A 62,910-nucleotide genomic window follows, 5' to 3' on the forward strand; every position below is an offset into this window, starting at 1 on the left:
TTTTTATTTTTTAAGTTAATCCTCCTCTCAAACTAGATGGTCGAACCATTAACCCAAAAACCAGTGGCCAAAATGGCTCCGGTTCTGGGTCGTTTTTTAAAACCTTGCCGTGCATGACCCACTTCTGACTTCTGAGCTCTAATTCATGTTCTTACAACTTTTGTAGAATTACTGTGTAACAGCAAAAACAGTTGATAAATATCATTTTTTGGGTCTATAAAAAAGCCACATTTTACCAAGGTTTTTAAAATCGAAACCGGATCGGATCAGACATGGAACTGTTCTGACCACCAGTTTCCAAATTGAATGGTCCAACCGCCCAGTTCAAGTGGACAGCCCATTCTGATTAAAAATAAATAAATAATTTAAAATACATCAACAGTTCAACCACTCAAGTCAGTAGATCGCTAACCAAATCAACAGTTTTTGACCCAAACGCGGTTTTAGGGTGAAACAGAACTGATTAACTGACCAGTTCCAGGTCAACCAGTCCAACCATCCAATCCGGTCTGGTTTTCAAAACCATGCCTTTCCGAATGAGGCTAGGGCTAAGCTAGTTTCATCATGCCTGGGCTATTTTTCAGGTATGCGCTTCACAAACTGCTGAAGTGGATGAAAACCTCGAGTGTCGGATATTTATTGCAGTTTTTTTTTTCCAATATAGTCAAAGTTGGGTATCTATGCATATCAATATGACCGATACTTCTTTTTTTTTTTTACTTTTTTATTATATAACATTAGAAAATCCTCACAAGTCATGAATTTTAAAACTTTTAAAAAATGTATCCAAACATAAACATCATATCAATACTTTAATCCTTGCTCGAAATAAATGCCATAAATTTACAATTTGCGAGGAAAGAATGCCAGAGGCAACTTGATAAACATAAATGCAACAATGGTGGTAGCATGAGAACAATGCTCAAAATGACCTGTTCACGAGGATTGAATTCAAACAGTTATAGAATAATCCACAGAAATGAGTGGTCTAACATGCATCATCCCTCGCTTGTGCCCCCTGCCCATCTGTAATACTTCATAGAAGAAAACAGTAATTGGTTAAAACCTATATTTAGAAGATGTTTAGACCAAAATATGTACATAATTTGCAGAAAACATTAATCTCCTCTGTCCATGCATTTCTTGAGATATAAAAACATGGGAGAATAAGCAGCAAATCCAGATATAGATGTGGATGTGGTGTCAATATTTTTGCCATATACTACCAGAACTTCCCATTAGCCCACCTAAAATAGAAAGAAACAGAAGTTCCAATCATCGAAGCACATTATGTCTCAACAGCTTGCTTGATATGTGGGAACCGTGGAGCCCAACGAGCATATCCTGCACATGGGTGAAATGCATAGACGGGTTATTTGAATCAAATCCATCCATAGCGGACTTCTCCAACACTTAGATTCAACAAGGACCAAAAATCAAATTGAATTACACACCTGCAGTAACAATCTCGTGAAGATCAATTTCTGCTTTAGCATCAGCAGACATCTCCTGCATTGAATTTGGAAGAGGTAGAACCTGTCAGGAAAATGGAAATTTTTCCACCAGAGAATGGACTACGGTACCTAATTTACAGACTATGGCACATAATGGGGGCTAAACTTAAAGGTCACTCAGAAGTGCTTTCTCCAGAAATTCCATATTTCCATCAAAGAATATAATGATGTTACACATCAGCCACCCAAATCAATTACTCAAAAAACACCAAGAATTGGACCACCTCCGCATGCATGCTAATACATGATGGATTCTTTTAACATACAAGTCAATTCTGAGTGCAAACTCAGATTTATCCATCCATTTTAACCAGCAAGAAGGGCTATGAGAGCATGGGCAAGTTTACCTGTCCACATGTAGCCAAACTTCTCGCTATGAGCCGTGACAAACCACTAAGAGTGTGGTTTTCAAAGCCAGGCTGCTTTAGAATCACCTCCTCTGATGTTGAATCAAAGATAAGAGAACAAATGCTTGAAGCCATCATTATAATAGATGGATCGTCAGTGTCATCTGGAAACCATGTTCAGGAGGTTAAATCAAAGGTAGAACTTATAAGTAACTCTTCTGCAAAAAGATAATAGTGATAGTAATGATAATAGTGAAGTAAAAAACTGTAGAATTACTAGCTAAAAAAGCACAGTATCATTTTATTCCTACATGAAAGCAAAGCCACCTGCTATTTACACGGAGAATTCACGAGAGAGGGAGGAGGGGGAGGGAGGGAAAGAGGGAAGTCTAATCCATTCCCTCTATATATTGTTGGTCTCTTGTCATTTCTGTTTCAATTCTGTTCATAAATCTCTCAATGCCCTTTTGCTAGAAGTTACTTGCCCTGATGCCTACATCTAGAAATATATACCAAGAGTTGTGATATACCACAAGTCCACACTCGAATGCCGTTAGAGCCTCTTGCCCAGATACAGATATTAACATGGATATAGATGGGATCAAGGATATGACTCTCATTTCCTAAAATCCTGGACAGGGATATAGATACAGGTACCCCATATAATATGCTTGTATCATTCTTTCACATCTAGCTTTTGATTTAAAGTACCATTTCATGTCTTGCCAAATTTAATTAAATTTCGAAGATACAGAGATTCTTTTATTGCATGATTTTGTTAAAACATTCCGTTTTATTTGACACATTTTAAAAGTATTTATAGTGTATCTGGAATCTTCCACACAGCATCCAATATCATATCAGGTTTGTTTCATAGCAGTTGGCTGCTATGAAGAGATGCACCGAGTTGGAGGTGGAAGGGGATTGTCAGACCATAATTTCTTGGATGAAGACTGGCATTGAGATGCCTTGGGAATTGAGGCCATTGGTGAGACAGGCTTTAGACTAGGCAGCAATTTGAACAGCGCATTCAAATGGGTGCCTAAATGTGCTAACAGCTTGGCTGATGCCTTGGCCAAATCTGTGCTGTCAAGGAAAGTCTGGAATGGGGTGAACCAGGGCCAGGAATTACTGTTGTAAATCAACTGTTATAAAGCCAAGTCAGATTGGCTTGTACTCTATTGGCCTGCTACGCTTTTTTGGATAGTATGGAGATCTTTAATGAAATATTCATGGTTATTTTTCCAAAAATGTGTTCCATGTTAGTGTCCTGTACAGGTATGCAGGTGTCATATTTATAGGTTAAAGCATCTCTCCATTCACTGGGCAACCAGCTAAGCAGGCAATATAGACATAAACATTTTATGGGGACAAAAAGTAATTATGCTCCTTATGTTATTGTTCCAAGTGTGCATACCCTGTTTTGGGTTGATATAAGCGTATGCAGACTAAAAATTAGGCTTTTTTTTCTGATAGGTAACTGAAATGCTTTGTTACATTTTGTAGTCATGTTGTTACAAAGTTAGGCATCTTATTCCCTCAGTGTTTGTGTGCACGTGTGCATGTTACTTTTTTTATTAGTAACAGATCAAGAAATTTTGTTAATTCTGTAAAATGATTAGTATTTACAAACGCCAAGCACTCTCAGCTTGGTCTGGCCATAACCACCCACACACCCACCATAAGGACTTCTCCTTTTTCTCTTCCTTTCTGTCTACCCCTTGTTATGTCATTGCATCTGCAAACTCATCGGAAGATCCATGAACCCAATTTACATTGATGACCATCTCTCTTTTCAACTCATTTCTGTAATCCCAAGGCAAGTATGGCATTACAATAGTAAAGATGTTTCAGTTTAGAACAAACAATTTTTCTAAGAGATGATATTCTCAACTTCATGCATGAACTAGATGAAAGTTCCCAAAAAAAAATCCTACAACCATTTAACTGCAACTAAGGATTAAATTTTTTGATATTACAATGAATCTTAGCAGCCTCAACAAGATAAGATGTGGAAACACATTGAAATGCAAACCCACCTGAAAATGACAAAAAAAGATACACAAGGAAAAGGTGAAGATGCACAAGAAGATGCAAAGGGAAAAAAGCTTTTCTTAATGCATAGATGAGCTAAATATATATGGTGGATGTAAAAGAACACAGTTATAATTTATCTCTGCTATACGCAACCATATGTCCTGCTGAAAGTTTATGTTAAGTTGAAACACATTAAAGGTTGTTGATTCAATTCTTAAAGTTTTAAAAATCCATGTAAAAATTAGCTGTTTTATAGACTTAAAGCAGATGCCATTGCTTGGGGTAATGGTAAAATCTCAGGCTGACATGCATGAGGACATGGGTTCAAGTTTGAAAGTGCAGTTACTGTGTAAAAAGATTAGGTCCATATCCATTGATCCAAAAAAGGGTCCAGTCCACCCCACCCAAGACCCCAGATAGCTGGGGCTAACATGGAGTTACATAAATCTGTAAATTCCATTCTAAAACATATAGTTTTATATAATTATTTATAAGATAATATTACATGTTGAAAGAACCAACGAAAATGTTTTGCAATGTTTGCAGGTCATCCCCATTATATGTAGCACCTTCTATAATTGTCCTTTGGGAATTTTTTTAATCTGTAATGGTGTATTTGAGCCTTCCCCAAAGAATGGATTTTGGGGGTTTTCCTCTTGTACTATAGTTTTATATAATTATTTATAAGATAATATTACATGTTGAAAGAACCAACAAAAATGTTTTGCAATGTTTGCAGGTCATCCCCATTATATCCAGCACCTTCTATAATTGTCCTTTGGGAATTTTTTGAATCTGTAATGGTGTATTTGAGCCTTCCCCAAAGAATGGATTTTGGGGGTTTTTCTCTTGTACTATTATCTCAAATTTAATAAAATTACCTTACCTTTTTCAAAAAATCATTATCATTTCTTATTTATTAGATTTTTATTTTAACTCTTATACTCCCCAAAATATAAAAGAATCTATGAAATTGTAATTATAAATAATACAATACCAAAAAGAACAATGTTACCCTCTAACAATAAATTGCAGTCCTTTCAGAAATTACTTTAAAATTTTTCAAATTCTTGTAGTTGATTATCCTAGTTCTTAAAAATACAAATTATTTACAAAATATAATTTAATTTTCAGAAGTACCAGTCTATGAAAGCTTTAGATTCCTCATTAATTCGACAGGTTTTTCGGTTTTCATGAACAACAAACCATTTTCTAGGCAGATCCCTTACATAACTAGTATACTTTAAGAAATTAAAGATACTCAACATAAGTATGTAGTGCCACTCACACTCATATATGCTTACAGTGTATCTCATAAATAAAATTGCCTTCCTTTTTTCTTAGAAAAACAAAAAAAATGCCACTCATAACCCTTTATTATTTATTCTGTCTTTAAATATTCCATGTGAGTAAAACCCATAAAGTTGTATTGCATTGGTTCTATCTTATCTAGCATAATGGTGAAAAACAACTCTTTGCCGCAATGTGCTGATACATTTATTGGAAAATCAAACTTGTCATTGCATCGTGCAGTTGGGCCAATAGGAAGCTGGACTAAAAGATACCTGCCCAAGATGCCAATGCTCTTAAAAGATGAGCAGAACTAGATGCATCCAATTGAACTCCAATTTCCTCTCTCTGAAAACAGAAAGAGGGGAAGAGGTCATTAGGAGACCATACAAAATATAAAGACATGCAACTTAGTGCAAGCCTAATGCTAAAGTGTACAAATCACGATAGAAGTACCTTCAATAAAAAATTCATGATGGTATCACAAGCCAAGAATATGGTAGCATCATCATCCATCATTGGACCATTAGCATCAATCAATTTCACAAGGCACTCAACAACCTGTTAAATAAAATAATTCAATATTTCCATATTTACCAAAATATTTATGCAAAGAATAAGTTCGGTTTACATGCAAGACAATTGCTTATTCAGTTTCATCAAATTGTAATTTGCCCTAAACATCATTAAAAATGAGGAAAGCGAATATGATGTAGCACTAAAAGAAAACCAAGAAACTCCAATGGAACCCCTTAATAAACCTCATCCTATTAAAATGAAATGATAACTAAAGGTAAGAAACAGTGACAATAAATCATTGTACAAGTGATTTTTTTGTTAACTTACGGCTTTATGTCCTCCAACTGAAGCCAAGACCTTACATCCTTGACTTTTCATCGTTATTTGGCACAGCATTGGAAGCAAAAAGTGTACAGAGTAAAATGGCCTATCATTAAAACAACAAAATCAAACCAAATGGTCCAAACACTGTGTATGTATATACATGTTAAACACACACTGTGAATCATTTAAACAGAACATAAAAAAGATGATCAAGAAACCTTTGTTCCTCTTCACCTTCAATCGAGAGAATATATGGTAGAAGTTCCCGAACTTTTTCCTTGCAGGCAGAGGGTGCTTCTGCCAGATAGCTGAAATGAAAATTCGTTATTAAAACTCATTCAAGAATCTATTCTAAAATAAGTTAAAATTAATGTTGAGTTGATGATTGTGGTGGAACAAAGTTTTATAAATGGGAATGAGAAAAAAATAAATAAAAGAGTAACTCTTTCACCTATGACAATAGGTGGATTGTTGTACAGATGAATGAAAAATTTTTGTTCTTCACAAAGAAATACAACTAAGGGCCAATGCACAGTAAAGCCATTAATGAGAAAGGTTCCTACTCTGGATCTAGATGTCATACACAGTAAAAGCTTGCACTATCTTGTAAAGAACTTCTACTTAAAATATGCATTATTCTTCCTCTGAGAATCCAGAAAGCTATGTAAATGCAATGCACTTCCCTCCAGTTCTCCAGGGCTCTTTTAACATAAGATGTTTTATTTTACCTATATGGGTGTCATCATTCAAAACACATTACTTTAACCAATGATGATACATAATTAGTTTTGTCTCCTACACTGGATATCAACTGCCAAGTGAAATCTATGAATCAGAACTGTAATTTATACTTAAGGTAAGGACTATTGCAGTATATTTATTCAAATATAGCAATTATATGGATGTCATTCTTTGCAAAAAGGAAATACTGCCATGAATTGTTGAAATATCTAAATGTATTTTATTGCCAAAAACAAGAGAAGATGTACCTATCTTTTCTTTTTTGTGCTCATGGGGAATAAGGATGTATTTTTCTATGTTCTTTACATATATCCCATTACTTATTGAAAGACACAAGAACATTCCCAGAGATGTGTTAAAAGGAAAAATGAAGAAAATCTTGGCGGTGGAATTATAAAGGTCAATACACCATCAATAGCAAAAGGTCCTATTCCAAGGTTTGGCAGGGGTCTAGAAAAATAAGCCAGTGACCTAGAGGGTGTATGTTCAAATTGGACTCAAAAAAGGCTTATGGTAAGGTGGATAGAAATTTATTGCTCCATATCCTGAGACATGGAGACCTTGGTGAGAAGCAGTGCAAATTTTCAACAGGAATTGAAATAACGATATCTCTTCTCCCTCTCCTATCACCTTTGTGGATGACATTTTTAGCTATCTTATATTTCAGGTTAAACCAGTTGGAATTTTGACAGGTTTTGAAACAGACAAGGGTTTCTCATTTCCAGTTTGCAGACAGCATGCTTTTTTGTTTAAAAAGTGTTGGAGAGGAAATTTGAGTTGGAAGAAATAAAAGAGGCAGTATTTTCAATGGATAGATCAAAGGCACCGGGCCCAGATGGTTTTACAATGGCTTTCTACCAGGATTGTTGGGAGATTCTAAAGGAGGATATATGGTTGGTATTTGATGAATTCCATACCAAATGAGTGATTAACCCTGGGTTAAATTCAACATTCATTGCTTTAGTTCCCAAGAAAAGTGATGCAAGCCATCCAAAGGACTACAGGCCGATCAGTCTAGTTAGCAGCCTCTATAAGATCATCACTAAGGTGCTGTCAATTAGAATCAGAAGGGTGCTACCAACTATCATCTCGAACAATCAAGAGGGAGACAAATAACAGATCGAATTCTTGTAGCAAGTGAGAGTTTAGAGGACTACAAGAGATCTAGGAGAAGAGGTGTGGTCTGCAAACTAGATCTGGAAAAGGCTTATGATATGGTTGATTGGTCCTTCTTAGTGGAGGTGATGATGAAATTTGGGTTTGGAGACATCTGGTGCAAATGGGTGATGGGATGCATTAGGGATTGTCATTATTCTATCTTGGTGAACGGGACAGTAGTGGACTATTTCCCAGCTTTGAGGGGGATTAGACAAGGAGACCCCCTATCCCCCTTCTTGTTTACATTGGTAGCTAAAGTGCTGGGGGGATTGGCATCCAAAGCAGATTCCAAGGAGCTCAGAAAAGGGTGAAGAGTTGGAAGGGATAAGGTACCACTTACACATCTACAATTTGCAGATGATACGATTCTGTTTTGTGAAGGAGGGGATATCAATCGGATTAAAAATCTGAAACTCTCTATACAGCTCTTTGAATAGATGTCAAATCTTAGGTTGAACTTTGAAAAAAGTTGTATAGTTGGAGTCGATATGGGGGAAAGGAAGATTGGGGAGTATGCAGATATGTTGGGATGTGTAGTGTCTAACTGGCCATTAACCTACCTGGGCTTACCTTTGGGGAATAATCCTCAGGGAGATGATTTCTAGGCCCCTGTTGTGGAGAGATTTGAAAAGAGACTTGCCGACTGGAAAAGAAATTATGTCTCTTGGAGGGAGAATCACCTTAATTAGATCTACATTGGCTAACCTTCCTGTATATTTTATGTTAGTTTTCAGGATACCGATGAAGGTGGCTAATAGATTGGAAAAGCTAATGAGGGATCTTCTATGGGAGCCGGGGGAGGAGAAAAGGGACCATAGGGTAAAGTGGGAGTAGTCTATAGAGGTAAAAAGGAAGGAGGGTTGGGTATTGGTAATATTAGGATTAGGAATCTTGCATTACTAGGGAAATGGTTGTGGAGATTCTCATTGGAGAAAGAAAGGTTGTGGGTTAAGGTGGTGGGAAGTATACATGGACTAGCAAATAATGGATGGGACTCGAGAATTCTAGCACGGGCTACAAGAGCTTCCCCTTGGAGAGATATTCAAGCCATCTTGCCTTTATTTTCTCCATGGATCACGTACAACTTGCATTCTGATAACCTTAAAAAATTTTGGGAACATGTTTGGGTTGGGGATTCCCCTTTGAAAGATCAATTTCCATGCCTTTTTTCTATGTCTTCCCTCAAGTATGAACCAATTTCATCCTTTCTTGTTCCTTCCAATTCACCTTCTAGGTTTGGTTGGAATTTAAGTTTGAGAAGAGGTGTTAGGGACACAGAGTTTGCCTGTACTATAGCCTTACTATCTATCCTTGAAGGAGTATTCATTGAGCCGTCTAAAGCAGATAGCAGAATCTGGAAACTCACTCCCTCGGGTTCTTACACTTGTGCCTCCTTTTTCAAAGCATTGTTACCCTCTCATCCTGTTGGTTCCTCTTTTCCTATTAAAGAAGTGTGGTGTTGACCTATACCTCCTAAGGTTGGGAGTTTTTGTTGGGAAGCCTTACAAAAACTCCCAACCTTAGGAGGTATAGGTGGACACCACACTTCTTTAATAGGAAAAGACCCAACAGCTGCTTGTCTCCTCATTGGTGTGTTCTCTGTAAGTCTGATGGTGAGTATGGATATCATTTACTAATATATTGTCAGTTTGTTAAAGCTATATGGGTATGGTTTACTTCTCTGTTTGGACGCAGGTGGACTCCCCCTTTGAATGCTCCAAGCTTGTTTTCTTCCATGCCTAATTGGCCAACTAAAAGGGCTAAAATCATGTGGAGGTGTGGTAGAGCTGTAGTCTATTGGACAGTGGGGGAGGAGAGGAACTCAAGGATCTTCTCAAATAAAGAGAGAAGTGCGGAAGAAATCATGGAAATCATCCACATTAGGATGGTACGATGGTTGAGAACATTGGAGCTGTTCAAAGTGTTCTCAGTTGATGAGCTGTTAAGGAATTGGAAGGAGATTGCAGATTCAGGTTTATGTAGAAAGATATTAAAAGTGTGCTGGACTCCTCCACCCCTTGGGTTCACTAAACTGAACTTTGATGGCAGCAGCATAGGCAACCCAGGGCCTTCCGGAATTGGAGGTGTGATAAGGGATGAAACAAGGAACTTGTTAGCCTTGTACTCTGGGCCGATTGGGGTGGGTGACTCTTTGAGGGCTGAGATTATAGGAGCTATTGAAGGAATGCAAAAGGTCAAGGAAATAAATATCAAAAAGGTGGTTATAGAATGTGATTCTGAAACAGTGGTGTAATGGCTAAAAGAGGACAGTGCTATGATGTGGAAATACAGCAATGAAAAGAGGAAGTATAAGTGGTAAACCAAGGACATGGAAATTCAATGTACATGGATAAAGAGAAGTGCAAATGCATTGGCTGATGGTCTAGCTAGGCAAGGGGTAAATAGAGATACATTATTTTGGGCTGTTTTGTAATCACTGCATGGTCAGAAAGTTTCTTGGGTAGCTGGAGTTTAAGACTTTTTAGCTCCATCCCTTTGTAAACCTGATTTTTATTATTAATAAAATTTCACTGTTACTGATCAATAAAAAAAAAAAACTTATTAGCTGAACTGATTAAAACATTGTATCATTTTTTTATGGATGATTATAACACTGTATCATTAACATCAAAGGTTGTAGACTTTTAGGGATGACAATTTTCCCCATCCCTGACGAGGACCCGACTTCCCCGACCCAATGGGGTCGGGGTCGGGGTCGGGGATGGGGATTGAGGTCCCCGACCCCGGTTATGCATGTATATATATATTAAATATATATTATTATATTATTTATAATATATATATATATACATATTAAATATTATATATATATCAAAATATATTTAAAACATTATTTATAATTTAACTTTTTTATTTATTTTAAGTAAATTTATTTTTCAAAAAAAATACTGTTATCTAAAAAAATTTGGGGATTCGGGTCCCAACGGGGAATCCATCCCCGTCAGGGATTGGGGATGGCGAACAAATTTTATCCCTAGTAGGGATCAGGGATGGGGTGGGGGTTAATTTCAGAATCGGAGTCGGGGATGGGGAATATGATCCCCGCCCATTGTCATTCCTATAGAATTCACATTCAAATCCTAGATAGGCTAAATTGTTTAAACTCTAAACATCACATGTACAAACATAAAGTACAGTCAATTACCTATTCAACATCCAGTTCAAGGTTTATTCATGAAAAAAATAGCAACAAGCCAGGTGAGGCACACCCCACAATGTTCAAAGCATATAGTCATTCCCTTTGTTGGTTATTCAATCTGAACTCAGTGTTTTAAATCATGATATGACCCAGAAATTTGACACGTAGTTCACAGACTTATAGCAGCGTTCACACACTCGAACATCAACAAAAGAATCTAGTATTCATTCAGCAGAAAACATTAACAGTTGGTCGGTTCTTCGAGAGACCGTCGGCTCTCCCAAACACTCACAATATTCTTTACTCAAAGAAAACATACCACCCCCATCCCCCAAAGCCCCTTCTTATACTCTATTGATAGCATAACTGACTCCCTCTATAAATGCCCAACTGGCCTAGTTATAAATGCCCAAAAACTCTTCTTATTCATAACTAACATAGCTATAAATGCCCCAAGACTCTCCTTATTCCCTCCAGCTATAATTGCCCTCATGTGATTAATTGTTCAATTATTCCCCCCCCCCCCTTAGTTGATTGTTGACCTTTCCTCTTCCTGGCATTAATTGGGGCCTACATTACCCGCCGCCCAAAGTCTAACCTTGTCCTCAAGGTTAAAATGAGGAAACTGGTCTCGAAGTAAGTCAAAAGGCTCCCAAGAATCTTCAAAATCAGGCAGGCCCAGCCAATGAATAAGAACTCCCAAACCAGTAGCTCCAGGCATAGTGGATGGACGCACACCACATACTGATATGTCCCTGCACAGGCCAAGCAGCAGCATCGCCCAGTGCACAGATGGTGTGTCTGCTTTGTCACCTCTTGAAGCATGTCTATTTCCTCCAGCTTCATGTTTCCAACCTTCAGCCTCTCCATGATCATCCACAGCCATCCCGCCCCCTCCCTGCATAGTGTGCACTGCCCACAACTTTCATGCTTATAGAAATAAGAGAGCCTAGCAATTGCATCCACAATATCAGTTGACTTGTCCATCACAATTACAGCAGTTGTCCTTAAACTCTTTTGGACAGCCTTGAGTGCATCATAATCCATCAAAACATCATCACATATGTGCTTTGGAATCAGTGGAACAGAAGAACCCCCTGGTATCACTGTAAGCAAATTATCCCATCCACCTCTAACTCCTCCAAAGTGCCTCTCTATCAGCTCCTTCAATGGATTAGATGCTTTGCGAAACCTTCTGTGCCTCTTGCTCTTCCTGTATGCAAGCAACCAAATTACAATGGCCAAAGTTGTGCAAAGGATCATCCCACTAACAATTACAAGGATGATAAGATACTCCTTGTGGCGGCGCAGGTGGTAGCATGTGTTCTCTATATCAAGCATACAGATGAACTCATGAGAGTTGTTGCATCTCTCACCCACAAGGGTTGGCTGGCCATTAGTCACCAAAGTACAGGTATTGATCAGATTAATGCCTTTGCATGATGAATTGGAGAAATTGGAGTGAAATGGGGCCCCAAGGAAGATGGACTCATTCCAATGTGTTGCATTGTCAGACCACTTCCAACTAAAACCACCTGTAAAATTGAAGCCTCTTCCTCCAACCCAGCAGCCTCTTGCTGTATTAGTGCAGAGTTTTCTAGCAAAACTTAGTTCCTTGGCTGATGTCAGTGCTGCCAAGTGCCCATTATAATCCCTACATCGGGACTCGGATTCATCCCAATAACTGGAGTTTTCTATCAGCCCAAAACACTTGCTCTTATTTGGACTGATTACCCAATCATTAGGGCAAAGTGACTTATTTGAGCTGATCTCCCAACTAGTATGGCAAAGTGCTGCTAATTGATAAGCCCAAAGGGCCTGATTCTTATCCTCAATCTTCTGGGCCGCAACCATTTTCCTGATCAACCCAACGGGTTCCATCTGTCGGAGTTCGGCCTGGATATCTGGGTGCAACCCATTCACAAAGGCTGCTTCAGGGACTGATTCTAGCAGGTCACGTAAGGGGGCAGAAAGCACCTCGAAATGGCGACGATATTCCTTGACAGTAGTGGATTGACGTAATGATAGAAGCTGCTCCTGCAAGTTTCCCTCCTGAGTTGATCGAAAACGTTCAAGGAGGAGATCCTTGAATTCTGCCCAACTTCGAAAAGGTCGCCGACCATCCTCCCAATAACACCATGCCAATGCATCACCCTCTAAGCAGACCACTGCTGCCCGCAGATGTTCCGCCGGAAGCAAGCCATTAATCTCAAAATAGCGCTCTGCGCGAAACAGCCAGCCGTCTGGATTTTCCCCATAAAAAATAGGCAACTCCAACTACCGAGGAAGTGAATCAAAAATACGTTCCGGGACTGTCATTGAAGGGGACGTCGGAACAGCTGCACTCTTCCCTTTGTCAGCCGCACGACTTGATGCGGATGCAGGAGGAGCATTGTCAGTTGTAGTCAAAGGAGCTGACAAGGTATGTTGCTGAAGCAACAGATCAAATCGTCTTACCAAGTCTTGAACGGCTCCTTCCAGAGACGAGATCTTCGAAAGTCCAGCTGCTATCTCATCACGTAAGCCATCCATCTCCCCACGAAATTCAGAATGCAGAGAAGTCAAGCGTTCTTCGAAACCCTCCACCTGCGATGCCACTTCCTTGCTGTCACTATGGCCGAGGAAAGACGCGCTCTGATACCACTGATATGACCCAGAAATTTGACACGTAGTTCACTGACTTACAGCAGCGTTCACACACTTGAACATCAACAAAAGAATCTAGTATTCATTCAGCAGAAAACATTAACAGTTGGACGGTTCTTCGAGAGACCGCTGGCTCTCCCAAACACTCAATATTCTTTACTCAAAGAAAACATACCACTCCCAAAGCCCCTTCTTATACTCTACTGATAGCATAACTGACTCGCTCTATAAATGCCCAGCTGGCCTTGTTATAAATGCCCAAAAACTCTTCTTATTCATAACTGACATAGCTATAAATGCCCCAAGACTCTCCTTATTCCCTCCAGCTATAATTGCCCTCATGTGATTAATTGTTCAATTATTCCCCCCCCCCCCTTAGCTGATTGTTGACATTTCCTCTTCCTGGCATTAATTGGGGCCTATCAGCCAGGTGAGGCACACCCCACAATGTTCAAAGCATAGTCATTCCCTTTGTTGGTTATTCAATTTGAACCCAGTGTTTTAAATCATGCGGCACAAGGCCTCCTCATGCCTGAATGAAGGGAGGTGCCAATTCTGGAAAAATAAAGAAAAGAAACTTATTATATAAAATATGCAAATCTAAATTCTAAAAAAGATATGAAATGTTTCCATATATCTATTAGCTCATTGGGTTGAATGTAGTTTTAGCAAGATCTCTAATCTAGTGTTTTAAAAGGCGTGACAGGTGTATGCCTCGAGGCACACCTCCATGCGAGGCGCCCCCAAAACGCCCTGAGGCGTATGCCAGAGGCGCTGACACCTCTGAGGCATTTGCCTCAGGTGCAAGAGGCGTGCACCTCATATGCTTTTTTCATGAGGCATGCTAGAGGCATACACATCATGCGCCTCATGCACACTTCATATAAAAAGATAGAAAAGAAAGAAAGGAAAGGAAAGGAAAAGAAAGGGAAGAGAAGGGGAAGAAAAAGAAAGAAAGAGAAGGAAAAAAAAACAAGAAAAGGAGGTGTATGCCTCCTCGCCCCCCTCCTCTTAAGGAGGCTTATGCCTCCTTGTGTTCAGGAGGCTTACGTTCTGAACTATGCCTCACGCCTCTACGTAGTGGAACACCACACATCACAACTCCCTGTTTCAGAACATTGCTCTAGTCTTGATGGTCAAATTCTAAACATCATAGATTCATAGATCCAACCTGTGTAATAAATTATAAACATCATAAACTATTCTAAACATCAACCATACTAGTGCTGTGCATCTTCATTCTTCTTAATATAAAAGATTCTTATTAAAAATAAAGAAAAATGAGCTCCTTCCTTTTCTTCCTCCTCATCCCCCTCCTGTTAAGGAGGCATAAGCCTCCTTGTATTCAGGAGGCTTACATTCTGAACTACGCCTCACACCTCTAAGTAGTGGAACCCCCTCATGTCACGCCTCCGCGTTTCTAAACATTGCTCTAGTCTTGAAGTTCAAGTTCTAAACATCATAGATTCATAGATCCAACCTGTGTAAATTATAAACATCATAAACTATTTAAATTCTAAACCTCAATGATCAACCATAATATAGTAGATTACCTAGTCAAACATCAAATTCAAGGTGAATCCATCAAAACAAAACAACAAGCAAGGTGAGACACACGTAAGGTGAGATGCAACCCACAAAATGATCCCTGCCTGTGAGGCACACCTTTAAAACATTCTCTGCACCACACCTATGGTCTTAGGTTGCATGTAATCATGCCCATATCATCATTCCCTGTCATACCAATGTTCCATTGTTGAACACAAGATTTTCCAACTTCCTTCCAACATTATTTAACTTTGCAAAGCTTCATTGTATCCATTAGAAATATAATATATTGCCATCTCCTTAAGAATTCAAGGTCCCGAGCATACACAAAAACATTTAAACCTTGGGGCATGACTATAAATGCTAAACTATACACCACGAAGTGAATAACCACAAAAGCAGTAATATACAGACATGACAAGGTTCAGGCAATTAGAAATTCATAAATGTTAAAGGACTTGATGAAGATCTAGCACATAAAGCATACCTTCCAATTATTCGTACTGAAGCTAGAAGATCATCTCCTTTCCTTTTCCCATGCTCCTGTAGCATATTGATTTTAAATCAAGAAGCCATAGAATTGCCTATTTCTAATACCAAGACCTTCAAAATCATTACCTTTGCATCTTGCAAAAATTCCAGAACTACACCAGTTGTCTCATTAAGCTGAGTAATCACCTTTGTTAAAGTACTTTCACTAATAGGGCCCCCTGCATGTATGTTCACAAAAAGAAGTAAAATTTGCTGGGAGAACGCACAACAAACATAGACCTTACATACTGGTTTGTCTTGTTCAACAGAGTTAAGTGTCAAAATGTCAATATTTTCACTATGAGAGAGAGTTTGTAGAAACTTCTATAAGAGACAAAAAATGTTGTTTAGAGAGAAAGTTGTTAGTGTAGGGGTATTTCTGTCTTTATACTTATGTTGAGGTTGCTGATCTGTAATATTATATTAGAACTAGTGTCCCTCACTTAAGTAAGGGAACATGTGTCTTTTCCATCATGCTAGTAATATAAAACATGTCTGGCCGAATGGGAGAGGCGATTTTTTCCCTGATTTGAACCAGACTTTTCTTCTCTCCTTTTCTCCTCCTTTCTCTCTCTCTCTTTCCTTCTTCTTTCTTCTTCTCTCTTCTTGGCTATTATCGGACTAACAGAACTCAAAGGCAGGCCAAATCATAATATGGTATCAGAGCTCAACTAGGCAACTAGGATCTGCCCAGATTTCTGTTTTCTGTGCACTCAATCTAGGGTTTTCTCTTGATTTCTCTGCCATCAATTGGAGATAAGGGAAAGGGCTGAAAAGGAGTGGTCGCCCTCTTCCCTTGGAGGTTTCTATGCCTCCAGTTGTGCTGTTCATGGTTGGTTGTTGTGGTTTCTAAGAAGCCCTCCCCTAATCGATGAAGAGAAGAGGGCTGATTCATGTGGTGCAATGGATGTCATGTGTGGTCTGATTTTCTTCTTGTGTGGTTTGTTTTTCAGGTGATGAGGTAAGAGATTTCTATGCATATTTTGTTATGAATCAAATAGGAAGTATGTTTCAGATCGTATGACGGGATTTCATACTGTTTTTTGTGTGATTCGAAGGGGGAGTGGTTCTCGTATAGTGGTGAGATTTCAGGTAGTCGTAGGGTAGGGTTTTTTGTGATCAATGTGATCAAGTAGTGTGCAGTGTGCTGAATTCAGGAATAACAGAATTCAGCAATGGGAGATAACAATAATAGCAAATCTAATGTGATGATACCTACTAACTACTTGAATGTTCAAATGACCTCCATTAAACTAAATGGAGAGAATTATGTACCTTGGGCTAAATCTGTAGAAGTTTTTTTTAAGGCAAAGAAGAAGGTGAAACACATAAGGGAGGAGAAACCATCCACTGATTCTCATGAGTATGAAGACTGGAACAAGAGGATGCACAGATTATCACGTGGTTATGGAACAGTATGGAACCCAAGATTAGTGTAAATTCCATGTTTCTTGACACTGCCAAAGATGTGTGGGACCATGCTAAGAAGTTGTATTCTGATCAAAACAATACAACCAGAGTATATCAGCTGTATCAAGAATACTTTAATCTGCAACAGGGCAATCAAAGTCTTGAGGAGTACTATGCTAGTATGAGAAGCATTCGTAATGAGTTGAATGTTTATCACCCCCTCACTTCTGATGTCAAAATTCAGCAACAACAGAGAGAACAGCTTGATGTGACTCGATTTTTGGTGGGGCTGAAATCTGAGTATGAACCAGTGCGGGCTCAGATACTAGGAGGGTCAGCTCTCCCTTCCTTAGAAGAGGTGTTTGTTTGCTCGACTTCGGAGGACTTCCATTGGATCTACTGAGAACTCTAATGTTTCTGATAGATCAGCCTTTGCAATGTTAAGGGGCCGTGGTGTTAGAGGTGGAGCTTGAGGAGCTCAGTCTGGCCGTGGTGGTAGTAGTGGTCGGGTATATGGCTGCAATGGTAGGGGTGGTGGACCTACATATAACTGTGGTGGTGGTCGTACTGGAGGTAGAGATTCAGGGGGAGCCCTTGGCAGAGGACGTTGCTCGGGTTCGAGGAGATATACTCATTGTGGAATGGATGGACATACCATTAATTATTACTATGACTTGCATGGTCCACCCTCAACTTGGGCCAATCATGCCCTGACTAGTGACACCAGTTTCAGACAGGAGAATCGTTCAGCTGATCAAATGCCCCCTACATCCACAGATGTTCCTGGAAAGGAGATGGTGAGTGTTCCCCGTGATGAGTATGAGAGGTTTGTCCAATCCACATCTCAGCAGAATACGGCTACTTTCGTACACTCAGGTATAGCTTGTTTGGCATTCACACCCAATCCCTGGATTATTGACTCTGGAGCCTCCAATCACATGATTGGAATTCCAGGTGAGTTTTCTTCCCTCTCTCATTGCTCAACATCACAATCTGTTACCCTTGCTAATGGTTCCACATCCTCGATTTGTGGTGTTGGCAATGTTAACTTGACCCCCTTATCTTTATCCTCAGTTTTGTATGTCCCTAAATTTCCGTTTAACCTTATGTCTATTAGTAAGTTAACCAAGTCACTCAATTGCTCTATTACTTTTTACCCTTCTATGTGTGTTTTTCAGGATCTCAAGACGAGGATGAAGATTGGTGGAGGGCATGAAGCTGGTGGATTGTATTATCTTGACAGTGGTGGAAGAACATCAACAGCTCTCCAGTCATCTCTCTCTCCTCTCCAGTGACACTGTCGATTTGGTCATCCTTCGCTGAAAGTTTTGAAATCTTTGGTTCCTTCGTTGAGTCAACTTTCTGTTTTAGATTGTGAGTCGTGTTAGCTGAGGAAACATCATCATGTTCCCTTTAGTCCTAGGGTTGATAACCGTGTGTCGAGTCCTTTTTCTTTGGTTTATTCAGATGTTTAGAGTCCTTATAAAGTGATGCCATACAATGGATATAGATATTTTGTCATTTTTGTTGATGATTTTTCAAGGATGACGTGGCTCTATTTAATGAAAGAAATGAGTGAATTGTTTACCATCTTCAAAAAATTTTATGCTGAGATTCGCAACCAATTTGGTGTTCATATTAAAATTTTTCGTTCTAATAATGACCGTGAATATTTATCTTCATCATTTCAAGAATACTTGTCATCTTTTGGAAACAGCTCGATCCCTCATGCATCACATGAATGTTCTCAAACCCTTTTGGAGTGATGCGATGCTTACTTCTTGCTTCTTGATTAATCGGATGCCCACGTCTATCCTTGATGGTCATTCCCCATTCACTACCTTGTTTCCCACCTTGTCTCCGTTTCCTCTTTCTCCTCGGGTTTTTGGGTGCGTCTACTTCGTCCATAATCTGGGCCCCGAGAAAGACAAGTTAGATGCACGATCCATTAAGTGCATCTTCCTTGGCTATTCCCGGACCCAGAAAGGGTATAAGTGTTATCATCCTAGTTCTCGACATTCCTTTGTGTGTGTTGATGTTACCTTCTTTGAGTCTACTCCGTTTTTCTTGGGGTCCGGTGATGCTTCTTCCTCCTCATCACCTCCTCCTCTTCCACTTCCAGTTGCCGATTTTGTTCCCCTTGTTCCAGCCATGACCAAGTCCTTGCCTCCAGGGCCACCAGCTATTGAACGACCACCTATCCATCAAGTGTACACACATCGCCCACATGTACTGGCTGCTACTCCTCCGGCTCCATCACCGTCGACAGATCCGGTAGTTGTCTCTGCACCATCCGCAAACCCAATATCTGATCTTGATCTTCACATTGCCTTGCGGAAAGGTAAACACACTTGTACCCTTCATCCTATTTCTAATTATGTTTCACTCACTCACCTTTCTGCTTCCCATCGCCAGTTTATCTCTTTGTTATCCTCAGTTGTTGTCCCTAAGGATGTCCAGGAAGCCCTTGCCTCTCCAGGGTGGTGTCGTGCAATGGAAGAACTCTCAGCTCTAATTCAAAATCATACTTGGGACCTCACCACTCTTCCTCCTAGAAAGTAGGTTGTCGGTTGTAAGTGGGTTTATACTGTTAAGTATTTACCTGATAATAGTGTTGAGCGCCTGAAAGCTCGATTGGTTGCAAAAGGGTACTCTCAAAGCTATGGTATTGATTACACAAAGACCTCCCCAGTTGGTAAGATAGGTTCGGTTCGTATTGTGATCTCTCTTGCTACTATGTATGATTGGCCCCTCTATCAGCTTGATATCAAGAATGCTTTTTTGCATTGTGATTTGCTCGATGAGATCTATATGGAGCAACCACCGGGGGGTTTGTTGCTCAAGGGGAGGATGGTAAGGTATGCAGATTAAAGAAGGATATATATGGGCTTAAACAGTCTCCTCGAGCATGGTTTGGTAGGTTCAATGAGGTGGTAAAGAAGTTTGGTATGAAATAGTGCCAAGTTGATCATTTCGTCTTCAGTCATGACTCTCAAGCAAGAAAAATCCTATTGGTGGTGTATGTAGATGATATTGTTATTACCGGGGATGATAAAATGGGCATTGACAGGTTGAAGACTTTTCTACAGGAACATTTTCAAACAAAGGACCTTGGTAAATTGAAATATTTCTTGGGGATAGAAGTAGCAAGATCTAAGCATGGTATTAATTTGTGTCAGAGGAAATATGTGATTGATTTGCTGGAGGAAACAAGTTTGCTAGGTGTTAAACCAACTGAAACACCTATGGAAACAAATACTAAGCTGAGCAGTGATATGGGTAAAGTGTTTGAAGACCCTAGCAATACAAGCTATTGCACTTTTCTTGGGGGTAATCTGGTGACATGGAAAAGTAAGAAGCAGACAGTCGTGGCGAGAAGCAATGCAGAAGCAGAATATAGAGCTATGGCGCATACTGCTTGTGAATTAGTGTGGCTAAGGAACCTTCTACAGGAGATAGGATAAAATATTAACACTCCAATGAAGCTCTATTGTGACAATCAGGTTGTATTTCATATTTCTTCTAATCCGGTGTTTCATGAAAAAACCAAGTTCGTGAGAGAAAAAGTACTGAATGGAGTGATAGACACTGCATATGTTAACATAGGGAACCAGTGGGCAGACTTATTTACAAAAGGGTTGAGTCGGGGAAGAGTGGACTACATATGTAACAAGCTGGGATTATATGATATATACTCACCAGCTTGAGAGGGAGTGTTAGTGTAGGGGTATTTCTGTCTTTATACTTATGTTGAGGTTGCTGATCTGTATTATTATATTAGAACTAGTGCCCCTCACTTAAGTAAGGGCACATGTGTCTTTTCCATTATGTTAGTAATATAGAACATGTCTAGCCGAATGGGAGAGGTGATTTTTTCCCTTATTCGAACCAGACTTTTCTTCTCTCCTTTTCTCCTCCTTTCTCTCTCTCTTTCCTTCTTCTTTCTTCTTCTCTCTTCTTGGCTGTTATTGGACTAATAGAACTCAAAGGCAGGCCGAATCATAATAAAAGTAGTGATGTAATGTATAAGACTGACATTTTAAACAGGAAGAAGTCATTTCTCTCAATAAATAACTGTATACAGGGTTACAGAGATCAGATTTTTCTCTTGTGAATCGTGGTTCAATCTTGTGAAATGCAATCCCAAAGTAATTTCAATCTGGCTTAGTTGAACTGTAGATCACACAACAAATCTGCCCTGCCTTCAAGGTTCTAGGAACTAAGCAATAGAGTATGCACAAATTTCACTGACGAGCTGTGTCTGAGATGCTATACCCTTGCCATAAGCTTTCACTTCATGGGAACGAAACAGATAACTATTGACATCAATGTCACAAATATATTAGAAGCTGCCAGCATCAACGATGATTCGATTTCAGAGGAAGAGCTTACAATTAGTTGTGTAGTAACTTTCCATTTTCCAATAAAAAGTTGTTATAAAGAGTTAGGGATTGGAAATGAATTGGCTACAGAAATAGGAGGTCTTTTGCAATCCAGACAATGGCGCAGGGAAAGAGAGTGATGGGGATCATGAAGTGGTTCAGTGGGCAGAAGGGTTTTGAATTCATTACTCCTGAAGAGGGAGAAGATCTCTTCGTTCACCAGTTGTCGAACAGATGTGATGGTTACCAGACCCTCTCCGAGAGTGAGCAGGTTGAGTTCATGATCAAGCAGGGTGAGGATGGATGGTCAAAAGCAGTTGACATGTCGGCACTGGGTGGAGGAAATGTCTTGGGAGGCGGTAGTAGAAGAGGGTTTTTTTTTTGGTGGAAGGGCACGGTGGTCATGGTAGCTTTGACGGTGGTGGGTATGAAAGAAGGGAAAGGAGTGGCATCAGAGGAGGTAGGAGTGGAGGGTTTGGAGGTGATGCTGGTGCTTTTTATAATTGTGGTCAACCTGGTCATCTTTCCAGGGATTGTAATCAGGGAAGCGGTGGTGGGGGCTATGGTAGGGGTGGTTCTGCTGTTAACTGTGGTCAAATTGGACATCTTGCCAGGGATTGTGATCAGGGAAATGGTGGTAGTGTCAGCAGTTGGAGGTCAGGCAAAGGCAGAGCCGCAGACGTTATCCAGGTGGTGGCAGGAGTTGGTTCAACTGTGGGGAGAAAGGGCATTTTGCAAGAGAGTGCCCCAACAATGATCAGAAAATGACCATCTGGTGATGGGCTTTGGGTTTGATAGTATTTTATAGTTTTACTTTGTTTTGCATTTTTTCTAAGCTTATGGGAACTGATGGATTTAGGGTAAATGCAAAGAGGAGGGATAATGTCATACCATGCAGTTCTGTCAAATTTTACTTCTTTTTGGATGACTATCTTTCCTGTTTTCTGGTAAAGTTTCAGAATTTGATATAGTGGGTAATTGTTTAAACGAAGATATATATATATATATATATGTATATATTCCTTCAAAAATAGCCACATATAGAACTTCAAATTAATTGGAACAAGGGCTTTTCAGAGAACTATAAAGAAGAGGCAGATCAAGTCACATGAGGATCAACAAACAAGCTCAAATAAAATAGAAAATTATACCTCCTTCTCCACAGCCATTAGAAATCACTTTAATTATTTTCTCTATTAAAGAAAATGCTATGGCCAGGTTCCGTTGCCTTAAGAGTATGGTTTCAGCAGTGGTTGATGAACTCTTAGAAGCTTCATATTTCAAGTAGGCAATGTCATTGAGAAGAACAGCAACTTCAACCCTTGAAGACTCCAAGACAAGCAATAGGCATCTACAAATGAATGAGTCAAAAATTTCAAGTTACTTAGTATGGCAAAAGAAAACAATTGCGAAAAACTCCCATCCCTCACCTGTCAACTGGAAGAGGATTTTGCACATCAGGTACATTCTTCTGATCAATCAGCCAACCTTCTCCCAGCAAAGACATCATAGATTCCGCCAAAATAAGAGCCTGAAGCTTGTCAGAAGGAGCTGCACATTAAATTACAGATTTCAATAATATACCACATGCAATGCATATACTCTCTTCTCCTTCAAAGAATCATATAAATAGGATTGGTATTGTATGAGACAAAAAAGCAAACGAGGCACATCACTTCAAAATTGTGATGTCAACTAATCAATAACTTTTTCAATGCATTCTAACATTAAAGTCAAATCATATATCAGCAGCTCCTCCATTACAATGGTTAATGGCCTTTTTTTATTTCCAATACATGTTAACAAGCAATTACTTTTTGGATCAGCAAAAGATTTGTTTTATTAAATTAGTTATATGTGAAAACAGAACAATTTGATGACAAGAATGTCGTCCCAAATATCATAAGCTAGATAACAAAGAAGCCCAATACAAATGCTGCCTTGCAGCCCCTTGTTTTTTTTTTTTTCCTTGTTTTTTTGATCAATAACAGAATTTCGTTTATTTAGAAGAAAATTACACAACAGAGTAGAGGTAACCTTCTTAACTCAACTCGCCCAATTATACAAATTACAATTGTGCCCAAAATGGTTGATTTCTTCCCATTCCTTGTTTTGCTAGGACATCAGCAAAAGCATTAGCAGTTCTTTAAACCCAACTGAACTTCACCTCCATATCTTGAACCAGACACTTGAATTTCTTCTTCTCATCACTGAAGATCCAGAAACCACTTCCCTCCTTTGCAGACAATCCACTACCAGCTTTGAATCACCTTCTAATAATCAGTTTTCTCACATTCATATCCTTTGCCTTTTGCACTCCTTCCATAACAGCCAGGATCTCAGATCTTAATGAGTCTCCCACACCAATGGACCTGAGAATAAACCAATAACTCTGCTTTCCTTATTCCTAAACATACCACCAGTACCAGAAGGACCTGGGTTACCTGAACTACTTCCATCAAAATTTAATTTGATATAATCATTAGCTAGTGGAGACCATAAAGGCCTCACATTGGCCTGATGGCAGTCTGAAGAAGCCACTTCCTTCCAGTTATTCATAATATCAACTGAAGAGAAGTCAGCAAATAGGCCCAAGTTTTCACCCAATAAACCACTCTAATCAGGATGGTCTCAATGGTTGCCTCTTTGCTTCTTTCCTTATCTGAAAAAATTCTGGAATTCCGTTCTTCCCAAATGGTCCAGCTCACCGAGGTCTTAAACATCTCAACAAGATTCTTCCTCTTTTCTTAGGCCACCTAAAGAAAGTATAGGTAAACATGGCTTTGCTAACGTGGCTCTAATTAAGGTGATTCTTCCTCCTAAAGAAATATAATTCCTTTTCCGGAGCACTAGTTTCTTTGCAAACCTTTCCACCACCAGTTTCCATAACCCATTAGACCTCGGGTCCCCCCCCAAGGTAAACCTAGGTAAGTGACAGACCATTTTTTTTTTTTATCAGTAAAGTGACAGACCAATTTCTTAACAAGAAAGTATTGCATAAAGACATTTGCATCTATTATCTAAGCCAAAACAAGAAAAGAACTCCGTTAGCATCCACTAGACTCCTCAAAAGTCAAAGATCATCCCCATTGATCCACATGGATCTCTAGTGCACAGCCACCCCAAACTTGCTTTATAGAGGAAACATGTCCCCATGAACCACATCATCTTCAACCTCCCCACAATCTAAGGATTGACTAGGATCCAAGGGAGCTAACCATCTCAAGTCTCCACACAAATATCGAGTGCAGCACCCTTCAATCACAACATTCTGTTGGAATGAGTCCCATTGTCTGGGACTTTGATCCAGTCATTCAAGAGATATACCTTTTCTTTGGTGGCTTCTGCAACTCCAGCCTAACCCCCACAGAGGTCCCTTATCATTCTAAAAATGTTAAGGACACTTAATCCACTTAGGAGAGTTCATGCATTACTGGGAAAGACAAAAATTACAGAATTTCCACTACCACATCATCATCATCATCTAAGCCTTGTCCTAACTATGTTAGGTCAGCTACACGAATCCAGTTTCGCCATTCTGTTCTGTTCAGTGCCATATCCATCGTCAAATTATGGGCACTTAAATCATTTCTTACTACTTCCACCGAAGTCTTTTTCAGACTGCCCCAGCTCTTCTAGCCCCTTCAAATTGCAACTATCATATGAAAACTAAATTCCTAAACCAAAATATCTGATCACTTGGCTTCTGCATTAAGAAGGCCTTCATGAAGTTGAAGGGGAACATACTCGGTGGGATTAGAAATAATAAATTCCATATGTATGGCCCCTTCGTACCAAACCCTGAATGAATGTTTCAAGGATATTAATTTCATATGTATGGCCCCTTCATGCCACAATATCATTCATCCATAAGCTCAAGGATATTAATTTCAATAAAGTACCAGCATAAGGTGTTCTCACCCTACAGGTATAAGACCAGCTAGAGGTACTGTCCTCTTTTTTTTTTTTTTTTTTTTTGAGAGAAAGTATAATTTCATTGAAAAACCAAAACAAGTATAACAAGCTGCTATACAAAAACGGGGGATACACAACCAACATCCAAACATTCCTAAATCCCCACCCCCTTCTTTACAAAAAGATTGTCATATACAAAATAGGAATTTAAATTTCTTTCCCTACAAAGCTTGTTCATAGCCAGCCAGAAAAACAATTTCCCCAAGATTTTCTGAAATACTGAATCTACCGAGCTGCTTTTGTTTTTAAACATCCTTGCATTTCTATCCTGCCATATGCACCAAAAGACTACTGCAGGAGTAATATTCCATGCTGCCTTCCCCCTCTTGGTTAGACCAACAACTCTCCAACTTAGCAAGAAGTCTGCCACTGATTCTGGGCAGCAGGTTTGTACCTCAAACAAATCCCAGATCTTTGACCAATCTCATGGGCAAAAACACAGTCACATCAGATGGTTAACTAATTCGACATGCCCATCGCAAGACTCCAGCGGCATACCCCCCTGGTCAAGTTATCCCTGGTTAGGATTCTGTTAAGGTAGGGGATCCACACAAGAAAGCTACCTTTGAAGGCACATTTTTACACCATACGATGCTTGTTGGAATGTCCTGCTCCTCTGAACTGGAAATGTGATTATAAAAAGATTTGACTGTAAAAGTTCCAGATTTATCCCACTTCCACATCCTTCTATCAGTGCTTCCTATCTCCATTTGAGTGGTACATAATTTGTGAAGCATTTCCACCTCCCAGTCATTTAGACTTCTTCTGAATTGTGGAATCCATACTACATTTCCATTCTGCACCTGTAGATGGTCTGTCACCCAAGCTTATTTGTATATTGCCAACTCAAACAGGGAAGGGAAAGACTCTTTCAGAGGAAGGAATAACAGAATATTTTTAGAAAAGACTAGAACCACGGAGGAGGTGATTGACACAATCAAAGTTAAAGTAGCTCATTGCGTAAGTTCTTTGCATATATTCCAAGAGTTCTCAGTCACAGATATTATAAGATCCTGGACAGAAGTAGCACAATCTTCAAGAGTGAGAGAAAGGATGGAATGGAAACCGCCAGATGGTAACAGAATTAAACTTAATGGAAGTTCATTTGGGAATCCGGGATTGTCAGGTATCAGGCGAGTAATCAGAAATTCTGAAGGGAGGATATTAGCATTATTCTCTGGGCCTATTGGCATGGGCAACTCTCTAAAAGCTGAGGTAATGGCATTGCTACAAGGATTGAAGATGGCAAGCAACTAGGAATGAGGCAATTTGAGGTTGAAGGGGATTCCGAGGTGATCATCTCTTGGGCTAAAATAGAACTACTCCGTGGACCTTCAAACAAGTGATAAGGGAAGTGGAAAAGGTTGCAAGGGAGATAGAAGCAGAATTCAAATGAGTTAGAAGGAGTGCAAATGGGCTAGCTGATTATCTTGCTAAACAAGGGGCTTTGAGGCAACAACTGTTTTGGGCTGCATTGTAAAAGGGACAGAAATATGTATTTGTGTGGGACTTCTTGTTCCATACACATCATTGTAAAACTTCTTAAATCTGATTTCAAATAAAAGGTTTGATGATCAATATATATATATATATATATATATATATATAATATTCCGATAATTTGTTAACTTTATCTGTTAAAGGTTTGCAAAATCTAAATCCAACTTGAATCTATTAGCAATCATAGCCCCTAGCAGAACCAGAGAGTAAAATGTCAATATATCCAGATATTCTTACACTTCAATCACCAAGCATTTACAAGTGAAAAACTCCAAAGTGTCAACACCTAAATGGAGGACAGTAAATGGCTTCTTGGAGAAACTGTTGTTCATAATGATATAAGAGAAAATACCACAACATACCAACACGATCCTGTAAAACTGCCACAATACCAATGCGCATGTAGGTTGCCCATGAATCATTTGACACTGACCGAAGAGCATCATGCAATGGTGCCTAGAAAACATCAAGAACACAATCAAAATAATTGACCAAATTATCACAAGCTTTTTAACTATGCTACTGGCCCAGGCACAGAGATTTACACAGCATTTGAGATTTTCAAAAAACACAAATCCAAGGAAAAACAAAAAAAGAAATCCTTGAAACAACATTCTCATTTGTTCCAAAATCTAAAATTTTTTTTTTCACTAAGAAATTATTACAAATTATTTGTTGCTGATCAAAAAAATAATCGATTATAAATTATTTACCAAAGAGAGAAGTACAGCAGATTTATTCCAAATACAATATATCTAGATGAATGGTAGTTGATACATTAAACTTATCAGAAAAAAAAAGGTAGTTGATACATTAACCAAAACTCCTTTTCATTCTAAAAAACAGCTTCATACCCCCTTTGTTTCCCCAGGAAATGTATGCATGGTTGGTTTCAGATTTAAACCTATCCTTGCTGCTCAGAAATACTGATTCCATTTCACGTAATCTTTTTAGTTTCCTGGAATTAGTGAAAATCTCCAAAAGTTTAAGCATGTTTCATTACCATCATGCCATCATTACAACATTTGTTCTTTTTTCTGAAATCTCAAGGTGGAGCTAAGATGTAAAATTATCTGACCTTAGTTGTTTCCCTTTTTTATAATTTTAGACCAGAACCTTTTGTTTTCCTGTTTGGATTAACATTGATATTACCAAAAATGAAACCTCAGGTTGTTTCTAATATTCTATTAAAAGTAAACGCTTGTCTGTCATCACCATCACCATCACTACTTACATCTCTGAAACTGTTAATATCATGGTAATAGTATGATGAAAACAAGAAGGAAATAAATAAATAAATAAAGCCCAGTTACAAAAGAATGGTTAATCGTGCTAAATTCATAATAGAAACTGAAAGCATGGACTAGAACCCATCTTAAACCAAATAATCTATTAAATCTCTATGTTCTTCACATAATTACCCCTACCCTCACTTTAGCATCACCAGCGAGTTCAAGATTATGAAAGGAGGAAATGTTTACATGATATCAAGCCATCAAACTCCTTATGTAGTTTATGTCAGAACAAAAAAATGGAAAAGAAAACAAAAAATAAAAAAGAACCTAGCTTGAATCAATTGCTACTGAATTTTATATGGTTTTTATATAACAGATTTTATTCAAACAAATTAACTAAAGATCTGATAGGTAACTCCAAGAAATATGACAACATGAAAGCTGAATGTACTTGTTAAATATTTTTTCCTGGGGAACAAGGTTATAAAAAAACTCCCATACCGCATATTTTGAGGACAGAATGGCAGATAGTAAGCGCAGGGCTTCAAATTTAAGGGCAGTGTGCAACACAGCAAACTGCCTAGCCATTGCAGCCACCTGAAATAGCATTAACATGTTTTATACTTTTTCAAAGTAGTGCCAAAATACAAAAAGGTGTAGAAGTTGCTAATGGTTTAATACATATAGAACCAACAAATAAAACAGTTAACCCAAAAATGAACAAAGGCAAGTGATATGGTAAAAATAACAAGTAGGGCCCACCATTTTTGACAACTCCAATGGATATTCTGTATTTATGATGTCCAGAGGTAGTTTGCTCAATATTAACTGCATAAGTCTCATGGAATGCTCCAAGGAGTGAGAACCTTCAAAGCAATTACATGTTGTAAGTTCTAAGAATAAAATAAATAAAAATAAAAATCCTAATGGTCTTATATATAGCTAACTAATAATAAAAAAGAAAAGTCGTTTGTATGGCTAACAAAGGAAATGCAAATAGAATGATGAAAATCAAATAAGCACCTGAAGACCTGAATTGCTACTAGACAGTCAAAATTAAAGCCCAGAGGTCCATTTTCCACGTGACCCTAACTTTCAATAAACAAACTGGCAAAAATGCTACGAAGACACCATTGTTTCAGAAACAAAACAATAATAGATGATGGACCCAATTCAACAACTTGATCTTTAGCGGTTAGTTTGGATATTGAACCAATTTCTGTAAAGAACATAATTGCTGAACTGGATGGTCCAGCTGAAATGGGGGAAAAAGCATAAACTGCCATATTAATGACAGTCCCAATTCTAAATAATTTTCTCTCCTTTTCTTGTACTTGGCTATTTTTCTTAGGCCAGATCAACAGCTTGGGCACAATCATGGTTCAAAGTATCAATACACCCAACATGCATGAACATGCATATTGGTTGTTTCAGGTGAGTCATAAACTAATATTTTTTTAGTTTCATTTAAGCAGCTTTATAATACCATTTTTTAACATTTGATGAATGACAACAGCTAAAAGAAATGCTAAAACAGATTATTAATGTGAGTTACTCTTTTATAAAGTTAAGAAATTACCATCAGGCAAATTAGAAACATGAGAAGTAAGCACATTCATGACCCCAGAGTCATATAATGTTGTAAGTCCATCTTCAGAAGCCACAGACACCAGAAATAAAAATTCATAGCATTCTTCATAAACAGACGAATCCACTCTGTATGCACAACATATATAATTAGGATAACCTTAAAGCTTTAAGTTGAAAAAGTTTTTTCCAAGTAATCCAAAAGTCTATCGTGCAAAAGAAAATTCACTAAACAGCAGTATAAAACAGGATTGCATTTCCAATCAAATAAACTCTAAGGGAAATCATCGCTACAATATACCTATAAAAAATCATGATTACAAGTAATAGTAATACCGATAACAAGCTATTTTGGTTCATTCTCACATATGAGTTAGAATGAGCAAACTTACAAGTGAAAAAGAAAAAAAAAAAAGCATAGCTAATTATTTGAACTAGAAAATGATGATAACATGTAGAAATTAGGGGAAAAAACAAGAAAAGCCAAGGTTCCTATTGGAATGTTTTTCTTTATATTTATGATTGTATTCTGCTTAGTTAGGGCCCTTTTGGTGTGGTTAAAATAGCCTTTTTTTCCTTGGTTTATGTACTTTGACTACAGCAGGGGCATAAGGGTCTTTTCCCTTTTATTTATGGTCGCCCTATATATAATAACATAAGCTGGCACCGCCAGACCGATTAGAACTCTCCAAACCTTTCTCTTCTCTTATCCTTACTCTCTTCTCTCTCTCTCTCTCTCTTCTCTTCTTCTTCCTTATTTTCTTCTCTTTTCTTCTGCTAATATGGTATCAGAGTGGTTCTACTGGATCTGAGAACAGATCAAACTAGTTCTTTCTTCTTTACCTTGCTGTCTTCTTCAACTGAGATCAGAGAAGTTGACCTATGACTGGTACAAGTTTGCTTTACCTTTTTTCCCTTTTTTCTTGGTTGTGTACCAAGAAAAACCCTATGAAACAAGACTGCTGAATACAGTCAGAGGAATTGTGAGGCTCAGACCTCTTTTCTGTGGATCGTGTGATCCTGTACCTGAGAATGGGTTATTTGTAGGTCATAAATGACCTGTTTTTACCAAGTTTTGGTGTGACTTCACTGCTTTGAGATCTCTCCTAGTAGTTGGGTGTGTTTAGGTGATTTGGAAAATTGGTGGATTGGGACTGTTAAACGTGTGCAGTGCTGAAACCAACCTGAAATTTTTTTAAGAGAATTGGAGCTTGTCTGTGTTCAGATTGTATCCAGACCAGAGTGTGTGCATGTGGACTGCATCTCTAGTGTGTTTTTTGGACCTTTTTTGGTATTAGGAGAGATCTTAATGTGTGTGTTGAAACTGAAAAGTGTTCTTGAATCATGTCCTATGAGAATTCTGCAACTTCTAGGATTTCAGGAGGTCAAAACAGAATGAGTGGGGGGGATGGATATGAGTTTCCCCATGGCTGTAATTCCCTTTGATGGACTAAACTACCTTGAATGGTCTAGGGGAATTAAATTTTACATTACTGCTAGGGGGAAAATAGGGTATATCAATGGTAAAGTGAAGGAACCAAAGTCTGGAAGTGCTGAACATGACAGGAGGGACCAAGAAAATAGTATGGTGATGTCATGGTTCTTAATTCCCATGCTGCCATAAGTAAGGAAGACATTTATGTGGGTTGAAACAGTTTGTGAAATATGGGAACAAGTGAAATCTGCCTATTTAGAGCAGAGGCACTATGCAAAGATATACCAATTACAAGCTAAATCCTCCACCTGCAAGCAAGAGGAAAGGAGTCTCTCGGTGTACTACTCAAATCTGACATCAATCTAGAAGGAACTGGATTATTAACAAAATGTGAATTGGAAGTGTAATGTAGATGCAAAGGCCTACAAGTCACTTGTCTCCCAACAACGAGTATTTGCTTTTCTCTTGGGGTTGAATCCCATATATGAGTCCATGAGGGTACAAATCTTAGGAAGTAAGAACTTACCTTCAATTCAGGAAGTTTATGCCTTCGTTCAGTCTGAAGAGAGTAGAAGAAGTGTGATGAATTGTACAGATGGGGAGTCAATTCCACTAGCAATCCGAGGAGATACAAATTCAAGTGTCAAAGGCCTTTTTAAGAAATCCTACATATGAGTCCATGAGGGTACAAATCTTAGGAAGTAAGAACTTACCTTCAGTTCAGGAAGTTTATGCCTTCATTCAGTCTGAAGAGAGTAGAAGAAGTGTGATGAATTGTAAAGAGGGGGAGCCAGTTGCACTAGCAATCCGAGGAGATACAAATTCAAATGTCAATGGCCCTTTTAAGAATGGTGATTCATAGAAGAGAATGGACAACAAAGACAAAGCTTTGGTGCACCCACTGTCAGAAGTCCAGGCACACTAGAGACACATGTTGGGAACTCCATGGCAAGCCTAAATGGGCTTAGGAATTGAATAAGAAATCAGCATCTAATCAGAGTAAGAAGCCAACCTAGCAAACTCAGAAAAAATATAACTCAGCAAATGTGGCATCTCAAGAGACTAGTCCCATGGTACCCCAGGAGCGACACTTGATTCTGACCCCAAGGAAGAAATTACCAACTCCTTTCATGACCACTTAGAATTATATGGTAGGGCGCTTCTCCAAATGGATTCTTGCCCTACTCCTACCTCCTACCTCCTTTGCATCTAAATTAAGTAACATTGCCACTGTTTTCCATGTGTCATCTTAGACATATGATTCCCCTTGGATAATCGACTCTGGAGCCTCAAATCACATGACTAGTAAGTCAACTTTATTTCAGGCATATAACCTCCTCTCTAGGAGAGATAAGGTGAGACTAGCTGATGGATCATTCTCCACCATAGCCGGTCAAGGAACCATCTCCCTTCCTTTCGGTCTTACCCTCTCTAATGTGTTGTATGTTCCTAAATTACCTTTCAATTTACTTTCCATTAGCAGTTTTACTCACTCCTTTAATTGTTCGGCGACCTTTCCTTCTTCTTGTGTGTTTCAGGATTTGGCCTCAGGGGAGACGATTGGTAGAGGAAGCATGACGGATGGTCTCTACGTTTTGGAAAATAAAATTGGTATTGTGGCTACAGAGTCCTTAAGTTCACCTAGTGAGAATAATGCCTAATTATAGCATAGTTGTCTTGGTCATCTTTCGTTTGAGTCTTTAAAACTTATGTAAGTCTTTGTCAGTTAGTGAAATAGTGAGTTACAATGTCAAACATATCAATTGAGCAAACATTGTAAAATTCGTTTCCTTTAAGAAATAAAACATCCAAATTTCCATTTTGTATTGTTTATTCTGATGTTTGGGGGCCCTGTTACTCTACCTTCTGAGACTGGATATAAGTATTTCATTACTTTGATTGATGACTACTCTAGATATACATGGGTTATCCTATGCGATCTAGAGATGAAGTGCCAAAGATTGTGAAAGATTTTCAAAGCATGATTTTTACTCAATTCCAAACTGAGATTCACATTTTCTAGTCAGACAACAAGGAGTACTTCCATAGTGATCTCACAGAGTTTTTTACTTCGTGTGGATCTCTTAATCGAAGCTCTTATGCTAGGACACCCCAGCAAAACGGTGTCACTGAAAGGAAAAATAATCATCTTCTCGAAATAGCATTCCTTGTGTTTTTCTTGGTTATCCTTTATCTCAAAAGGGTTACGGTTGCTATGACCATGCCTCACACAAGTACTATGTCTCCATGGATGTATCTTTCTTTGAGAGTCAACATTTTTTCTCAGTTTCTCCTTAGGAGAGAATAGGGTTGAGGAGGAGAAACACACCTAGACTCAGACTCAATTACCTCCTCTTCCCAATCCTCCTCCATTTCGTGTCTTCCCTTGCCGCCATAAGAGCCAGCAGAGTTCAAGAGCCATGGAACTTGAAACTGTGCAACCAACAACATCAGACTCTCCAGAGGCAGATCCTCCTCATTAGCCAGGTACACTTGTTCCCATTGATATGCTTGAACCTCTTGATATTGATTCCCCTATTATTAATGATCTTGATGTTTCTATTACTAAGAGAAAGGGTGACAGATCTTGTACTACTAATCATCCTATCTCTCACTTTATGTCCTATGACCATATTTCACCTTCATATCGTGTGGTCCTTTCCTCCAATGGCAGTGTTTATGTTCCTAAGAATGTGGCAAAAGCTTTATCCAAATCTAAATGGACAGATGCAATGAAGGAAGAAATTAATGCTCACACAAAAATAGCTCCTAGGAGTTGGTAGATCTTCCTGAAGGAAATGAACTAGTGGGATGCAAGTGGGTGTTCACAGTGAAGCATAGGGCTTATGGTACAGTAGAAAGGTACAAAGCCAGATTGGTGGTCAAAGGGTTTACATAAGTATATGGAGTAGACTATGCAACGACCTTTACTCCAGTGGCCAAGATGAATTCTATCAAAATTCCCCTTTCACTGGCAACCAATCTTGACTAATAACTTCACCTGTTGGATATTAAAAATGCATTCTTGAATGGTGACCCAACCTCCAGGTTTTTGTGCCAAAGGTAGTGAGTAGAAGGTGTGCGGGTTAAAAAGATCATTATATGGGTTGAAACAATCAACTTGGGCCTGGTTTAGTAAGTTTCACTTAGTTGTGACCAGATAGGGTTCAAACAATGCCAACAGATCATACTCTATTTGTGAAGAAAGGTGACGGGAAAATTACAGCTTTAATTGTGCATATTGATGACATAGTGGTTACAAGAGACTAGAAGATTGAAATACAGAAGCTGAAGAAATTCTTAACCATTCAATTAGAGGTGAAAGATCTAGGCCCTTTATGTTATTTCCTTAGGATTGAAGTCGCCAACTCTCAAAAGGGCATCTTTATTTCCCAAAGGAAATATGGACTAGATCTATTAGAGGATGCAAACAAGTTGGGGGTGAAGCCAATTGATTCACCCATTAAGCCTAACCATCAGCTGAGAGACAGTCAAGGGGAATTTTTGAAAGATGTGAAGAAGTTCCAGATACTTATAGGGAGACTCTTATACTTGTCTATGACCAGGCCTGATATGGCCTATGCAGTGGGTGTCATTAATCAGTTCATGCATAATCCTAGGATATCTCACTTTGAAACTGTAGAAAGGATCCTTAGATACCTCAAGAAGTTCCTAGGAGTGTGTTTGCAATTCTAAAAACATGAGCATTTGAAGGTTAAATTGTATACAGATGTGGATTGGCAGGGGTATACAATTGATCAATTCAATTCTGTTCAGTTCAAACTGAGAACCTAACCATCTATTCGGTTTTATCATTTTCTCTAACCGAACCGAACCGAATTATATTTTCAAATAGAACTAAACCAACCCTAATCGAATTCGGTTTAGTTTGGTTCAGTTTTCAATTCAGTCGGACCCTGGTCCTGGTTCCACATAAATGACAAGCATTTAACAAGTGTTATTAATGAAAACTTAAAATGGCCCCAAAACCCAATAGTTTTAATTAATTAACTATTAACTATTATTAATTAAAAGTTAAAATGACCTCAAAGCCCAATGGTTTTCATTAATTAGCTATTATTAATTAAAAGCTAAAATAGGCCCAAAGCCCTATGCCAATGGGGAATTGGTGAATTGGCCATTTTCAAAAATAATTAATGAACAATTAATGACTAATAAACAATTATTAATGAGTCTAGGTTTTAATTAACTATTATTAATTATTCATTGGGAAATATAATAATTAATTAGCATAAAGTATTAAATAAAACATAATTTTTTAATATACTTAACTAAATAACAGCATTAATTCGATTTACAATTTGGTTCGGTTGAAAATTTCAATCAAACCGAACCGAAAACCAAAAACCGATTTTTAAAAAATTAAAAACCGAACTGAAGCGAATTACTTATTCGATTCGGTTTTCAATTTATCAACCGAATTTGAACACCCCTACTGATTGGGCAAGAGCAACCGATGACAGAAAGTCTACCAGTGGGTATTGTACCTTTATGGGAGGAAACTTAGTCACCTGGAGAAGTAAGAAGCAAAGTGTGGTGAGTAGGTCCAATGTTGAAGTGGAATACAGAGCTATGTCTCATGGAGTTACTGAAATCATGTGGATAAAAAACTTGTTAGGTGAATTGAGTTTTGCAATTAGCAAACATATGTCACTCTATTGTGGCAACAAAGCTGCTATCAACATTGCTACTAACCAATTCCTCCATGATAGAACAAAACATATTGAAGTGGACAGGCATCTTATTAGAGAAAAAGTTGTGAGTGGAAAAGAGTGCCCTCCATATGTCAGTTCAAAAGAACAACTTGCAGACATCTTCACCAAGGGCCTTCATCATGTGCGGCATAGTAATTTGTGTGACAAGTTGGGCATGATTGACATCTATGTCCCAACTTGAGGGGAAGTGTTGGAATGTTTTTGTTTATATTCATGATTGTATTCTAATTAGTTAGGGCCTGTTTGGTCTATTTAAAATAGCCTTTTTTTCCTTTGTTTATCTACTTTGACTACAACAGGGGCATCAGGGTCTTTTCCCTTTTATTTATGGTCGCCCTATATATAATAACATAAGCTGGTGCCACCAGACTGATTAGAACTCTCCAAACCTTTCTCTTCTCTTCTCCTTTCTCTCTTCTCTTTCTCTTCTTTTCTTCTTCCTTATTTCTTCTCTTTTCTTCTGCTAATAGTTCCTACACACAAAATCCCTAAACCATGTAAAAGGGAGATACTCATACCATGGCATAGGAAACACTCTCCTTCTTTTCCACTTAAGTTACAAGGAAATAAACCAGGCATCCCAAATTCCCAATAAACAGCAGATGTGATAATGTTTTCTTGGAAAACCTCTTCAAAACTTTCCACAACAAGATCCCTTATAGAGTTAAAGGTGCCTGAGGCTCATGGTTGTGTGGCAGACAAGTATCCAAGATGCTACTCCATAAGACAACTCTAAAGGTGATTAGGGCTCAAGCCCAAGAAAGAATCCCAGCATATTCAAGATCAGAAAATAATAATAATAAACAAAGAGTTCATCCCAACCAAATGGTCTCATCTGTTTATGGTGATCGGTGCACAAAGATTTTATACACAAGCTGTATGCTCTTCTTTCTTCTACAGAAGTAGTAAAATTGTTTTTTCTACTGCTACTGTTGGAGTGATTCTAACAATTGAAGGTGCTGACTGCTTCACACTTTGGTGCTGATGCCAAAGCCTTACTGGTGATGCTTCCAGTAAGAACTATCCTCTCCTTTCTATTAACCCTAATTCTCATTTCTCACTCATATGCCTTCTTTCTTTGTTACTGCTTGCATCTATGATTATTAAAACACATTTTCCATATCTACTGCTTTCTATAGTAATAAAAACTTTTTCAGTAACAAATAAAAAAGAAAATTCATTAATTGATAAAAAAAGTACATCCAGAGAGTGACAAGAAATCACCAATGAACGAAACACAAGATTAAACAGTGGATCAAAGACAAAAATATAACAGATCAGCCCAATAACTCCAACTCTAATAATGACCAAAATCCCTTCCCAAACGATTCCTTTGACACCCTCAAATTCAGGGAAGATTAAGATCCACTCCAAGTTCTTTTCCAAATGGTTGAAATAATTTGATCCATGTGTTTTGAATGGCCTTCAAAGATTCTTCTGCTTCTCTCCTTCCAGATTTCCCAACAAATAGCAAAAGGAACAGCTCTATCCAATTTTTTACTTTTTTTTTCTCTTTCAAAATAGGTAGCAGGCAAAGTTTTCTTTTGGAGATTTAGCTCCCAAACATCAAGATTAAAAAGGCTGACAAAGTATCCCGAAATGTACTTTGAAAAACAGCATTCAAAACATAAATGCATCGCATTCTCCTCTTCATCCAAGCATAAGTAGCATCTTCCCCCCAACTGAATTCCTCTGTTTTTTATGTGATTTTGGGTAAGAATACTATCAAATGCAGCTAGCTACACAAAAGCCTCCGCCCTAGGGGAAATGGGATTCCCCAAACCCCTTTCACATCCAACTTCTCCACCTAATTCTTTGTCAAGACTCTACAAAAAGACTTCATTGAAAATACACCATTCCTACTTTCTTTCCACCATCTCACATCATTTCTCCCTACTTGCAATCCCACTGGCTGTAGTTTTGCTAATAGCCCCACACACTCCTCAACCTCCCAATCAAGTAACGACCTTCTAACTTTTGGGCACCAGACCACTTTTCCTTGGTTAAACTCATAATAATCAACAATAGATGTATTTTTCCTGCTCAATCTATAAAGGCAAAACCTGCCAATGCCCAACCAATCATCTTCCAAAAACTTAATGTCACCCAAAGCATGGTTTGACAGGTTTGGGGGAACACTGCTTTGCTTTCGATACCATAAACTCTTTGTGAAGAGGAGAGGATCACTTGTGTCAGTGGTGATTGTTTATGTTGACAATATTGTAGTTACAAGAAATGATATGGGTGAGATTGATGCCCTAAAGAAATCGTTACAACAAGAATTTTACACCAAGGATCTTTTGAATTTTATATCAAGGATCTGAGTGAGTTAAAGTATTTTCTAGGTATTGAGATTACAAGAACCAAACATGGGATTTTCACCTCTCAAGGGAAGTATGTTTTGGATTTGTTACAAGAGATTGGAGAAGCTTGGAGTCAAACCAATTGATACTTCTATTGGCCAAAACCACATGATTATGGTGAGATGTTGGGAGGTATCAAATGTTCGTAGGTTGTCTGCTATATTTGTATAAGACCCTTCCACATATCTCTTATACTGTCAATGTTTTTTTTATCAGCTCTTATACTGTCAATGTTGTAAGTCAGTACATGCATGCTCCTCAAACTCAACATTTGACAACCATTGGTAGGATTCTTGCATACCTAAAAAAGCATCTTGATAGAGGAATATTGTTTGTTGATCATCGGCAATTGAAATTAGAAGCCTATATAGATGCAGATTGGGTAGGCTAGTTGGATGATAGGAAGTCTATATTAGGGGTTTGCACTTTTTTAGGGGGCAACATGGTCTCATGGAAGAGCAAAAAATAGTCAGTTATGGCTAGATCAAGTGCACAAGTAGGATACAAGGCTATGGCTCACGGTGTCTCAAAAATTCTTTGGATCAAGTCCTTGTTGGGTGAACTTGGAATTGTTGTTGATGAACCTATGATGTTGTATTGTGACAATCAAGCCGCAATCAATATTGCTCATAATCCAGTTCAGCATAATAGGACGAAGCATATTGAGGTTGAAAGGCACTTCATATGAGAGAGGGTAGCATCAAGGGAAATTCGTCTATCATATGTTTCTTCTTATTCACATTCAGTTGATGTCTTTACCAAGGGAATCATAATGGACAAGCTTGAACGTGACCTACGCAAGTTGGGAAGGTGTGACATTTACTCCCAACTTGAGGGGGAGTGTTGAGAATTTACCATTATTTGTTTATATTATTTAGTTAACATTTTTGGACCTAAGGCCCACTAGTTTACTTTTTATGTTGTTGTTTTAAGTTGTTGACAATAGCCGCCCTATTAAGGGCATATTGGATATTGTATATCTTTTTTAGCTTCTCTTCTCATTCCCTCATCTTTCTCGTCTTTTCTCACAGTCCCCTTTCTTCTTTCTATTCTTTCTTTGTTGTTTTTTTTTTTTATTTTGCTGTTTTCTACATGATCAAATACATGACCGAAAACTAAGAAAGACAACAACTTGTAAGTTGCAAACAAGGTGAAATAACAAACATATATGGAGAAAAAAACAAAATTCAATACAAAGTACTCCCTTACTTTCAATAATATCTAAAATTCATATAGTTGTATGTTTGTTGGGAATATAATAATCGACCTTTATATCCTAGTCCTAGAGATGCATAAGAGTATGGACCACCAAATCAGGTTATCTATCAGACACTTAAAGTTGAATTTCTTTTTTTTTTTTTTTGATAAATACACTTAAAGTTGAATTTAGATCCTAACAATTCAGTTAGGTATTCCATTAATGAAACATTCATTGAGTGATAACAGCTAATAAGCACCAAGATATTTGTAATTGTTATAATTCAGGTCTGCCTTAGAGTTCGGCCTGACTAAGTTCAGTTTTGTAGAAGAAGAAAAAGTGATAAAGAGAGAGAGAGAGAGAGAGAGAAAGAGAGAAGAGAGAATTCTGGTTCGAACTGAAGGAGTCAACTTGACTTCTCCCAGTCGGCCAGTAAGTATTTATATTATTATTAAAACATAACCGAAAAGACATATGTGCCCTTACTTAAGTTAAGAGCACAAGTTTCAACACAACATTACAGATCAGCAACATCAATCAAGGTATAAAGACAGAAATACCCCTACGCTAACACTCCCCCTCAAGCTGGTGAGTATATATCATATACTCCCAGCTTGTTACATATGTAGTCTACTCTTCCCCGACTCAAGCCTTTTGTAAATAAGTCAGCCCACTGATTTCCTGTATTAACGTGTAGTGTCTAGCTCTCCATTCAGCACCTTCTCCCTCACAAAGTGACTGTCAACCTCAATGTGCTTGGTTCTTTCATGAAACACTAGATTAGAGGAGATATGAACTGCAGCCTGATTATCACAATAGACCTTCATTGGAGTGTCAATGTTGTACCCTACTTCCTGTAGAAGGTTCCTTAGCCACATTAATTCACAAGCGGTACGCGCCATAACCCTATATTCTGCTTCTACACTGCTTCTTGCCACAACCGTCTGCTTCTTACTTTTCCATGTCACCAGGTTACCTCCCAGAAACATGCAATAGCCTGTAGTAGACCGCCTATCAAACATAGAACCGGTCCAATCAGCATCAGAATAACCTTCTATTTCAAGTTTTCCCCCACTCTTGTATATCAGACCGCGACCCGGGGCTCCTTTTAGATACTTCACAATTCTCAGAACCACATTCCAATGAGGAATCAGAGGTTTTTGCATGAATTGGCTCACCACACTAATTGCAAATGAGATGTTTGGTCTGGTAATGGTTAGGTAGTTCAGTTTGCCCACAAGTCGTCGGTATCTGTCAGGGTCTTCAAACACTTCACCCATATACTGCTTAGCTTGGTATTTGTGTCCATGGGTGTTTCAGCTGGTTTGGCACCCAACAAGCCCGTTTCTTCAAGCAAATCAAGCACATACTTCCTCTGGCACAGGTTAATCCCATACTTGGATCTCGCTACCTCTATCCCCAAGAAGTATTTCAGTTTACTCAGATCCTTTGTCTGAAAGTGATCCTGTAGATAAGTCTTCAGCCTGTCAATACCAATGTTATCATTCCCAGTAATAACAATATCATATACATACACCACCAACAGTAGTTTTCCTCCCGGCGAGACATGACTAAATACAGAATGGTCAACTTTGCACTGTTTCATGCCAAACTTCTTTACCACCTCACTGAACCTAGCAAACCATGCTCGAGGAGACTGTTTAAGCCCATATATAGCCTTCCTTAGTCTGCACACCTTACCATCCTCCCCCTGAGCAACAAACCCTGGAGGTTGCTCCATGTAGACCTCCTCGAGTAAGTCACCATGCAAAAAGGCATTCTTGATATCAAACTGATATAGTGGCCACTCATACATGGCTGCAAGAGAGATCACAACACAAACTGACCCTATCTTAGCAACCGGTGAGAAGGACTTTGTGTAGTCAATGCCATAAGTTTGGGAGTACCTTTTTGCAACTAATCGCGCTTTCAGGCGTTCAACACTACCATCAGGCAGATACTTAACCGTATAAACCCACTTACAACCAACAGCTTGTTTCCCAGGAGGAAGAGCAATGAGGTCCCAAGTATGATTATGATGAAGGGCTGAGAGTTCTTCTTCCATGGCACGGCACCACCCTAGAGAGGCAAGGGCTTCCTAGACATCTTTAGGAACAATAACTGATGATAACAAGGTAACAAACTGGCGATGGGAAGCGAAAAGGTGACTAAGAAAACATAATTAGAAATGGGATGAAGGGTGCAAATACATTTACCTTTCCGCAAAGCAATGGGTAGATCAATCTCAGTTGCTAAGTGGGGGTCTGGTGCCGGATCCGTCGATGGAGATGTAACCGGAGGAGTAGTAGCTGGTGCACGTGGGAGGTGGGCGTTCAACAGGTAATGGCACCGAAGGCAAGGATTTGGTCACGACTGGAATAAAGGGATGAGGATCGACAACGGGAAGTGGAAGAGGAGGAGGTGATGAGGAAAAAGAAGCATCACCAGACCACAAAAAGAACGGAGTAGACTCAAAGAAACTAACATCAGCACACACAAAGGATCGTCGAGAACCAGGATGGTAACACCTATACCATTTCTGGGTCCGAGAATAGCCAAAGAAGATGCACTTGAGAGAATGGGCATCAAACTTGTCGTTCCCGGGACCTAGATTATGGACAAAACAGACACTCAAAAACTCTCGGCATAAGAGGGAACAGAGACAAAGTGGTAAACAAGACCTGAAATGGAGACTGACCATCAAGGATGAACGTGGGCATCCGATTAATCAGAAAACAAGAGGTAAGCACCGCATCACTCCAAAAAGGTTTGGGAACATGCATTTGATGCATTAGGGATCTTGTTGTTTCAAGGAGATGGCGATTCTTTCTCTCAACCACCCCGTTTTGTTGTGGGGTGTAGGTACACGAAGTCTGATGTATAATGTCGTGTTGGTCCAGGTATTCCTGAAATGATGATGATAAATATTCGCGGCCATTATCAGAACGAAAAACTTTGATGTGGGCACCAAATTGGTTACGAATTTCAGCATAAAATTTTTGAAAAATGGTAAACAATTCACTTCTTTCTTTCATTAAATAGAGTCACGTCATCCTTGAAAAATCATCCACAAAAATGACAAAATATTTGTATCCATTATATGACATTACTTTATAAGGACCCCAAACATCTGAATGAACTAAAGTAAAAGGACTCGACACACGGTTATCAACCCTAAAACTAAAGGGAACACGATGGTGTTTCCCAAACTGACACGACTCACAATCCAAAACAGAAAACTGACTCAATGACGGAACCAAGGACTTCAATACTTTGAGCGACGGATGACTAAATCGACAGTGCCACTGGAGAGGAAAAAGAGATGACTAGAGAGCTGTTGAAATTCTACCACCACCACCGTCAAGATAATACAGTCCACCAACTTCATGCCCTCCACCAATCTTCATCCCCATCTTGAGATCCTGAAAGACACATATAGAAGGATAAAAGGTAATGGAGTAGTTAAGTGATTTGGTCAGCTTACTAACAAACATAAGGTTAAAAGGCAATTTAGAAACATACAGAACTGATGAGAGGGATACAGGATCTAGGTCAACATTACCAACACCACAAATTGAGGATGTGAAACCATTAGCAAGGGTGACAGATTGTGATGTTGAGCAATGAGATAAGGAGGAAAACACACCTGGAGTTCCAGTCATGTGATCGGAGGCTCTAGAGTCAATGATCTAGGGATTGGGTGTAGATGCCAGACAAACCATACCTGAGTGAGCAAAAGTTGCAGTGTTCTGCTGTGATTGGATAAACCCCTCATATTCATCACGGGGAACACTCACCATCTCCTTCATGGGACCATCTGTGGATGTAGGAGGCAACTAGTCAGATGAATGATTCTTCTGTCTAAAGTTGGAACTTGAATCAACGGTCACGGCATGATTGGCCCAGGTTTAGGGAGGACCATGTAAATCATAACAATAGTTGATGAGACTTTAGTCCCACCAAAAATCTAGTCACATCAAGTTGCTCTCTTTGTTATTGCTGAATCTTGACATCAGAAGTGAGAGGATGATAGACATTCAACTCATTACGCATGTTCCTCATGTTGGCATAGTACTCCTCAAGACTCTGATTGCCCTGTTGCAGATTAAAGTACTCTTGATAAAGCTGATAAACTCTGGTTGTATTGTCCTGCCCCGAATACAATTTTTTCGCATGGTCCCACATGTCTTTGGCAGTATCAAGGAACATGAAGTTCACACTAATCCTGGGTTCCATACTGTTCCTCAACCATGTGATGATCTGAGCGTCATCTTGCTCCCAGTCTTCATACTCGTGAGAGTCAGAGGAGGGTTTCTCCTCTCTGATGTGTTTTACCTTCTTCTTTGCCTTCAGAAAGACTTCAACGGATTTAGCCCAAGGTACATAATTCTCTCCATTTAACTTAATGGAGGTCATCTGAACATTCAGGTAGTCTGTAGGCACCATCACACTAAGTTTACAATCATTATTGTCTCCCATTATGTTATCACCAATTCTGCACACTTGCTGAATTCTATTATCACTGAGATCTGCACACTACACACCACTAGGTCACACCTGTCATACTGATTGCAATACTAATTGTTGCTGGAATGTGTGCTCTTTACACCACAAACCCTAAATCACACATGTCACACTGATTTCAGCACTTCTTGTTGCTGAAAAGTGTGCTCACACCACAAACCCTACTCCTACAACTACCTGAAATCTCACCACTATATGATCATATCTCTTCCTTCAAAATGCACAAAGAAACCAGCATAAACCCTAGCACTTACTGGCCGAAATCCTAGCAAATGGTCTGAAACACACCTATTTAATCCATAACAGATATCATGCACTGAAATCTCTTACCTTATCGTTGAAGTAACACCCATGCTTGCAAGAGAGCAGTCAACACACAACAACCGCTTCACACACAACAGCCACACACAGTTCGGCCCTCTATTCTTCCTCTACTAGGAGAGGGCGATCTAAGAAATCACAGCAACCGATCACATACGACCTGACTGGAGGCATAGAGACCCCCAAGGGAAGAGGGCGATCACTCCTTTTCAGCCCTTTCCCTTATCTCCAATCAAACACAGAAAAAAGAGGAAAACCCTAGATAGGGTGCACAGAAAATAAACCCTAGGCAAGCAGAAATCTAGGCAGATTTAACCTAGCTCTGATACCATGTTATAATTCAGGTCTGCCTTAGATTTTGGCCTGACTAAGTTCAGTTATGTAGAAGAAGAAAAAGTGATAAAGAAAAAGAGAAAGAGAAAAAAGAGAGAAGAGAGAATTCTGGTTCGAACTGAAAGAGTCAACTTGACTTCTCCCAGTCGGCCAGTAAGTATTTATATTATTATTAAAATATAACTGAAAAGACCTATGTACCCTTACTTAAGTTAAAAGCACAAGTTTCAACACAGCAATATCAATCAAGGTATAAAGACAGAAATACCCCTACGCTAACACTAATGATGAAGTTGGAGCGACGGTACAAATGATCATAAGGCTCCATGTTAGGGAGTAAAATATCAGCCAACAACCAGGGCTATTGTCCCGTCAACATGAAAATTGCAGAAAACTCTAATGTTTGGACAGGCATAAAAACAACCAGAACTTGATGCATGTAACTCAGCTGGAATTTCCTCAGAAATATAGCATAGCATAATGCATGGAAAAACATCTGGCATCAGAAAGTTACCCCTTCGACAAAATTTCCAGTAGAAGAGGAACTTTGGAAACCATTTCTTTCGATGAAGCGATCTCCGGAACACGACAGAAAGCAGCAAGAACTGTGACCGCAAGCTGTAAATAGGCGTCAAGATCATCACTTTCCCTACCCCTGATCACTCCTTTACCCATGCCTGACAGGATTTACAGTATTTCATCAAAAAAAAAGCAGAAAAAATGAATATTTTTTGTTGCATTTTGACCGGGAATGCAGATACGAAAATAGGTTACCAGTCCTGAGAAGACGATCGAGAAAACGATCTCCTACTGCATCATAAATCCTGCATATAGAAGCATGGTCGTCGCCCTTGCAGAATTTAGTCGCCAGAAGCAGGCCTGCTAGTCGTTGCTCGTCTCTCTCTCCTTTCAATAGCTTCAAGCAATCTTCCAGGCCTGGACCTTGTTCCTGTCAATATGAAGATAAAATTAAAACAGAAACAAGATTTACTAAGACTGCGTTAAACGCAGCAAAACCTAGAGCTGCAATGAATGTGAACAAAGCAGAACACAGCCTGTGAGACGTGTAAGAAGAAATAAATCTGAGATAGAACACACGCTCACCATTGAACCGATAGAAGAGAAACAGATTCCTGCAACTTTGAAGAAGATTTGCCGTTCAAATAACGAAATTAGGATTTCTGCATACGCTTGTGAGCACTGAGCAAAGGTTCTAGCAGGGTTTTACTATAATGTTGCAGAGTTTTCTCCAAGGTTCTAATGTTCTATACCGTTATCGAGACATCGATTCCGCTTTCTTTGCTTATTTTCCCTTTCCCTCCGAGTCTCCGACGTGTGATGGGCTTATACTGAGAGTGTGGGCCGTCTGGCAAACTGGCAATAGGTAAACCCTATGCCCGGCCCGCTAATACCCAATCACCAAAACCGGTTAGCAGTTATTCGGGTATTTAGACCCGATGACTGTAAAGGATACAAGGAAAGAAACCAATCCACTTCAAAACAACAAATGCACTCAATGTACTACAACTGAAGGGGTGCACCGAGCGGCTCATTTTGTGACCGAACCAGTAGTATCGGTTTTTGGAAAACCAATAACCGATATCGAACTAAAACCTATCGGTTAACCGGTTGACCAATTCGGTTAACCATCGGTTCGGTTCGTCGATTTTTCAGTTTTTTAATTTATATATATAATAATAAATATTTATAAATATATAGAATATTATATTTTAAATGATAAACAATATATTGTAAATAATATTATATATAAAATAAACAATATATAAAATATTATATTTTAAATAATAACCGACTGGTTCGGTTAACCAAATTTTCAATTCGGTTTTTTTTGAAAGTTTGGAGTTTCGTTTTTTTTTTTTTTTAATGCTCACCCCTAGTTGAACTATTAAAGGCAAGAAAAAGACCAACTAGAAAAAAATGGAGAAAACATCTCACAAGTGGAAACGCCCAATAAGAAACCCACAACCAAAACAAATATAGAATATGGATATTTAAGGGATATTTGGTACACAATTTTATACTGATGAACCCAAAAGGCCAAAACACAGTGACAATACAACGTCATTGTACCAAACACCCCCTTAGAAGCCTTTACCAACAAGATAAAAACTCTTCCTCACACCAAAATCCTTCCTAGGATAGAAGGTGCTTCATGCTCAGTTGAAACTGAAAAGAACAACAATATAGGGTCCTGATGAGGGGTAATTTGGCATGACCTAGTAAGTAAGGTCACGTGGATGCGATCTGCGAGTAAGATGGCAACTCAGCAAGAGGAGCCTAGTCAGCAGTTTTCAGAGATTGGGTGTTCGGTCACCTCAGTACAAAGCCACCTCGATATAGAGTCACCTCGGCACCAAAGCCAATTTGGGGCCCAGGAACCAAAGTGACACGTAATTAACTCCATAAGCTTCTTAGTGGACTCCGAACCTCTTGGGATCACGCCGCATAACAGCAGGCCTTATCCTCTCCCCGCCCGGATCGGGCAGTAACGATAGACTTCATTGACTAATACGTTACTCCTCGTCTAAAGCGTAAACGAATCTCATCTACTCAAACCGAAGATTCCATAATCGTGAGACCCACGGCAGCTCAACTATATAAGAGCATCAATCCCTCCAGGGCCCAGGTATGCGCGATTATTTACATACAAGCTCTCTAACATTCAAGCTTTTAGCTTGCAACCGCAGCAAGAATACTAACTTAAGCATCATAGCGACCTCATCGGATCATCCACCCCGGTCTCTCTGATCTCTGTTTTGCAGTTTGATCCAGCTTGCCACATGAGCAATGTCCAAGCAACCTTCCAGTTACGAGCTTTCAAATCGAGCATCATCAATTGGCACCGTCTATGGGAATGATCAAAAAGGTCATCCCCATCCTAGTTTTAATCTTACTCCAATCTCAACCTCAATGGCATCTTCCAGCCACACTGGAAAGAGTGACATGAACATTATTGGAGGGCAAGAACAGCAAACAGTCACTCCATAGGGTTCCTCGGTGACCATTGGCCAGTTCACCATCCCCTTGACAGTCTCTGGGGTTTCATCACTATCCGTGCTACACACTACCCCACAGGTGAGTGCCCTACTCTCCCAAGTGAACACCACATTCTCGGAGCCTTCTGTGATTCCCAGTGGGGTCGGGCACTACCAGTTCAACGATCTTGTCCAGAGTGTTTGGACAATGCAGATTCAGATGCAACATGTTCACCAGTTTCAACAGTTCCAGCAGTATTACTTCTATCAGCAGTACCAACAGCAGTTCCCACCACTGTAGCTGAACTAGTCAACAAATCAACATCAAGGACAGATTCAAAACTAGGACCAGCATCGGGCCCATCAAGGTATTCACCAGTCTCCTCCCCGTGGTGAGAGAACTTCACAGGTGGTGTCAATCCCTCCCTCGAGACGAACCTCACCACGGGGTAGAATAGATGACCGGCGTACTCCCCCAGTTTTCCGAAGAGAGAACTCGAAGATAGGCCCGAACCCAGCCAGCCCAAGAGGCATAGCTAGCAGCTTCCCGTGCCAAGACAACGTAGATCGTCAGCTCGGGGCCTGAGCCACGGGCTTAAGAGGAGACCCCTCGGTACCCCGCGACAACCAGTGCCAAACATGCGGTGAAGAAGAAACGATGAGAAGAACCCCCAAACTGCCTCGCCCCATCATTCGGAGCAAAATTGAGATACTTGACAACATTGAGGCTGGCAGTACAAACATCACACCACCAAATAAGCAACAGCGGCAACGTCACAAGACTCGTCATTCCTCAGCAAGGAACAACCCACCAGCGAAGCCCAGCCATCTAGTAGATCAAAGTCGAGAAAGAGAGGAGGTAAGCTCGGTGGCCACGAGAACGATGCCTGTTCTGTTGAGCCAGCCATCCCCCTGTAACTCGAGCTCCTGGTGGCCCCAGTGTCGAAAGATTTCAAGGTACCACCACTAGACAAGTATGATGGGTCTTTTGACCCCAACGATCATGTAGACACATTCCAGTCCCAGATGCATCTCGTCGGGGCCGACGAGGCTTGCATATGTGTGGCTTTCTCCACCACATTCAGAGGAATAGCTCAGACTTGGTATAGAAACCTCGCATCGAGTTCCATCAGAAACTGGGCGCAGTTCGCAAACATGTTTATGGCCCAATTCATCACCAATAAGAAGTGTATTAAATCGCAAAGAGAGACTTCTAAACGTGGTGTAGAGGGAGGAGAATCATTTCGAAACTACATCAAGCGCTTCAACGAGACATGCTTGCAGATACCAAACCTTGATCCAGCGGTACACCTCACCGCAGCACGCAAAGGAATTACTCATAAGGAGTTCAAGTGGCATGTCGTGGCAAACAAGCCGAAGAACATCACCAAGTTCCTCAGGCTGATCGATCATTTCATCAGTACAGAAGAGGAAATTAACCAAAAGATCGACAACCAGCAAGGTGAAAAAAGAAAGAAGAATAATGGACGAGCAACAATAAGCAAAAAAAGGAAAAAGAGCAAGTTCCCAAGGCGAAGAAGCAAGTCCCCGAGCTCAAGGAGTAAGTCCCCTCACGAATTTACAAGTCTAGTCGGCATTCCAGGACCCCGCCAATGGAGAGAACCAACTATACTCCCCTTAACGCGAAGCGATGAGAGATCTAAATGGCCACTAAAGACTCCTTCATCATCAGATGACCACCCAGGCTACGGGGAGACCCAATGACTAGGAATCCGAATGTTTATTGTCACTTTCATCAGGACCATGGTCGCAACACAAAGACTACAGAAAACCTCCACAATGAGATCGATGAACACATCCGCCATGGGGATTTGAACAACTACATTTTGTGTGAGGAGAAAGGACAGGGGGACCGATAGGGAGATCGGAAGAAAGACACCCCAGAAACCAGCAAGCAAAATGAGCAGCCACCTCACCCGCTACCAAAAGAAAGACCAGTCCACGGGGAGATCAATATGATCACTATGAGATCCATTGTAGTGGGGTGCATAGTAGTAGCAGGGAAGAATTCAGTCTGAGAACTAGAGGACGAGGCAGAGAACCCACCAAGCGACCTCGAATCAAAGAACCCATTTATTTTACCGAGGACGATGCTCATGGGATTCAGTATCCTCATGACGATGCCCTTTGTCATAAAGTTGATCATCAATGACTTCGAGGCGAAGCGGATCTTGGTGGAATCAGGTTGTTCAGCTAATATCCTCTTCAAAGGAACTTTTAACAAGTTACAACTGCAGTAGAGCAATCTGAAACCAGTGGATACCCCACTAGTAGGGTTCAACGGAGAAGAAGTTAGGCCTATAGGTTGGGTCACAATACTAGCGGAGGCGGGCACATGGCCGAACATTGTACTATTTCAGCACACATTCTTGGTGGTCGCAACTCTGTCCCCCTAAACGCAATTATAGGTCGGCCCATTACACATGCTTTACGCGTGATAGTATTGACTTACTATCTCGCAATGAAGTTTTCGAAAGATTACAGAGTAGGGGTCATACGAGGCGATCAGCTCAAATCCCGTAAGTGCTACGTGGCTGCTTTCAAGGGAAAGGCAAAATTGGCGGAAGACATCGAACTGGAGCAACCAGAAAACTACACCGAGGTGTGAGATGCCCCGATGGAAGAGATAGTTCACATACCAGTTTATGAGACCAAGCCGACTAAGACTCTCCAAATTGGTGCACTGATAAGCAAACCGCTCCGAACATAGCTAGTAAGTTTCTTACTTAATAATTTAGATGTTTTCGCTTGATCCATGGCAAAAATGCCCATAATTGACCCTAGTGTGATAACTACAAAACTTAATATGGACCCTTTAGTCAAGCCAATTAGACAATGAAAATGCAACCTCGCCCTAGAGCGGTGGAGGGTAGTCGATGAGGAGGTCGGGAAGCTCCTCGCCGCAAATTTCATCAGGGAGGTCCATTACCCAATCTGTGTCGCCAATTCCGTGCTTGTAAAGAAAGCCAATGGCAAGTGGCACATGTGCATCGACTACACCGACCTGAATAGAGTGTGCTCAAATGATTGCTTACCCTACCAAAATTTGATCGCCTAGTAGACGTGACATCAGGGCATGAGTTGTTGAGTTTCATGGATGCTTACTCCGACTACAACCAAATTATGATGAACATAGCCGACCAAGATAAAACTGCTTTTGTAACCAAACTTGGGTTGTACTCTTATAAAGTTATGCCTTTGGTTTGAAAAACACTGGAGTGACTTTCCAGTGACTTATAAACAAATTTTGTGAACCTTTGATTGGTAATAAAGTGGAATGTTATGTTGACGACATGGTCGTGAAGACCAAATTTTCTAGATCTTTAATCAACGATTTAGACGTTGTTTTTCAAAATTTAAGGAAATACAATATGAAGTTAAACCCAAACAAGTGTGTCTTCAGGGTCACGTCGGGGTAATTCCTCAGTTGCATAGTGAACCGATGTGGCATCGAAGCTAACCCGAATTAAATTAAGGCTATCTTAGAAATGCGACCACCCAGAAAATCAAGGAGATAAAACAACTAACTGGCCGGGTAGCTGCCCTAAACCGGTTTATGTCTAAATCAATAGGTCGTGCCTCTCCTTTTTTAAGGCAATTAAGAAGAATGAAACTTTCGAATGGACTGAAGAGTACTAGTTCGCGTTTGATGAGCTAGAAAGGTACCTAAGTACCGCCTCGGTTTTAACCCGACCTGAGGAAGGAGATGAGTTGAAGTTGGACCTCTCTACGAGTGACGAGGTGGCCAGCTCGATACTGATTTAGAGAAGTAGATTGGGTTCAACAACTAGTCTACTATGTCAGTAAAGTGTTGCAGGATGCAGAAATCAGATATCCCGACATCGAGAAGCTGGCATACGCGCCAGTAGTAGCAACTCAAAAATTATGCCCATACTTCAAAGCCCATACCATCGTTGTTCTTACAAATAGACCTCGAAGGCACGTCCTACTTAGGCCCTAGGTGTTAGGGAGATTGACGAAGTGGTCCATCAAGCTTAGTGAGTACGACATCCGGTTTGACCCACGGCCAACGATCAAAGCCCAAGTCTTGGTGGACATTGTAGCAGAATGTACATTCAGCACACCGACCCCTAAACTAACTGAGCTCGCTAACGTGTCAGAGGTGTCAACCAACGCAACACCGGTCCTAGTCAGAGTAGTATTCACCTATGACGAGGAGCCCTGGATCCTCCATGTAGATGGCTCGTCTATCTAGAGAGGAAGCGGTACAAGACTGATACTGTACGGCCCAAGCAAGGTGAAGTTGGAGTACGATTTCCAGGTTGGATTTGTGGCGTTGAATAGGGCAGAGTATGAAGCACTAATTGCAGGGATAAACTTAGCGAAGGAAATGGGTACAAAACATCTCATCGTGTGCAGCGACTCACAATTGTTAGTTAACCAAGTCAATGGCGACTATGAAGCATATGACTCAACTATGGGGACCTATTTAACCAAAGTCGTGGAGATCCTACCAGGTTTCAGCTCTTGTTTCATCAAACAGATTCCAAGGTCTGAGAACAATGAGGTCGATGCCTTGTCTTGACTAGCAAGTATCAGTGACAACACCATGCAAACAGTGTACATTGAGGACCTGCCTCATCCCAACATTCTCGAGGGGCAGAAGAGGTCGCTCCCGTGTTGCAAGCGAAACCGAACTGGATTGACCTGCTTGTTGATTATTTGCTCCACGAGACCCTACCAGCAGAATGCAATGCAGCTAGAGCATCAATCAACCCGATACATCCTTATAGACGGAAGACTGTATAGGAGATCCTTCACGCTTCCCTACCTATGTTGCCTGTGACCCTTAGAATCTGAGTTCATACTTCGTGATATCCAAAAAGGATTATGCGGAGGACACTTGGGGGGGCAGAACCCTCGGCCAAAAAGCATTAAGGTAGGGCTACTATTGGCCCACAATAAAGGTAGGTGCACTCGAGCTAGTCAAGAAATGCGACAGGTGTCAGAGCCATGCCAACATCCTCCATCAACATGTTGTCGATTTGAAGTATCTCAGTAGCCCATTGCCCTTTGCACAGTGGGGAATCGACATCCTCGGTGCATTTCTGTTGACAACTGGGTAGACGAAGTTCTCGGTTGTGGTAGTAGACTACTTTACGAAGTTGGTGGAAGTTGAACCATTGGTAAGAATTACTGCCCAGAATATGCAAAATTTATACTAGAAAAGCATCATGTGCCGTTTTGGACGGCCCAAAGTCTTGATTTCGGATAACGGGAGGAAATTCGAGGATATCAAATTCCAAAACTACTATACCGAGATAGGGATTTAGCAAAATTTCACTTTGGTAGTGCATCCACAATCAAACGGATAGGTCGAAGTGACAAATAGGGATATCCCCCACGAACTGAAAGCTCACCTCCCACGAGCTAAAGGGTTGTGAGTGAATGAGCTACCCAGTGTCCTTTGGGCTTATCGGACAACCATCAAGACCGCAACCGGCGAGACACCCTTCAACCTCACATAAGGGACAAAAGTCATGATTCCGGCAGAGATTGAAGTACCGACGTTGGGGCTCGAAGCTTACAACAAAGAAACAAACAACGACGAGCTCAGAACTAACTTTGACCACATCGAGAAGGTACGCGATCTGGCCCACATTCAAACTACAAATTACGAGCAGCGAGTAGCTCAGTATTATAATGCTCGGGTCAGGAAGCGACTATTCTGAGTCGACGACATAGTCCTCCGTAAGGTACTGGTACCTAAGCCCGGTGTGGGTAAGCTCGGTACGAATTGGGAATGTGCTTACCGGGTGAGACGGGTTTTCGAAGAATGAACCTATGAGCTCGAGACCATAGAAGGGAAACAAGTACCTTGAGCTTCGAACATTGACAACCTAAGGAGATACTATCTGTAAATCTCAACACAAACAGAAACGACTAAGTCCATAGGATCACTGAACTGACCATATGGATGACGAACTGGAGAGAGGACCTTAAGTCACTCCCAGAAGCCTAAGGGTTATGAAGTCGAGCTGACAAGAGACCTTGGCATGATATAAGACCTAGTCGCCTCTCCAGCATGGGCAGAGAAGTCCTAGTCACCTCTTCGGTATAGGCAGTTTAAGACCCAGACCCCTCTTTGGCACGAGCTCATTAAAACCCAGTCGCTTTGGCATGGGCAAGGCGAAGTAGCCAAGGCACAGACAGGTCGGGCATGTACCCTTTAGTGTTTGTTCACCCCGATGTACAATGACTACTAGATTATCCCTATTCGAGTCGAGCTCGCCAGTTTGTGAGTAATCTACACTTAGAAAAATTTTGCTCCTATTTGGTTTAGCTCTCCAGCTCAGGAGTAATCTATAGTTAGAAATATTTGTACACACAAAGAGTTTTGCAAAATACTTGTATTCAATTGATAAAGCACTTCGGGTACATAGCAAAAAAAACAACAAAAAGATTACAACTATTTAGCTGAGCTCGGAGGCTCAAGACATCGAGTATTTACAAGGGGGGTCCAAGAAAAGAGGCATCAGTCAATTTGAGGCTCCTCATCACCAATAGAGGCATCGGTGAGCAGATCTGTCTCCATGTGGTCCTCAGCGGTATCAGCTCCCTCTCCCTCTCCCGCTGTCTCATCATCAAGAAGGTTGCCATCGCTCTCCCCTCGGAGTTCGAGTTCTTAGCGGCTTTGGCAGCCATCTTCTTTGTGATCTTGAATGTTGTGATGGCACTTAGGTCAAGGTGGGAAAATTCACGCCGGGTCAACCATCTACTGAGCTTAAACCCCTTGCGATAGCCCACTGTCCCGATCTCGACCAGCTTCTAGCGATATTCAGCCGAAGACTTGTATTCCTCGACGACCTTGACCATGGCATCCTCCATCGCCTAGAGCAAAATTCTAGTCCGCTTTTTCACCAGTGCCTTGAGGTTCTCATTTTCTCTCTTCAAAGTCACCCTGCACTCCTCTAGCTCCTTCTTCTCCACCATTAGCAGAGTCAATAGCTCCTCCTTGGCTCGCAGATCATTCTTCAACTGGTTGATCTTGTTGTGAGCTAAGTTGAGCTTGGAGTGGGCACTTCGGGAGGACACCTTGATTTCAAGAGCTCACTTTAATTTCATATCAGATTGGTAGGCCAGGGGCATGGATTGAGGAGTTCACCTGCCAAAAGAAGAACATATAAGTATAATTTAGCCCAAAGAATGAATACGTACACCCTGGTCCTGAGCTAAGCAACTGGTAAGTCAGCCCAATGAGCAACCTCCTCGGCAAATACCGCATCTTTGCTTTTGAGGAGACCGAACTTCATAGTCAAAATGCTTTGAGCAGAAGTGTCGCTACTTGACGGAGTGGTGGTCGCCTGCACGTGCTGTGGCTCAAAAGATGTGGTCTCCTTAGGCATAGGGAACGGGGTAGCCTTGCCATGGTCCTCCTCAACCAAGTCGATCACAGGTGGTTGTTCGGTGATTGGTGGGTGCTCGGGGACGAAGGCGCCGACTTTAGAGGTGGTGGTCTCGGTATGGAAGCAAGCCTTTTTGGGGGCCCTTTTCTTCTTCTTCCCCTTCTACATGACGAACTGAGTTAGATGCAACATCAAAGCAAAACAAAATAAAGAAAACAAGTACAACAGTTGGCGACCTACTAGGAGGACTTAGATCGACTTGTATGAGCTTCTCCTCAATCACGAAGTTTTCAAACTTCAGGCCGAGCTTCGCCCAAGATCGGACCTCCTCTCGTGTCTCCTCAGTGTTATGGACCACAAAGTAACGTCTCTTCTAGACCGAAGCTTTGTTTGGGAGCTCGTGCAATAGCTTGTACCCAAGGCGAAGAGACATGTAATAACTTCGCCTGTGCTCTAGTAGAACACAGGTCGACTTCTTCTTGATGGAGAGGATCGAAGAAAATATGTCGAGGTCTAGAGATTGGTTATAATTGTGGAAAAGGGAAATGGTACCTACAATGTTGCGGATGGAGTTCATATGTAACTGGTCTATCGCAATATCAAAAAACTTAATGAGTTCAACTATGAAAGGGTGGAGTGGAAGACACAGCCCGACTACGAGCTGCTCCTCGAAGACCATGATCTCGTCATGACCGTGATCCCAAGGAAAGTTGCCTAAGGGAATACTATATTCTAAGTTATTAGGGAGTCTGTACCGAGCTATTAAAGACAAGAGCTTGTCCACTGTCATTGTAGACAGACCAAAGTTGTCTGGCAAGCGGCCTTGGTGTGAGGTGGAGGCTAACTTTTCAGGAGGCTTCTCGCTCTTGCCGAGGTGAGTCTGCCTAGAACGGGCTGGAGTCCACATCCTGTACCAAAGTGCCCACCTCGGCAGGACGAGGCTCTACGGTCTATGCTAAGGTGCCCACTTCGGCCCCAGCAGAATCAATACTCCCATCTAAAAGGCTATCTAAGCTAAGACTAGACATGCTAATAGAAAGGACAATGGAATCGAAAGCAAAGAAAGATGAACTCACCAAAGAAGATCAAAGAAAGCAAGACGACCTTGGAATAAGGGATAGCTGACACTGAGCTGGGAGACTTGAATGTGACCTCAAGGACTTTAGATTCGCGGTTTGTGGTGAAGAAAATGAGCCATTCGGCACCTATTTATAGCCTTTATATCCTGGGATCAATGACCGGGATCTGCACGATCCAATGACTCCTAGGAAAACCGGTTGCATGCTACCCAAGGTTGAAATTAGTTGAGCATGTGTTTTGACGCCCACAGAGTTTATAATCGGCTTGACGTCCGCGCATACCTAATAAGTGATCTGGGTCACTTCCTAGTCGAGCCAAATGGTCGAACAAGTCAAACCAAAGGTCCGCCCTCCATACCACCTAGACATCATGCCAAATCCACTTGGGCTTGTCGTGAACTCCCTGTGCCAGGTCAGGACCCTTGGCACGAGGAGTGGGGGCAATTGATGAGGGGTAATTTGGCACGACCTAGTAAGTAAAGGTCGCGTGGATGTAATATGCCGGTAGGATGATAACTCAGTAAGAGAAGCCTAGTAAGAAGTTTTCAGAGATCGGGTGTTCAATCACCTCGATACAAAGCCACCTCAACATAGAGTCACCTCGACACCTAAGCCAGTTTGGGGCCCAGGAACCGAAGTGACACGTAATCAACTCTAGAAGCTTCTCAATGGACTTCGAACCTCTCGGGATCACGTCGCGTAACTGCAGGCCTTATCCTCTCCCTGCCCGGATCGCGCGATAACGATAGATTTCTTTAATTGATATGTTACTCCTCGTTTAAAGCGGAAACAAATCTCATCTACTCAGGCCAAAGATCCCAAAATCGTTTCGTGAGACCAACGAATAAGGGCATCAACCCCTCCAATGCCCAAGTACGCACGATTATTTACATACAACCTCTCTATCATTCAGGCTTTTAGCTCGCAATCACAACAAGAATACTAACTTAAGCATCGGAGCGACCTCACTAGGTCATACACCCCGGTCTCTTTGATCTCTATTTTGCAGTTTGATCCAACTCGCCATGTGAGCAACGTCCAGGCAACCTTCCAGCTAGGAGCTTTCAGATCATGCATCGTCAGGTTTGTTTGATTATTGGAATTGAAACTGGAATCGAAATGGTTTATTTCCCTCAGCTTGTTTGGTTCAGACTGGACTTGGTATCAAAACCAAATTTGACTGGAATATATTCTCATTATAAGAGGAAGGGGGAGGGAATGGCCATTCCTTCTAATGGGGACACAATTCCATCATAAATGGGAATGTGATTCTGATTCCGCCCTAATCAAACGGTTGAAATCCAAATAATCCATTCTAATTTCAATTGCGGACCCTATTCCCGTCGACCAAATGGACCCATAGTAATGGATGTGCAATATATAGAAGGTTGAAATCAATTATGTTTTTTTTTCTTTTTTTTTTCTTGAGCTTGGAATGGGTTTTTTTCACACACAAACTCAAATGTTCTCCCTCAATATAAATATTTATTAAGTGGACAACTGTGATGGAGTTTATGAACATAGGATGTGGTTGCCATTGACGCTAAACACTATTGGAAAGTGATGTTTAAACCATTTTCTACGCTTCATTGAAATTGGAGGTCATTAGGGTTGGCTTCTTTGGTGAAACTTGAACCTCCAAAGATTAAGGTTTTTGGAGCTTATTTAAGAAAAAAATCAAGAAGCCATTATATCTTACAATTTACACGATATCACTCTTCTGATAAATCAACTTTATTAGGGTTAATTACTTAAATATACCCTCTAATTTGACCAAAATACTTGAATACATCATATGGTTTGCAAAACTGTTTAGGGGGGCATTCTTTTTTTAGATTTTGATAGGGGGAAGTTAATGATACCCTTTAATGATGCACGATTTGGTGCTCCCCGCTAGAGGACAGCTTGGGCGTTGGCTAGTGAGGTCACCTAGTTGAGCTGCAAGGAAACAAGTTAAAGTGTTTCGGGTGCTTTACCCAATATGGGCACTCTAATGCTTAAGTTAGTGAACTAGAGGTTTTAGAGAGAGTTGAATGCAAGACCGCTAGGATATTTGATAGCTAAATCGTGCGTACCTTGTGAGTCTAGAGGTGAGGCCTTTATATAGGTGAGCTATCGTGGGCCTCACGATGTGTGTCCGAGATCCTCGGCCCATCTGGTCCGGAGTTGGTTTCGCACCCGATGGTGGACTTTGCGTAAGCTGGTAAGGCTTATCCAGGTCCGTCTGAATTGGGTGTGGGGAAGATGAACTCCATTAATGTGGTGTTATAACCCCGATGAGATCAGAGACAGTTGGCTTGCTTCAAGATAGAGGTTATGTGGCACCTCGGTAGATCGGTGCATATAGATTAGTTATTCGAGCCACAGTCTAGCTGAGTGACCCAGGTGTGCAAGGTAGCTAGGATCACAAAGGTCACCGAGGTCGCTGACATGTCACCTCATCGCTCAATCACTCCATGTGTCATCACACCACTTGATGAACCAAATTATCACTCATTAATTACCCCCACTCCCAAGCCTGACATGGTCAACTCAGGGTGGGAATATTAATGAGCTGAGAAGATTTTCTCCAGACTTGGCTCAGCCTTGGGTCAACCAACAATTCAGATCTAGTCGACTCAATTGGTTTGACCTTGGGGGCGAAGTCGCGTCTTGGGTACACACGGACATCACGCAAGAAACAAGTTCCACAGACGTAAAAAAACACGCTTAATTGCTTTCGCCTTAGAATACGAATAGTCACATCCCTAGGGACCATCAAATTTGTTCGATCTAGACAGCCCGTGCTTGGCTTAAGTGGTTATAAATAAGGCCCTTAGGGTCCCATTTCTTTTGTCCCATATGAGTTATGGAGCATATTGAGGTCGTGGAGCATGGTGTTGTCAGAGTTTTCAATCAGGTCAGCGAGGATGATCACTTCATTCCTTAGGTGAGTTGCCTTCCCTTGCTTTTTCCATTATGTCTAGTGGTGAGTTTGGTGAGGAGAGAACGCGGCCCGATTGGGCCAAGGAGGGGTCCTCGATCCAAGACCGATGAGGTTCACATAAAGGGGCTTTGTCTTCCTGTTGGCTATCTAGGGCCAAGGTACCAGGCCACTTCGGTCTTACTAAACTATCTGTCAATGACGTTTATAGACTCATGGATCAGCACAAGATCCCTGACCAGTTCGGCTACTCTCTTCCTCTTAGGGCGTTCCCTTTGGAACATGAAGAGAATGAAGTAGTTGTCTTCAAAGAGGCTTTGAAGGAAAGTCTTTGGTTCCCCTCCATCCACTTGTCCCCGAGGCCTAAGGTATTACAATATTAGTCTCTATCAACTGCACCCACACTCAATCCACACCTTGATTAGTACAATTTCCCTTTATCATCATGTAGGCCTTTCCTTAGAAGTTAGGACCGTTACCAATAAAACGCAACCCTACCAACACCGTGGGAGCATGATGAGAATGAAATAGTTGTCTTCCAATAGTCTTTGAAGGTACATCTTTGGTTCATACACCCAGACTCAATCTGCACCCTGATCGGTACAATTTCCCTTTGTCGTCATGTTGGCCTTCCATTAGATGTTAGGACCTTTGCCAGCCTCTACGAAGTAAAACACAACCCTACCAACACCTCGGGTTGGGACTATTACTACTTATCTTACTGACTTGGGTACAAGCTTTTACATGATTCCTCTTCCAGAGTGCCAGCCTGGAAGAGGAAGTATTTCTTCCTTTAGTAGTTGAGCTGCTTGGGGGTGGCCGTTTTTGACGTTCTGGAGAGAGGGGGTGATAGACTCTAGGGATGAGACCTTGAGCGAGTAGGTGCAAGATAGAGTGTGGAACCTTGTAGACCGCTTGTTGATGCTAAGTAAGTTATTGACTGAGGAGAAGCTAATTCAAGCCAGGCTAAGTCCTCCGGGTAAGTCGTCATCTCAGGCTCAAGCATTCCCTTTCTTTATTTTATTTTAGTTTGACTAACTCGTAGGCTTCTTGTGTAGGAGATTCCAACTACCAGGCTGCTTCAAAGCATGAGGAGGAAGAAGAAGAGAAAGGTAACTAACGAGGAAGTAGCTCGGATATTGGCTCCCGAGCCCACAACGCCAAGTGCTGCTAAGGTGGTTCCGGTGGTGACCTGGTTAGAGAAGATCAGTAGGAGAGGACCTCACTAGAGGCTGAGGCAGCCCTGACATCTGAGGTGTGCCATCTACCACTTGGGGCCGCGACGACCTGTAGTTCAGAAGCAGAGGACGTTCCTAAGGAGAGGCATACCATCATGGACTTTTTGACCACCCTAATTAAGAGCAAGAAGGTCGTCTTCCCCAAAGAGGTAGTTGAACTTCGAGAGGCGCATCCAATGAGTTCAACGGCAAAATCATGCGCTACCTCATGATGGTAAGTTCCAAATCTTATCGCTGTTCTATTCTCGGTCTGTCTTCCATATCTAGCTTTTGTTTTCTTTTGTAGGCGAACACCCTGATTCACTCCCTAGTCGGGCAATCTGAAAGGCATCTAGTGAGGGCTGAATCTGCCAAGATGGCGGTGAGCGAGTACAAAACTCGGTTTGAATGGGCCGTTTTCATTCATCGGTGACCTAGAGAATGAGTTGGTTGCAGAATGGAACAATTGATAATTTTGAGTTCAATTTGCACTATTTCATAAAAAATAAATTATCAAATTCAAAAAGTAATATTAAAATATGAATAAGTTATAAAAATAAAAATAATTTATTAAAATAAGAATAAAAATGAAAAAATACATATAAACTTACAAATTAAAAATAAATAATTAAAAGTTCAAATAATAATGAAAATAGTAATAAAGTCCATGAAGAAATGAGAAAGTATTTAATAATTAGCAAATTAATATCTTAAAACTATTGAAGCATTTAATATTTAATAATTAATACAAAAATTATAAAAAGTAAAAAATTATTTATTAAAATAAGAATAAAATTAGAAAGTTTGTATAAACTTATAAATTAAAAATAAATTACTAAGAATTAAAATAATAATAAAGTCTATGAAACAATTAAAAATATTTAATAATTAAAAATTCAATATCTTGAAAACTATTAAAATAATTAATAATTAATTAAAACTAAAATAATTAATAATTAATTTTACATATTCTGTTTTACATTAGTTACAGAGGAAGCAAATGGGGTGGAGACGACAATGGTTAGGAGTGGAGAAGAGATGGAGAGGGAGAGAGAGATAGAGAGAGAGAGAGGGGGGGGAGGGAGGGTGTTAACTGCTACTGTTGAGAGTTGTAGTGGTAGTGGCGGGAAGACCGGGGGAGAGAGACCATGGCTTCACTACTTTAGAAGAGAGACAACTCCATCAAATGAACTCAAAGCCAAATCAGACGATATGGAGTCCACAGCGAGGCCATCGGAGTCGAATTTCTACTAGAGATCGACGGTGGAGAACATGCCAATAGAGGTGAAGATTGACGATTCTTTCTTTACATCAAAGAAACTTGAACATAAACGATTTGCGGACATCGCTGTCGACGTTGAAGCTACCAGAAGGGTTTCTTCGAGTTCTTAGAGAGAGTATATATATATATATATATATATATATATATATATATATATATATAGAGAGAGAGAGAGAGAGAGAGAGAGAGAGAGAGAGAGAGAGAGAGAGAGAGAGAGAGAGAGAGAGAGAGAGAGAGAACAAGTTAAGCATCTCTTCTCAAGGATATTTTAGATGTTTGGGCAGGCCTGAAATGCATCTGACCATGTTAAGTGTCTGGTCTGGGTCTTAAAGTTTAAGATCTGAAAATTCAGGTTAACTTTTAAGACATGACCCCAAACATCTCTTACATTTGAAAAGCAAGTTTTTTTTAGAGATAACAAGTAGATTCGGCGTTATCAAACACCCTCTAAAATTCATAGGTGGAAGATTGAGTGGCAAAAATGTAACATGAAGGTACGCTTTAAAATCTTGAAGAGTAATTAAGGGCAAAAGAGTCCTTATAATCAAAATTTACAACAAGACTTAGGCTATGTTTGGTGAATAAGTGGTTGTTAAAATAAGTACTTGTTGCACAAGTGCTTATTGTAAGTGCTTATTTTAACAATCACTTAAGGTTGTTTGGTGACCTATTTGCCAAATCACTTATTGTATTTTAAAGCACTTGTTGGGGTGAGTATGTTTGGTGAGCTACTTTCCCCACAAGTGCTTATGTTGGCATAAATGGCAAATTTAGGCCTCACTTCACTCATACATATAAACAACATTTTTTACATATTATACTATACATTTCAATGAAAAATAGCCACATCACCACATCATGACATGTGAGAGCCCACATGGGCTTACATGTGGAGTGCCACATGGACCCAAATAACAACAACAACAATAATAATAATAATAATACACATCACAAAAAATGCAAAGAGAATTTTACCCAATAGGATAATAATTCTAATTCATATTACTAATAAGGAATTAACTGAAATTTTGGATTAATAAAAATATGAAAAACATATCATAAAATTAAAGGAGAAAAGTAGGATAACGTCATCGTTAGTTTCCTATTTCGTCATAGCCGCTACTGCCTTGTTTGAATTAGTAGAATGGAGAAGACAAGGGTTTTTTCAATTCACTAAAATCTAAAAGGAAAAAGGTAAAAAAACTATGAAA

General features: G+C 40.2%; 1 protein-coding gene and 1 pseudogene across 2 annotated transcripts; one reads left to right on the forward strand and one right to left on the reverse strand.

Moving 5' to 3' along the window:
• Positions 1 to 754: 754 nt before the first annotated feature.
• LOC148843137 (neurochondrin family protein) lies at positions 755 to 46,165 on the reverse strand. 2 transcript variants are annotated; one of them, XM_088958211.1, is made up of 19 exons: positions 45,919 to 46,165; positions 45,589 to 45,763; positions 45,329 to 45,491; positions 29,897 to 30,033; positions 29,080 to 29,183; positions 28,819 to 28,914; positions 27,445 to 27,538; positions 23,038 to 23,158; positions 22,759 to 22,958; positions 15,903 to 15,994; positions 15,772 to 15,827; positions 6,250 to 6,339; positions 6,035 to 6,134; positions 5,645 to 5,749; positions 5,464 to 5,536; positions 1,862 to 2,025; positions 1,455 to 1,509; positions 1,248 to 1,344; positions 755 to 1,026 (listed from the first exon to the last, which is right to left on the reverse strand). In XM_088958211.1, exons 1-18 carry the CDS (start codon positions 45,919 to 45,921, stop codon positions 1,289 to 1,291), a joined length of 1,884 nt encoding a protein of 627 aa, XP_088814337.1. In that variant the 5' UTR covers positions 45,922 to 46,165; the 3' UTR covers positions 755 to 1,026; positions 1,248 to 1,288. The 2 variants fall into 2 exon arrangements, with proteins under 2 accessions (XP_088814337.1, XP_088814336.1); XM_088958210.1 differs by having other exon boundaries at positions 755 to 1,034.
• Positions 21,638 to 22,386, forward strand: LOC148843138 (uncharacterized; annotated as a pseudogene).
• Positions 46,166 to 62,910: the final 16,745 nt, after the last annotated feature.

This window comes from Nelumbo lutea, chromosome 8, assembly GCF_056320005.1.
Source record: "Nelumbo lutea isolate HS-2025 chromosome 8, American lotus-T2T, whole genome shotgun sequence".
Lineage (NCBI taxonomy): Eukaryota > Viridiplantae > Streptophyta > Magnoliopsida > Proteales > Nelumbonaceae > Nelumbo > Nelumbo lutea.

What these genes read in the sequence shown, in the direction of transcription:
- LOC148843137 (XM_088958211.1), bottom strand. An exon ending in GAAGGTGAAGAGGAACAAAG is followed by an intron (nt 6,135 to 6,249) that starts GTTTCTTGATCA and finishes TTTTAATGATAG; the next exon opens with GCCATTTTACTCTGTACACT. An exon ending in GTTTGGCTACATGTGGACAG is followed by an intron (nt 1,510 to 1,861) that starts GTAAACTTGCCC and finishes AATTCAATGCAG; the next exon opens with GAGATGTCTGCTGATGCTAA.